Source organism: Tamandua tetradactyla, chromosome 19 (genome assembly GCF_023851605.1).
Source record: "Tamandua tetradactyla isolate mTamTet1 chromosome 19, mTamTet1.pri, whole genome shotgun sequence".
In the NCBI taxonomy this organism is placed as follows: Eukaryota; Metazoa; Chordata; class Mammalia; order Pilosa; family Myrmecophagidae; genus Tamandua; species Tamandua tetradactyla.
Genome location: NC_135345.1, coordinates 22,980,258 through 23,052,346, shown reverse-complemented (window position 1 = coordinate 23,052,346; position 72,089 = coordinate 22,980,258). Strand labels below are relative to the sequence as shown.

The 72,089-nt window shown below is 35.7% G+C and overlaps 1 long non-coding RNA gene across 2 annotated transcripts; it reads left to right on the top strand.

Moving 5' to 3' along the window:
* The first annotated feature begins 25,433 nt into the window (after window positions 1-25,433).
* On the top strand, window positions 25,434-50,762 carry LOC143663509 (uncharacterized). 2 transcript variants are annotated; one of them, XR_013165977.1, is made up of 4 exons: window positions 25,434-25,546; window positions 40,727-40,803; window positions 41,775-41,846; window positions 50,649-50,762. It is a non-coding gene; the product is annotated as an uncharacterized LOC143663509 (long non-coding RNA). The 2 variants fall into 2 exon arrangements; XR_013165976.1 differs by having other exon boundaries at window positions 50,586-50,762.
* The last annotated feature ends 21,327 nt before the right edge of the window (window positions 50,763-72,089 follow it).

Sequence of the window (72,089 nt, the reverse complement as noted above, 5' to 3'; positions counted from 1 at the left end):
GGAGTGATGTTTCTTTGCCTTGATATTTATATAAGACCCTATCCAAACTCATACAGAAGACTTCCCTTCCAATGATAGCTTTGGATTTGGTATACTTAAGGAGTGCTGGTATTGTAAAAGGACGCTCTTGTTCCTGAAATGTGTGAGACTAGGAAGAACAGCTTTTAAATCTACCACTAATCTGAAGTAGCTCATGTTATGCTTTATATAGTAGCATACAAATATTTCTTTAGACTGTATGTCCATTAGTAAAAGTATAAATACCTTACCGTGTCTTTCTTTCCTCACCCAAATTTTTATGCATGTCTATAAAAGTGTTGAAGTTTTTAAAGCCATATTGACAACCTTTTCAAATTCTTTGGTACAGTTAAAAATTGAATTTGCAACTCACTTTTCAGGAATGTTATTTGACAATAATAATTCCCTCATCCTTTGAGTGGGCCATTAGATGTGTTTATAGATCAGACATGCAAAAGACATTTTATCATAATCATTTTTGCAGGTTTGTATTTAGGCTGCTTCTTGAAATTTCTACTTTTAGTGGGTAAGAATCTTTCTGGTTGACTTTTTCAATGTGAAAAATCAAAATGCAGAGACAAAATTCCTGTCAATGTTGAAAAAAAGATGTTTAAGAACTGTTCAAATCAATTTATATTTCAGTCATTTGATTTCTTCCAAATGGAGGAAAAAAGCCTAATCAACAGAAGAGCTATCTCCCAAGGTTCATAATTCTCTTTAAGTGAGGATTTAAGAAAAACATTCTCACAGTACCACACTAGGAAGCAACAAAACTCCCTTAAGACATATTAAACCAACAAGAGGATGACATTAAGGCATAGAGGGAGAAATGCCCACACTGGACAGACCCATGGGCCTGCAGCAATTAGAATTGGGATGGCTCTGTTTGAATAAATGCTTAATGAGGCTGAAAGCAAGGCTACCAGCAGCAGACCTCATAGACAGACCATCCTTACATTCAGCGAAGAAGACCCTGCTGCTGTTCATGTCAGTTATTTTGAAGACACAAATATCCCAGGGAAGAGGAAGGTGAAAAACAGCACTGATGAAAAAAAAAAAAAACCTTTAAATTATCTCTATGGTAATAAAGAACAAAAGCTACTCACCTAAATCAATGCTTTCAAAAATCCCCCTTCTGAAGTAGTACATAGTAAAACCTCATAAATTTGGACCGTATTATAGGCCATTTTCCCAACAGTCATGATGTCTTCCTGGAAAAATTTTATTGCCCATCTGAAGTCAAGGAACTCAGTGGACTAGAGAGATATAACAGCTCAAGTTTGTCTGGAAAAGGAACATTCTTACCCAAGCTTATTTTAGTCACAACCCCGCTCCCACTCCCCATCCCCGCTCCTTTAGCATACATCGGGATGGGAAATTCTTCTTTTTAAGGTGCCTTGTCTCCCTATGTCACAAGATTTTGGATGGAGCCGAGATCTTAGGTCAAATTCAACTCCTCAGAGACATTAGCACCCAATCTATATTTATCTGCCCAACCCCACCCCTGTTTTATTTTCTTAATAGTTCTTTCACTGTCTAAAATTATCTTGCCATTTGCTTTCTGTTTGCACGGGAATGGAAATATCATGAAAAAGGGGCCTCTGGGATGCTGTCTGTACTAGAACAGTGCCAGGCACATAGTAGGTACACTGTAAGTACTGTTAGATGAATGAATGGATGGATGAATGGGGTAGGGCTGGTAAAAACTATATTATAGAAAGAGGGAAAGCATCTCTAAGGAGAGTGGTGAAGGAAGGCATCTCTAGGAAGATTTTGTTGATGCTAAAATCAATCACTGTGAGAACCAGATAAGGCAAGGTGGGTGGAGAACTGAGTGAAGAGGTAAGAGGTTGAGATGGAAGCAGAAGACAGAGCAGGCATGGTCCTGTATGTCCTGGCTGGATTTTTTAGATTCTATTCTAAATGCAATGAGAATCTGGCATGCATTTTTTTAAGTTTACAGCCATCATGAATGCATTTTTTAATTTACTCCTATCAATAATTTTGTAACACGAATGCATTGTTAAACTGAGATATGAGTAACTATGGCTTTGTGGAGCTAAGTGGCTCAAAATCTGACAGCTAATAGGTGGTATGGCAAGAATTTAAATGCAGGTTCCACCAATCCAAAAGGAAAGTGTCATTCTTACTACGTCAAATTCTTTCCAAGAGGCCATGGCATGCAACCAGTTATCACAAAAATTATATTGGTTAATTGACATGTGAATTATAAACCGTTTTAAAGTTGTATGTTGGGACAGATTTCCCAAGGAACTCTGCTTCATGGTACTTTAGTTGCTCTAGTTCCGGGTAATTGCTTGCTCTTGAAAGCAATAAGGCTGCATCATCTGTGTGAAAGCTATTATTGCTTGACAGTATTTAACCATTCTAATTTTTCACTAAATTATTCCCCCTCCAATTGGCTACAATCAGTTATAAACAACTAGTGGAGAACATTTTTGAGGACTTGAGCTCATAAAACCTAAGCTACTATGAAATTCCCCAAAACCTCAAGCTCCGTACTTATAAATCTGAAGAAACAGGGTCAGAGAGGATTTCATTTCTAAGACTGTAGAAATCTTTTGTAATTTTGTATTTCTGTTCAAAATAAGCTTCCTGACTCAACCTCAGGGAGCACCCTCCAGCTTTCTATCGTCTCTGGAAAAATAATTGACAAACCCTCTCCCTTTATCTGTAGTAATTAGGGGCTAGCCTCTCCTTCTGCCCCAAAAGGAAAACACTCTTCACCATGTTTTCCTCTGCCTCCTTAGAGCTCTGGACGAAGTTTTGGAAACTGCATGAAGTGTGTGTAGGTGTGGAGTCATCACTGTTAACCCAAAGCAAATCTCTCCCTCTGACACTGATGTGCTTCCCATCTCCCCAGAGAGTGTGAATCTATTCAGCAACACCTGCTAACTACTGAAAAAGGAGAACTGCCTCCTGAAGGGATAATCCCACTCAGTTTTTTATCTAATGTGGCAGCCAGAAAGAAGACTTGCTATGGGGTCAAAAGTAATGCTATTCTAGAACTGCCAACCACCACCCCACAAGCAGCATGTGAGGCCTGGGGACAAAGTAATGTGGAAGTTGACAAGGAGCTCTGGCAAAGGGGCTGTTGAAGGCTTTTGATGGCAGGCCCAGAGCTGTCCCTTTCCCCTCTGGAGTTAGAACTGGAAGAGAAACTTGCTTCATTTAAAATACCCCATAGAGAAAAAAAGGCAGAATGAACTTGGCAAAGTAGTCTTGGGTCATTTCTTTAAAGGTATCTGTCTCTATGGACTCTCTGCTGAGGGGACTTTTCTGGGTGGTTTTCTCATGTCAATCCTTTAGGAAAGTGAGTTTTAAGATGTGCTAGTCCCCTGCTCTACATGTAATTTTCCGTGTGGCTATCAGTGAAATCAGATGATTTGTCAGAAATAAAGCAGGACAGGTGCAGGGTCCCCAGGATCCCGGACAGCCTGCTGCTAATGGAATCAACTGCTTAATGAATGAGGGGCTTTAAAAAGACCCTGAGGTTAAAAGTCAACAGGAAGTGTTTCAACAACAACTTTATTAGGCAGATGCTCACTCTGGTATTCTAGCCTAGAAATGCCTGACTCAGATGCTTTCTCTTCTATTTAAGGATGACACTGGACAAAACAGATTAAAAAAAAATCACTTAGAAAATTACTCTGGTATAACTTGCTTTGCAGGTGATTAAAACTACTTGGCCTTAAGCCTCAACCTTAAAATACCTCCCAGGATATGCAAATAATGGCCTGGAAGTACCAGTTCATCGCATTTGTTAGGGCCAATATGTGTACTAGGAAACTGACAATGCGGGAATACTTGACCCACGTTGGGAGAATGAAACCTGGCCAAACTTATTACATAGTTTATGGATTTGAGAGCCAAGTTTATAAACTTAATTTGAAAAACACAAGATCCAATTCTGGTCTTAATTGGCACATGACTAGAAATTCCTTGTGTAGCAAGTCAAAGCACTGATGAAAATTTCTAATCAGAGATGAAATAGATAATATCCGTTGTCATTATCAAAATTTAAAACTAAAATTCAACCTACAGCTAAACACTTAGAGGTATTATTATATCAATGGAGATATAAGCCATTCAATAGTGGAAAAATAAATGCACACTAACTGACAAGGATTTTTTTCTTAAATATGAGAAGACAATTAAAGTGTCATTTTTGAAATCAGAAGGAACATAAAGGAGAAAAACAAATATAAGCATGCAGGGCACTGTGTGTCTATGGGGAGGGAAGGTTAGGGAGAAAAGTGTCCTGAGTGAAATTGGAACAGAAGAGACTTTAAAATAAAAGCAGCATCAATAATTAATATGGAAATAATTAAGATATATCAATTAATAAGAACAAAATGTAATTGGAAAGGAAAAGCCAGAGAGTGAGAATTAGTTTCTCCTAATTAAATGCATGATTGTTGAAATTAGAAATTTATATAAAAAAGTTTAAATACAAAACTGAGAAATCATCCAGAATGTAGAGAGAAAAAAAGGGTAAGAAAAAAGAAAGGGAAAATATGAGAAAAAATATTACATGTAGATACCGATATATATGTTCCAGCATCTAAAATATTAGGATTCTCAGAAAAACAAAAGGAAAAAAATGGAAAAGAAATTATTGAAAAAATAATAAAAAAGAGAGTTCCCCAGAGGCAAAAAACAAAAGGATATATGGCATTAAACGATAAATGCCCACCGAGTTCCAGCAGAATGAATAAAAAGAAGCCCATTTAGACATATCATTGTAAAAGTCAAAGACCCCAAAGATAAAAAAAAGATCCTAAAGCTTCTAGAGAGAGAAAACTGATCACTGAATATAAACATAACCAGACTGACATTTTTTCAGCTATACTGAATGCTAGAAAACAGTGCAATAGTGTCATCAAGAGTCTAAGGATAATTATTTTCGGAAATCTAGAATATTACATGCCGTAAATTATCAAGAAATAGGAAAGTGAATATTCTCAGACAAACAAGAATTCAAAATACTTCCCACACACCATTTTCTAGGAAAAATTGCAACAACAGAAAAGCTAAAACATTGAAGTGGTTTCTTCTAGGGGCAGAGACTGTTGCTATACATGATTAAGTTACCTGTTTTGAGTTATTTAATGTCAATAGACTTAGATTGGAAAGCAATTTGATTATAAGATCCTTTTTCCCTTTCTCTGGGCATCCCTTAGTTAAGAAGTAAAAAGTCTATAACTGTCACTGTGGTTTACAGTCCTTCACAAACTTTAACATTAGTGAGAAGTACCTACGAAATTATGTTAATATGTCCAAGAATCTATCATCTAAGTCATTTTGAGGCAGCTTGTTTAATTATGGGGATACACATTGAAAAATACTAGATTATGAATTTCTTGAGGACAGACATGGTAAGTAACTAAATGACCACAGCAAGTTCAGGACACAACAGATTTATCAAAGAAACGAATGCGTAAGGAAACTGGGTGTCAGATACATTCCAGTGTGAGTGCTGCCCTTTTGGGCAGGTTACTTGCACTTAAATCATACTCTTACTCTTTTTCTAGTCAGAGAAGGAGAGTTTCAGAAAACAATGGAAAAGAAGTATGGATATAGATGCCACAGCACCCTAAGACCTATAATCCCTACAGTGAAAAATCATGAAGCTAACACTGCTCATTACGTGGCCTAAGAATTGCTTCCAGGAAGCCTCTTTGTTGCTCTGATGTGGCGTCAATCTCTCTAGGCCCAACTCTGCAAGGAAAATCATTGTCCTCCCCACAATGTGATATGAGCCACTGAGGGGTAAAAATCTCCCTGACAATGTAGGACATGAATCCCAGGGATGAATCTGCTCCTGGCACCTTGGGATTGACACCTTGCTGACCAAAAAGGGGAAAGGAGGTATGGTAAAATAAAGCATCAGTGGCCAAAAGAAATCAAATGGGGCCAAGAGGCTGTTTGGGAGGCTGCTCTTATGCAAGATTCAGTTAGATAGTGTCAATTGCCATGGTTTGCCGAACCTCAATCAATATCACTCCTGTTGACTCTTAAGAACACCTAGTATTCAAACTGAGACTCCATAAAGGTTTCATTCACTAGGTCTGCCTTCCAGGTAAAACATAATCCCCAGAGGGTTCCTAGGTCAGATAAATCCTGAAACCCAGAGGGTCCAGCCTCTCCAGGATTATCAATTAATTACATCCCCTGATTCTTCAGTGTAGACATACCTTCTCAACATGATAAAGTCAGAATAGGCATTCCCCAAAGATCCTTATAGATTGGATAGATTGGGAGAAGGAGTAAAGGAGAAGAAGGTATAACAGAGAAAATAGGATATAACAAACAAGTATGGCTGCTGAATCACTATATTAATATTCATTCTAGCCTCCAGTGTTTTGGAGTGGCTAGAAGGAAAGAAAAATCTGAGATGATGGAATGGTAGCCCATGACAAACTCTGGAATCTGTTCTGTAATTACTTGTTGAAGTGTGCTTCAAAAATTATTGACTTTTTCTTTCTTTGCTTTGTATATATGTTATATTTTACAATAAAAATAAGTCTAAAAATTAAAGAAAAAATATCATGAATGAAGCAAAGTTTGGAAAACCTTGGAAAGAGAGTACATTTGTGATTACTATTTTCATGTCTTTTTATTTGTTCAATGTCAGAGAGTAGTGACTGGAGATGAATCCATCACAATCAAAAGCAAAACCAAATGCAATTGAAAACCTGTTTGAAATTATGAAAAATGTATATCACTTTGCCTCCAGCTCTAAATCCAAACCAATGACTCAGTCAGCACTCAAGGGAAATCATTCACCAATTTGTTGATAGTTAATGATATAAACTGGATTCCCCTAGAAGCAGAGTCAGAGAAAACCGGAGTACAAGAAGCTTATTTGGGATCAGGTCCCAGGAAGCTCCAATAAGTTTGAGGAAGTAATACAGGGAAAGGAAAGTAGCCAAAAGAGGTACATTAACAGAAAGTTTTTGTGTGAGAAACTAGCACTTAGATCCACTGCAGATCTCTAGGAGAGGTCTTAGGACATGACTCATAGTTAGCCTATCTGAGAGCCTAAGAAGCTGGGCAACTCTCTTATTGACTGAGAGATACTAGTAGTGATGTGAACTACCCAGCATTTCTGTCAGCACTCAAGCACACCAGAGAAAGCTGTCAGAGGTAGAACCACAGCTGTTAGCCTGCCCAGGGATGTGTGCTGTGAAGGCATATAGTTGGGGCACTGACATCATCTATACAGATCTGCTTTGAAGAGGTCTTTCTTCAGTATAGGATAAGAGAACCTAAATATAAGGCTTTGTCTGCATGGAGGTTTGGAATTTGAAATTAGAAAAAAAAAATAAAACTCTATATTTGAATGAGTATATAGTGCAATCGGTATAGTAGAAAATCAAATGAGTGAAAAATGTGATATTTTAGAGAAGGCACAAGAAAAAGACAAAGCAATAAAAATCTAGCAAAAAGGTCAGAAAATTGAAATTCTAATGAAAAACAGTGAGATTGCTTCTAAAACATTGTTGAAACTTAGCAATAAACTATGAGAGTGCTTCTAAAGCATATATATGTATATATGGCTGCAACTGGAAAATATATGCTACGATGATCATAAAACTAACAAAATAATAAAAACAATAACAGTTTCTGGGTACTCACATTGAGCCTACACTGTTGTGATGGCTTTATGCGTACCAACTCATTTAATCCACAAGTGTCTAGCATATGAGCTGAGGAAGAAGAGTCCAATGTGGGACAAGAAAAACAGAACCAATGACAGAGCAAGACAGAAATGTGAGACAAGGACCGTTGAAAGGAGGGATGATCCTTTCAACTATTTCTGCCACTATTCTGGTCTTTTCTATTTTTCTTTACAACTTGCCTTGTCTGTGTTCCTTAAACTTCTCCAAGATTTTATCACTAAATTCCTGGTTTTGTTTAAGCTAGTTAGAATTGAATTTCTGTCACTGACACCTAAAAAGTCCTAACTCAGAATTTCAGCCTAAAAAAATATGAATTCCCAATGTGGCTAAGGAAGAAAATGAAGTATTTGGGAAAAAAAAACAATAATCACACCTGAACAAAATTTTCCTGAACAGAAAGCAAGTGGGTTTGCAGTAATACCTTAAAGTGACCACCACTGAGTCACACCTTTTGTAATCCTCTCCCCTTGAGAGCCAATGAAACTTGTTACTTACTTCTAATATGGCAAATATGATGGGATATCATTCCTTTAATTAGGACATGCTTGTGACAAAGGTGATGGGATATCTCTTTCATATTAATGTGTCATTATATGAACTCTATCTCAAGAACACTGGAGAAAGAGATTCTCTTTGCTGGCTTGAAGTAGCAAGATAGTGTGTCTAGGAGTCGAGGGCCAGCTCCAGGATCTCCCTTTAAAAAAAGCCAGGACAGTCAGTCATCCTGCTGCAATAACATGAATCTTGCCACAAACTGATTGAGCTTGGAGGCAGATTCTTCCCTAGGCAAGCCTCTAGATGAGCATGCAGCCTGGCCAGCAACGTGATTGTGAGAATCACCCAAACTATGTCCAGACTCCTACCCACAGAAACTGTGACAAAATAAATTGTGTGTTGTTTTAAGTTGTTCTCTCTATAATTTGTTATGCAGTATTAGATAAGTAGCACAGAGTTGAAATGGCTTATCAGATTTCAGGCAAAACGAAGAAAAAGAGTAGCCTACTTACTCTAGCAGAACTTTTGTAATATGAGTAAAACAAAATTTCCTATATGGGGAAAAAAACAGAAAGAAAGGTAATTGTTTATATAGGAAAAGGAATAAAAGAAACTCAAATAGGAACCAAAGCCAAGTTGGTTGCTTAAAAAAATAAAGCTCTGACTTCTCAAATATGAAAGTCTGAGGACTGTGTGGTAATATCGACTGAATTTAAGAAAAAGAAGTTTTGTAAGAAATTTTTATGCCATATTTTCCATATTTTCTTTCAGATTTGAGAGCAAAGAAAATATAGTCTCAGGCATATAAGAAATCAGAAACATATAAAAATACACATACATATACTCACATTTATATACACACAAATAAATGTGTGTTTGTGTATGTGCATACAAATGTGTGTGCACGTCAGCTAACCAAATGTTGAATAAAATTAATGCCTCAACATTAGATAAATTTTAGTATAAAAAAAGTTGTGCTTTTTAATGAATATCCACTGGTTCTAAATCCAGCCCACTCACTGTAAAAACCATCAATTATAAGATAAACTTGAGTCAATTAGTCCCAATAATGAACCTACAAGAATATTAAAGCATTGATGATATTTCATAACATCTGGAAAAAGCCTAAATAAAAAGAATTTCATTTTGATTCATCATCTTTCATCATAAGAATAATCTGTAATAAATAAAAGCAAAAACGCATTTAAAACCTCTCTTAGCATCAAATTCAGAAATAAACATCTGAACAATCTCATGGAAGCTGAACAAATATCACCTAGCCAGGAATGGAGGGAGGGTAAAAAATGGAGGGGGGAAATTTCGGTTTGCTAATGCTGTCGGAATGCAATATATTATAAATGGATTGGCTTTCACAAAAGGGATTTATTAGGTTGCAAATTTACAACCATGAAAATGTCCAAATTAAGGCATCCAGAGATAGATACCTTGACTTTGAAGAAAGGCTGCTAGCATCTAGAAAACCTCTCTCAGCTTAGAAGGCATGTGGTTGGTATCTATTAGTCCTTGCTTCTGGTTCATTACATTCAGCCTCCGATTCCAGTGGCTTTCTCTTTAAGCGTCTGTGGGTCCTCACTCAGCTTCTCCAGAGCAAACTCTGGATTTCATCTCTTAGCTTAGCATCTTCAAATGTCTGTGTCTGATTTCATCTCTCTGCTTTCCGTGTTGACTCTGAGCTCACTCTGTTTTCTGCATTTTATTCTCTTTGTACAGGGCTCCAGTAAAAGGACTAAGACCCACCTTAAATTTTGTGGGTCACAGCTCCATGGAAACAACTTAATCAAAAGTACTCACCCGATAATAGGTCTTCCTCCCACAAGATTAGAGGAACATGGCTTTTCTGAGGTTCATAATAGTTTGAAACCAGCACGGTGGATTAGAAGAAAATAGAATGAAATGTGAATGTGTTTGGCAACAGAATAATTAGAATGTTGCTTTTCCTTTAATTCTTCCACTATTCTTTGACAAACAGCATAAGTCTCCTTACTAAAATAAATATATGAGAAAAATGCATTTTCTGTTTTTAGAAAAGAAATTGCTTAAATTGAAAGTAAATATGATGAAATCCCAGGAAACTTGAGTTAACCAAGGCAATGCAATATATGACCCTGATTTGTAATATTTTGTATACCTATGACCATAGGAATCCAGTATCTTATTTTTATAGACTAAGAACTGCTCTATTCCCTTGTTTCTTATGACTTTCATCAGGCCTTGTCTTCCAGCCCTGAAATTCAAGGTGATAAGAATGATTTTGAATTTGTATATACAGTCTGTTTTTATTTCTTCTTGAAGACAAATTCACTTAACAGTAGGTCAAAGTGAATGTCAAGTTTTATAAAAAAAACTTCTTAGATATATTTTTTAATCACATTCAAAAATTGTGGTAATTAGTTAAATATTTAGGAAATAATGAATTCTCAGAATCTCTAATTTCTTCCTCTTTCTTCACCATCTGTTTCTCAAACTATGAAAACCAGTTAAATTCTGGTGCTGGAGATAGCTATTTTTTCTGTGTATCTTCCCTCAGCTATGGCTCAATAAAATATTTCTTAAAGACTAAATATAATGCTGTGCCTTATTTGACAGTATCGTTTTTCTATGGAAATATAGATTTTTATATAAAGCAGTTGTGGTTTGAAGCTGTACGCACCCAGAAAAACATAATCTTAAATTTAGTGCATTCCTGTGGGTGTGAACCCATCATGAGTAGGACCTTTTGATGAGGTTACGTAAGTTAAGAAGGTGTGTCCCACCCCAATCAGGATGGGTTTTAATACTATTACTGGAGTCCTTTAGAAGTGGAATGAAATTCATACAGAGAGAGAGGAATCCACAGAAGGCAAGAAGTTGAATCTGAAAGAGAAGGGAAAGATCAGAAGATGTGGTCATGTTTGCGGAAATCTAAGGACACCAAGGTCATTAGCAGCCAGACTCAAAGTGCTGCAAACCTTGAGAAAAGCATCTCCTCGATAATGCATTTATTTTGACTTTCTTTTAGCCTCAAAATTGTAAGTTAATAAATTACCATTTTTTAAGCAAACCTATTTTCATTGTATTTGCTTCAGCAGTCTAGAAACTAAAACAACAGTAAAAAGGTAAAAGAAACAAATTAATAACAGGACTACTTGTACATTTGAACCAGGAATACACTTCTAGGAATTTAAGCTAAGACAATAATCAAAAATATATTCAAATATTATATGTAATGGCATTTAGCACAGCATTATTTGTAGCAAATCTGGGTGTGTTAAAAAAATTAAGAGTATGGTTAAATAGATTATGGTAAATTATTGTGCAGATAAATACCATGGTAATTTACTAAAAATGCATGTAACCAATGGCTTGCCTTCTTTTTTAATGATACTAGTATTATACAAACAAATAATTATTGTTTTTTAAAAAATAGTTTATTCATATTGTAGAATGCTTTTAAAATACAGAACTGCAAAAAAGAAAAAAGGAAAAAACACCCATAATCCACCACACAGTGATTTGCACTATTAGATTCCAAGCTCTAGCTTACTCTCTTTTAAACAAAAACAGTGTTTTAGCTTTCTAATTTCTACCTAATCTTTTATCATATAAATCTTTTTTACAGTATATCAGTTTTGGAGTCAGAATGCTTGGGCTCAAATCCCAGCTGGAACACTATGAGTTCCATGTCATTTGGCAAGTAATGAAATCTTTCCAGATGTATGTTTTCTCATCTGCATGATGGAGATAATAATAGCACTTATTCACAATACCAACCTTACACAAAGAGTATTAAGAATAGATGAAATAATATATATAAAGCAAGAACAGGCCTGAAAAGAGAAATTGACTAATCAACAATTTTAGTTAAAAAGTTCAGCACTTCTTTCCCAATATCTAACAGAATAAATACACACAGAATCAATAAAGATATGGAAGAATGGAACAATAGTATGAAATAACTTGGACAATCGACATTTACCAAACATGCCTCTCAACAACAAGAGAATAGATATTCTTTATAAGTTCAAATAAAACATTAACTGGGGCCAATCATATTTTGGAAATATGAATTTAAGTGAACTGAAATCATATAATGTATGTTTTTTGACAACATGGAATTAACAAGAAATCAATAACACATCCAAATAGTTGGACAAATATATATATACTTCTAATAATACATGGGGCAAAGAATAAATCACACAGAACATTGGAAAATATTTTAAATTGAAAAAAATGAAAACAACATGTTAAATATTATGGACACATGTAAAGCAGTGCTTAAAGGTAATTTTACAGCATTAAATGCTTATTTAGAAAAGAAGAAAAATTTCCAATTAGTGCTATAATCTTCTACCTTAAAAAACCATAAAAAAGAAAAAGCAAATTAAAACCAAAGTAAGAGGAAAGAAGGAAATAATAAAGATAAAATAAGATCTCAATGAAATAGAAAACAAAAAAAGAGAAAAATCAATAAAACTAAAGCTGTTTTTGAAAAGATTGATACAATTGATAAACCTCTAGCTACACTTTTAGTAAAAAAGAGAGAAGACACAGATTACCAAGATCAGGATTGAAAGAGAGACCATCATTACTAATCTTACAGACATTAATAGAATAGAATAGTACAGTAATAACAGTTTAAAAACAGTGTTTATTGACAATTTAGATATAATGGGAAAATTCCTTGAAATTAATCCTAGATTACTAAATCCTAGATTTATTAAAGAAACTAAATTTATAATTAAAAGTCTTCAAACACATAAACAGAGGGAGAAAATCTCCAAACTTAGATGGCTTCATTGGTAAAATCTACCAAATATTTAAGCAAGAAATAAAATAAACTTGACACAAACTCTTCCAGAAAATAGAAGATACAGAACACTTCTCAACTCATATTATGAGATTAATATCAGCCTGGTACCAAAAGCAGATAAATATACTACTAAGAAAAAAAAAACTATAGGTCAGCATATCTCATGAACATAGACACAATAAAAACTAACAAAAAATTAGTGTTTGGGTTTGCTAAAGCTGTTGGAGTACAATATATCAGAAATTGATTGGCTTTTACAAAGGAGAATTATTAAGGTGCAAAGGTACATTTCTTAGCCATGAAAATGTCCAAATCAAGGCATCAATAAGAGGATACCTTCACTCAAGAAAAACCGAACATGTCGGGGTTTCTCTGTCATGTGTGAAGGCACATTATAACATTTGCTGGTCCTCTCTCTCAGCTCTGGTTTCAAACGGCTCAGATTGGCATCTCCTGGGGCATTTCCTTCAGCATCTCCAAACATCTGTGTCTTGATTTCCTCTTTCTGTTCTCTGTGTGGGCTCTGAGTTGTCTCTTATAAAGTGTTCCAAGGAAGGATTAAGACCCAACCTGAGTGGCGGGAGTCACATCTCCATGGAAATAAGCTAACCAGAAGGTTCCAACTAACAATAGCTCTATCCCCACAAAGATTGAATTAAAAGAACATGGATTTCCTGGGGTGCATAACAGCTTCAAACCAGCACAATTAGTAAATTGATTTTAGCAATACATAGAAAAGATAATATATCACAGAGATGTTGGGTTTATTCTAGAATGCAAAGTTTGCTTAACATTTGAAAATTAGCCAATGTAAGCCATTATATCAATAGACAAAGAAAAGAAAAATAAAATATATTATCATCTTAATAAATTCAGGGAAAGCACTTACCAAAATTTAACATCCAATCATAGTAAAAACTATCAATCATGTATCAATTGAAGGGAATTTCCTCAAATTGTTGGAGTATATACACAAAAGTTACACCTAATATAATACGCAATCGCAAAAGAATGAATTATTTTAAACTGCATCATATACAGACAACATAATCATGCGTATAGAAAATAGGAAGACATTTTTAAAGCTACTAGGACTTGTATTTCAGTTTAATAAGTTTGATGAACAGTCAATAAACAAAAATCTATTGAATTTCTCTATAGCAGATAAAAGCATTTGGAAATCAACTTTAAAAAAATACCACTTACAATAGCATCAAAACCATAAAATACCTAGAGATAATTTAATTAAATATATGCAAGAACTGTACACTGAAAACTACAAATCATTGCTGAGAAAAATTAAAGAAGAAATAAAGAAATGGAGAGAGTTAGTGTTCTTGGATTCACAAGCTCATTATTGTGGAGACAGCAATTCTCACCAAATTATTTTATAGTTAGTATGATCCTACTCAAAATCATAGGCAGAAATTGGAAGCTAATTCCAAAATTTACATTAAGATATAAAGGACCTATAATAGCCAACGCAATTTTGAAGTTAAACAAAGATGGAGGATTCACTTTACCTTACTTCAAATTTTACTATACATCTACAGTAGTATTGACATAAGCCTAGACATGTCTATCAATGGAACAATTAGAGATTTCAGAAATAGACCACGCATATATGGCCAAAGGTAATTCAATTGAGAGTCTTTTCAACAATGCTGGTGGAATAATTGAATTTACATATGCACATAAAATTAACTTTAATCTGCATTTCACAATATAAAGAAAAATGATCCCTTAATGGATCATTGCCCTAAATGTAAAATCTGAAACTGTAAAATGCCTAGAAGAAGGCATAGGAGGAAATCTTTGCAAACTCGACTAGGCAAAAATTTCTTAAATAGACAAAAATAGGAGACAGAAACATAGTTAAATTGGTATTCAACAAAATTGAAAACTTCTGCTCTTCTAAAGACACTGTTAAGAAAATGAAAAGACAAGCCACTCACAAAGAGAAAATGACTGGAAGGCACATATCTTATAAATGTCTTGTATCCAAAATATATAAAGAATTCTTATTTGATAATAGAAAGACAAACAAACCAGCGATCCAATAAAATTGGATACATACATAAACAGACACTTCACAAAAGCTGATATACTAATGGCACGAAGCACATTAAAAATGTTCAACATCATTAGTCATTAGAGAAATGCAAATTAAATTCACAATAAGATTCCATTATAAATGTACTAGAATATCCAAAATGAAAAAGACTGACATGATAATACTAAATGTGGGTGAAAATATGGAGCAGCTCTAACCTTTATACCTTGCTACTGGCAAATGCAGTAGGTTCAGTTTCTTTGGAATAGTTGATGGCCATTTTTTATCAATTAAATATATATTTACCATATAATCCCGCATTTCCACATCAAGTTATTTACCTAAGAGATATAAAAACATTTGTCCTGTTCAAATGTACATGATAGCTTTATTCATAATAGCTAAAAACTCAAACCGGAAGCAACTCAAGTTGTTCATCCATTCACCTGGTGGATAAACTGTGGTATTACTATACAATGGATTGCCTCTCAGCAATAAAAAGAAATAAACTACTGTTGCATGCAACAATGTGGATGAATTTCTATAGTATTGTGCTTTAGGAAAAAATCATGCAAAAACACATCAGATTGTATAAGTTCATTTATCTGAGACAATAGAAAAGGCAAAACCATACAGGAACAGAAAACAGATCAGTGGTTGTGAGAACTGAGGTAGGGGTAAGGGATAGATTGCCAAAGGGAACTTTTTGGGGGAAGAAATTGTTCCATATCTTGATTATGGGTATGATTACACAACTGTATGCATTGTCAAAACTCAATTAAACTATCCATTTTAAAAGGGCAAATTTTATTAATGTAGATTATACTTCAATTAGCCTGATTTTTAAAAACAGAACAAGAAATCTATTAGCTAAATTTATAAAGTATGTAAACTAACTGCTGATATTTTTTTCAAAATGTGAAATTGAAATTGTTAGCATTGCATTGTATGAATACTATTTTTTCATATTATTAAAATATCCTTGGAAAAAATGTTAGTCCATAAATTAAAATTGAAAGCACTCTCTTCTTTTCTCCCTGCCCCTTCCTCGTGTCTTTCCCTCTCTCTAGCTCTCTTTCACTCTCTCGCTCTCTTTTTCCATCTCTCCCTTTCTATTACACACAGTTTTATGGAACTTTAGGATGGCAACACACAGTTTTCTAGACCTGTGGGATGGCAACAAAAATTTCCTTGGGCTCACCATTAAAAAGTTGACACTATAGGGGAATGTGTGTATAAAAGCAGGTGTCTTATTTCCATGGTGTTTCAATGTAGCAAGTCTCCTGCACGGAGCAAAATTAAGGGAGCAAATTTAAGAATCATGGATTTAGTAAGCAAAATCCACATCAGCACTGATAGCTACTGACTATTAAAGAGTTGTTTAAGAGAAAGGCAGAGGTGGAGGATATGCAGCAGTTGCCACAAAGGGGTGAAAATTACATATTAGTTTCAGGACTTCTCAAGAGGAAGCTCCTGGAGTCTTCCATAAATAGTGGATAAGACATTTTCCCTTCCATGGCAGGTAGATATGAGTCAGGGGGATACATTTGACATTAGCTCTATTGAGCACACAAATGTTCCAAATTCTAATGTTTTGGTCTTAGATTTAACAAAAGCTCCACTAAGCCTTCAACCTGAAAAGAATAGGAAATGTGATGTTTCTGAATGCTTTACTACCAGAGCTGCATATATAAGTTACGGGGAATAGATGTGATGGGCACTTGAGGACAATGGAACTATGTCCACCATGGCCTGAATTTCTGGACAGTCTAGTCCTGGCTTTGTCATCATCTCCCATGAGCTGATACCCTGCCACACTCTGTGATTCAGGAGAGCTCTTTTTCCCTACCAGTGACATGGGAGGGTCTCGTAGATAGGCAATTACAAAATGACTGGATCCAGCATTGTTTTAGTTTGTTTTGCTGTTGAAAGCAGCTACCATAAAATAGGCTGGTGTGTAACAGTATGAAAGTATTAGCTTACATGCTTGTAATTTTGAAGCCATGAAAGTGTCCAAATCAAGGCATCATCAAGACAATACTTTCTTCCTGAAGACCAGCTGCTGGCTATCTTGGACTCCTCTGTCACATGCCAAGGCATATGGGGGCATCTGTTGGTCTCTCCCTTCTCTTCCAGTTTCGTTGGTTTCAGCTTCTTGGTTCCATGGCTTTTATTTCTCTCTGTATATTCATCCTATTTGTAAAGAACTACAGTGAGAGGCTTAAGACCCATCCTGAATGAGGTGGATTTCATGTTAACTTAAGTAGCCTCACCAAAGACCCTACTTACAAAGTGTCCACATGCACAGGAATGGATTAACTTTAAGGGCATACTTTTCTAGGGTACATACAGTTTCAAACCACTATAAGAACCACTGCATATTTTGTTCAGCATTTTGTTTTGGCATATTTTTACTTTAAAATTTTTTAAATACATGTCAATATTGAAAAACCAAGAGATTTACATAAGCTATAGGTTTATACCTGTTTCAGAGCACCTTGAAAATACCCAACTTGCATTTCAGTATGATGCCAAGTGCTGGAGTTAAGTTACAGTGGCATATTGACATGCATATTGCTCTCTATTAGCCACAGCATAAAGCAAAAGTGCTTTCCCAGACACTTTGCACTTGCAGTTCCTCTGTCTGGACACTCCTCCACCAGTTTACAAGTGTCTTATTCTTCCCGTGTTTCCATGCCTTTGCTCAAATGTCTTTCATAATTGCTTTGTTTTAATTGTAACCACACCACTCCTCAACTTGGCATATGCTAACCTCTTTTGTGCTTTATTTTCCCCATAGCACAGATGACTATCTTTCATTTTACATGTTTTACTTATTTAATTTTATTATTGTCAATATCCCCTATGGGAATATCAGGATTTTCCTATTGTTTTTCCTCCCATAGCTGTTTCTGTAGTTCTTAGAACATTGCCTGACATGTGGAAGGTATAGGGTCAATATTGATTGAATGGTTGAATAAATGAAGTAACCAATTCTCATTAGAAAGATCAAGAAAAACTTCCTGGGGAAATGATGTCTGAACAGATGGGGTTCTAAGGATGAGTAAAAGTGCACTGTTCTAAGGATGAGTAAAAGTGCACTATGCTAAATGGGGGAGAACATTTTAGGAAAAGAACACAGAGTATGCAAAAGTAGGAATGTGAGAAAGGCCATTGTATATTCAAGGAGAGTATTTGTTTAGAGTTACGTGCATATTTTATCAGTAATTTCAGTAGTTCAACTGCTACAAGTTATAGCTCCCAAGAGTAGGTACAACTTATAATCCCTTTAGAAACATTATTTCATTTAACCCTTATATAATCTTTTGAAGTGGTTGGAATTCACCCCATTTTCCAAATGAGGAAATTAGGGGTCAATGGGTTACATATCTTGTTCAAAGCCATTTGGCAAGTGAATGGCAGAGCTGACATCTTAGACTTCTTTGGTGACTCCAAACCTGTTTTTTCCACAGACAAAATTCCAGTCCCACTTTAGTCATGGCTGTCACTGTCATAAACTAGGCAGAGATTTACCTTAATAAAATGCAACTCATTTTTCTCGTGGTTTTGAATATCTTGGAAATATTTCCACAAGGCACATACATGCATTCACAAAGATACTGGAAGGCATAAAAAGACTTAATTGCAAGTCAGATTAATATTCTATTGTCCCCCAGATTGCATGTGTTTATTTACCTGTTTAAATATACATGCACTTTATGATAAGAAGCCAAAAGTTTCAGCTCAAGTTCCCCTTTTTGTTTGCAAGAATCCTTCATGGTATTAAAAAAAAACACAAGGGAAAGTTAGAGAAAGAGAAAAATATAACTTCTCATTCCACAACATACTTATCTTGTCTCTCTAAGAACCACTATTAAGCATTTGTTTAGTTGGTGCTGATTTGGAAGTCAATTGAATATACAGTGTTTATTTCAAAATCTTATTTTTCTGTGCCACTCTGTGATTTTTCAGGGGAATATTTGCATTTAGATGCTATATGTATAAAGTGATGAATATGACCATAAAATATTTGAAGACAATGAGAAATAATAGTTAAAGCAAAGGCAGTTGCCAAAAAAAAAGAGGAATGAGGAGATAAAATGAGAAAAAGAGGCTCATTGATTTAGCTTCACATAAAATAATAGGAAATCAAAAGAGACACAGGAAAGAATAAGGACAAGTCAAAGAAAAATCAAAGGCAATGAGGGTGCTATTTTTATATATTAAAATATAATTAATATTCATCATGCTCTTTAAAGGATAAGTGGAAAATTGAATGAGACAGAAAAGCAAAAGAAAGAAGTGGTTTAAGATAATAAGGGAAAAAACAGAGCAAAGTAGATAATTGGGGAGTGTATGGCCAAGGTCAATAGATAAATAATCCCATTAAATGCTATTATAAAATTTTATAAAATATTTCCAGAAAAAAAACATTAATTCCTTTCATTCTCTCAGCCAATATTTATTGGGGCCTACAGTATTCCAGGCCCTATGCTAGATATTGGGAATACAACAATGAATAACCAGGGAAATTTGTTATTAAAATATCTTTGTGTGAATGGAAGAAAGAAATTTAAGTCAATTCAATAGGGTGCACAGGTAGCTCAGTAGTTAGAAAGTCCGCCTTTCATGTGGGAGACCGGGCTCAATTCCTGGACCATGAACCTGAAAAAAAAAAAAAAGTCAATTAATATTGTCCCACCATTAAACAATAAAATGTATTTGAGTGTTATGCATTAAATAGCAGAATCAGATTTTATATTCCTTAATGATGTTTGTTGACCTACATATTTACTGCCTCCCCAGCTGCTAAAACCAATGACATGTAATGGGTTGGTTTAAATAATGGGATTTATTGGCTTCTGTTTTAAAGGCTAGGAGAAATCCAAAATCAAGGTGTCAGCAAGACAGTGCTTTCTTCACATAGCCTGTGGCATTCTAGCATTTTAGCAATCCTTTGTCCTTGGCTTTTTGTCACATGACATGCTCATGGTTAATGGAACTCCTTCAGGTTCCATTACTTTCAAGCTACTTCCCATGTCTTTCTCTCTATATATCTGAATTTCATTCTGCTTATAAAGGGCTTCAGTAATCTGGTTTAAAGTTCAACCTGATTCAGTTGGTTATAACTGAACTAAAAATCACATCTTCAAAAGGTCCTCTTTACCATGGGTTCATATCCACAAGAATGGATTAAGATCAAGAACATGCCCTGACCTCATGGTACACAATTCAACCTGTCCCATTATTCTGTGTAACCTGCATGTTTCTTGGGCTACAAAAATAGAAGAAAGAGGGGACACAGGAAAAAAAAACAACTTTGTAATTTATCAAAAGTAAAACAAAAAAAGAACATAGATCTTGAAGCCATGTTTTGACAGAATAGCTACCCATTTTCTGGTAGAGAGTCATAGGACGAGAAGGAAACTGGGTGAATGTGTGCACATGTATAGGGGTGTACATGTGTGGGGGGGGTGTGCAGCATGTCAGCATACAAACTGGCTGATTACACTGAATCAGTTTAAATCTGAATTCAGATAAAAGAAAGATACAATAGACCTGATTCAGAGAAGGAGTACTGAATGCTAAAGTGTGCTGTGTAAAACACACCTAAGCATGGAAAACAAGTTTTGAAACCAAAGATAAGAATATTACCTACAACTGGACATTTGCACTAGCCTCAAAATATTCACCTCTCATAATTGGAGCTGAAGGGATACAGATTGTGCAACAGGACACGTAAAAATTCAGGAATGGATAGCACAATACTACCTGATTGTAGCACAATAATGTAAGTACACTGAATGATACTGAATGTGAGAATGATAGAGGGAGGAAGGATGGGGGCACATATGAAACCAGAAGGAAAGACAGATGTTAAAGACAGAGATGGTATAATCTAGGAATGCCTAGAGTGTACAACGAAAGTGACTAAATGTACAAATTAAAAAAATGTTTTTGCATGAGGAAGAACAAAGGAATGTCAATATTGCAGGGTTGAAAATAGATGTCATTCATATTTTAAAGCTTCAACTTCTATGTGAGACTAAAGCAAGAAATGTTTATTTGGTACAAAATCTAACTTAACTTTATATGGACAGTTTAATTGAACATCATAAGTACATGGAACCTTGAATAAGGCATGAGATTTGATAGGTTTGTCCAGGTTAGTGTGATGCCCTGATAAATCCCAGAGAGATTTGAACAATGAATAAAGAAGTATTTGCAAAGTTCCCTTGGGGAAATGATGAGAAAGGGGGAAAATTCAACTTCCCCATTTGCAGAATTTCTGATATTCTTTTAAGCAGTGGGGACAATCAAATGAATAGGCCAAGCCCTGAATCTTGGAGTTTGTTCATATGAAATTTATCCCCACAAAGGATAGGCTAAGCCTACTTAAAATTAGGCCTAAGGGTCACCCCCAGATGTGTTTCATTGCTCAGATGTGGCCATTCTCTCTCTTAGCCAACACAGCAAGTGAACTCACTGCCCTCCCTCTTTCTACATAGAATATGACTCCCAGGGGTGTATCCCTGGCAACATGGGACAGACATCTTAGAATGAGCTGGAACTCTCACTGAGAAATGGGATTGAGAAAACTTTCTTTACTGAAAGGGGGAAGAAGGAAATGAGACAAAATAAAGTGTCAGTGGTTGAGAGATTTCAAACAGAGTCGAGAGGTTATCCTGGAGATTATTCTTACACTTTTTATAAATAGCTCCTTCTTAGTTTAAGGTGTGTTAGAGTGGCTAGAAGGAAGTGCCTGCAACTGTAGAGCTATGTTCCAGTAGCCAGGTTTCTTGAAGATGACTGTATCATGATAAGTTTTCACAGTGTGACTGTGTGATTGTGAAAACCTTGTGTCTGATGCTCCTTTTATCTATGGTATGGACAGATGAGTAAAAAATATGGATTAAAAAAAACAAACAATAGGGAGAACAAATGTTAAAATAAATTGAGTAGATTGTAATACTAGTGATCAATGAAAGGGAGTGGTAAGGGGGTATAGAAAAAAAACTAGGGGGAACAAAGGTTGAAACATATTGGATAAATGTAGCGGTCAATGAGACGGAGGGGTGTGAAATGTGGTATGTATGAGGTTTTTCTTTCTTCTTTCTATTTACTTTTCTGGAATAATATTTGATGCAAATAATTTAAGAAATGATCATGGTGATGAATATAAAACTATGTGATGATATCGTGAGCCATTGATCGTACACCAAGTATGGAATGTTCATATGTTAAGAATGTTTGGTTTGTATGTTGTTTTGCCAATAAAAATATTTTTAAAAAACCACTTTTCATCTAAAGACTTCTGAGAGTTTGTGAATTTTACATACTGGTACCTGATTTCTCTGCCTAAGCCATAGGTCTGATCTGATTATTACAATCAGTGATTCTTAATATTTAACGTTTACTTATTAAGATTCAAGATAATTTAAAACCTGGCTTTACCTTCCCTTTCTAATCTTAGTTCTCATGTTACAACTTAACAAACACCTATTTTCTTACCGAAGGGAATGCATCTCCCTATTTAGAATATCATCCCCTTAAGGAAAGCACTTGTTTCTAAGCCAGGTCATACCCCTGTTTTAGTTTACTGGGTTGCGATGACAAACGCTATATGTGTTGGCTCAAACAACAAGCATTTATTAGCTAGAAGAATTCCAATAACATTATATTAACAAGACTTACTTTCTCCTAGAGTTTGTATCATTCTGGTGCTGGCAATCTTCAATCCTTGGGGTTCCTTGGCTTGTATATCTGCCTCCTATTACATGCTGATATCCTTTCCTTTCTGTCTTCTATGACCTCTGAGTTCTTTTTATAAGGTCTCCAGTGATCTGAATTAAGGTCTGCCCTGATTCAGCTGGCCACAACGTAACTAAAAATGACATCTTCAATAAGGCTTATTTATAAATGGGTTCACACCCACAGGCATGTGGCTTGAGATTAAAGTATGTATTTGCTGGGATATTTAATTCATCAACCACAATCACCTAAATGATACAATGCCATATCTGCACATAAATGAATCAATTAGAAGTGGAAAGGAGATTCATAGTTGGGCTATATGAAAACAGTAGAAAGGAATTAGAAATAGAGGGAAAGTAGGTGGAACAAGGATTTGACGATAATTAGGAGCTGATCAGTAAATAGGTCTCCAAATACCCCAAGTCCATGACATGCATGTACGTCCAATTGCCAGGTATAAGGAACCTGCCCCTGCACCAAAGGTATGCAGGTGTCACACTGTGTCAATGTTTGAGTGAAATTCTGTATCATCGTAGAGTTGATGGATTAGCAAGTCTATATTTCCACAGATGTCAAGCCACATTTTGCAACATGCTGCTGCTTACTTTCCATTATCTTACATGGATGTCCAAGTTGGTTTCTAATTCAAGAATGGAAGACAAGAATGCTATATGTATTGGTGCCCTAGAACTCCAACAATATTATTTTGAGCATTTTTATTGGTAGCAAATCTACCTTTTTTTAAGGTGCTTTTATATTTTGAAATAGGCAAAGATATTTGGTAGCTCTTTTAGTAAGATGAGTTCAGTATATGGGATGGCTGGTGATAAAATTGTCAATCAATACAATTTAAGACCATAACATAGTGATAATGGTGATTTTGTTTGATTCCTTAAACTGACACGAAAGCAGATTTCAAAAATAAATTTGAGTCACAAGAGCAACATTAACATATATTCACAAACTCCCAAGGTGACAACCTGGAATGATAACACTTTCATTTGGATGTTCAATTCTAATATCCTCATTTGAAAATCAATTATACTACTACATAATTATACTTACAACTTAAGGAAAGTTGCTGCTAGATCCTTCAAGCAAGATTACTGGGCTATGCAAAACTCAATTATGATTTGGCCATTCATGGAATGGTTCTCACGATGCTGTGCTTTGGCACTCTGTTCCCAGGTTGGATTGAGAGTCACTACAAGAAATAGTTCTATTATTACTTGTGACATTTTTCATTAGCCATTTTCGGTAGCCCTGTTATTGACAGCTTATTCTGTGACATCACACCATGTCCCCCTTTGAGGACCCATGAGAGAACATAAGATGAAGTTTCACCATAAAGGAAAAATAGACCCTTCCTAAGCCAAAGTTCCTTATCTATTCTTTTCCCTTTCGCATTATGTTTTTATATTGAAAGTTTTCAAAATCCATTTGTGGAGTAGATATAAGGAGATGGAAAGAGATGGAAAAAACTGTATTTACTTAAATTACTCTAATGAATATATTGAGTGTGCTTTTATAAATGAGACTTATGTTGCCAGAAAAAGATCTAAACGACCTGCTCAGACAACAACAAACATTATGATCTATGGATGACAGTATAGTATATGGCAGTCAAGAAATTGGAATTTGGTGCCTGATTGCCTGAGTGCAAATACCATCTCTGTCTCCTGTGGGCTGTGTGACTCACGGCCAATCACTAAATCTCTCTGGGCCTCAGTTTCCTCCTTCATAAATCAAGGATGAAAACACAAAATGCGAAACACCTACCTCACAGTGTTATTGTTAGGATTAAATGGGTTGATCTGTATAAAGTACTTAGAAGAATGCCTGACATAATAAGCTCTATGAAAATGTTACCTATTTTTATTTTTAAGCTTGCTCTGTCCCAAGCATTTTTCTAAAGGTATAAATGTACTCTTTCATTATATTTTCACTGCGGTCTTATGAGGCAGGTAATATTGTTATGCTCATTTTATAAATAAGGAAGCCGAAGCACAGGAATGTTATGTACTTGCACGAGGTCACATAGCTAGCAATTGGTAATCATAATAATAAAAAAGAGCCATTAAACTGCATGCTGCTAGCACCAGAGCTTTGGCATGTGTTTGAAAGAAGAGGAGTTTCTCAGGTCAGTAAATGAAACATAATCACTGTGCAAGAGAAGTTTTGAAAAGAGATATGTGTAGTGTCTTTGAAGAGGGCACTCTTCCTTATTTTAATGTTTCAGACAGTACTGCATCTCCAGTGTTGGAAATGGTTTGCTCTGAATATGCAAAGTAAGCTTTCTCATCCTATGACATCTGTAAATGTATGGTAGATTGAATAATGATCTCAATTAGTCATTTTCCCCACAGCAGGTTTACATATCCACAACCTTGCCATGGCCTCATGGTTCATTTGAGTGTATTTCCTACCCTTTGACTTTCAGATTATCCAAAAACATGTTGTTGACATGGTGTGATGTGAGTAAACTTTGAAAGGTTCTTGAGTGGATGGGCTTCTTCTCTTGTGTTTTTGTCATCACAATAAAGAGAACATTCCCCAAGTATCTGTCACCTCTTCAGCCTGAGTTCTAGAATGAGGCATGTGGCTCAGCCCTGCCACCTGAATCCAAACCCTGATAACCTGCTGTCTGAATCAGAGCTGCTACAACTGATCTAGATGCAAAACTGACAAAAAAAGCAGCTTATATTTGTAAGCCACTAAGTTTTTTGGGTTGGTTTGTTGTGCTTCATTATTGTGACAATAACTAACTTATACAAATGATCCTTCACAAAAATTTACTAAATGCCAAGCCTGTTTGAATCGTTTATGAAAAATGTCATTAGAGTCAAGGTCAGGAAGGATAAAGGGACAATTATACATTTTTACTTTATAATCAAACAGATATGTAATCACAACCATTTTAACATACATTGAGTTCTCACAACATTTGGCAGGAGAAATTTCAAATGTTAGCTTTTTTAAAGGTTCTAAAGATATAAGTGAGCTATCTCATTATATCTTCACCACAATTCTATGAGGCAGGCAATATTATTAAATGTAATTCTATCATCTATTATATTTTATGTATATCCTCTGCTTTCACCTAAGTCATGAGACTTGTCAGGCTGAAGATAGAATTTTTTTACTTGAATGGGGGCTTTTTTCCTAGTCTGAAGGATGGTTATCATTGTTTACCTTGACTCTCAATAAGTATAAGTGTTGAATAAGGAAATAATGCATTTACCCAACATTCAAGTGGTACAGCAAATTACCTAGCCAGTAGTAATATTTAAAAGGGCAGCATATGACTTACCTGAAAGTTTTGAAGTTTTCCTCCAAAAGTGCCTTCATTGATTCTACTTTCGTTAATGTGGTTTCAGATGTAGTTAAGTTTAATTTGATTTTCACAGTTGTAAGTTGTAGTATAATGATAAAATGAACTACTAGTCTACCAATCAGGAAATCCCGGTTAGAGCAAGTCACTTCTCTTCACTAGAGAACAAATTCCTCATCTATAAAATGAGAAATATGGATAATCAGATCTCCAAGTTCCCTCTCAGCTCAAATAACTCTGATTCTCTCTGACTTACTTGTGTGACCTTGAGTAAATTATTTAACATCTCTGAGCCTGACTTACTCATATCTCCTCCTGCATACTCCCTCATCTCAGTTAATGGCAAATCCACCCTTGGAGTCATCCTTGACTCCTACCTTTCACATCCTACATTCAATCAGTCAGTAATTCCTATGGATTCCAACTTCAAAACAGAGTCAGAATCCAACCACTTACCACCTTCGCTACTTCTTGTTTCATGCCATCATCATCTCTGGTCTGAAAAATTATAATATAAAAATATTAAAGTTCCCACTGTCTTAAAAATCTGGTATATATTTTATACTACCAGCACATCTCAGTTTTTACTAGGCATATTTTAAGTGCTCAATAGCTACATGTGGCTGATGGCTATTGCATCATGCGGTGCAGGTCTATACGAAAAGTATATTCTCCTGCATAACCAATGTTCTCCATTCTGATGTTCCAAACAGAACTGCTCTCTTTAAATGAGTTTTCATGTTCTAACATGTTGCCTCCTCCTCCCCACATTTTGTTCTCTTGCCTTGGGACTGATCTGCTATCTTCTCTAAATCCATTCTTACAAAAGTGCTCATGTCTAATCATGGTTTGATATATTCCTTTATTTATTCAACAATCTTTTATTGAGATTCCTGCTACCAGTCACGAAATGTTATTCTTGCCAAATAACTGCTTCCATTAAGAACTCTAGAGGTAGCCTTCTGTTACCCAAAGGGATCAACAGATCGCTAATAATGAGATTCAACATGGAGGTATAGTTGAGTTGGGGAACAGGACAAGAAAGAAAGAAAATAGTTGAATGGATAAATGGATGTTTCTCTTGTTCTTTATGTCATAAAGAGAGTTGCTTTTTCTGTGTATGCAGTAAAGGCGTCAAGGCAGATATTCCTTTTCTTTTCTTATTCATTTGTTCATTCATTTAGTAATCTTCTATTCATCACTGACTATGAACCTATTACTAAGTACTATGAAAATATAGTTATATGTTCTCCATCCTTGTAAAAAAACACCATGAGGATGCTTTCTTTTGATGAGTTTTTAGGGCAGCCATCTTATCATCTTAAAGTGCATGGGGAATAAGAATCCTTACATATGTTTGACATACACTTTTTCATATGATGCATGACTTGAAGTGGGCATTTTATTGTCACTTGTATTCTAAACTCTTAAAGCAAATCAAATTTTCAAAATAATAAGTGTCATTCCACCAATCGTTCAAGCTGTAAAACTCATCTAGAAACATTTTTCCCTCCTATAGGATTTTGTAATCACTGGTTGTGGTAGAATTTGAGGAAGCTCATAGAAGTCATCCAGCACATACTCTCCTTCCACGGAAAATGACATATGGGCTTAAAGAAGATAAGTGGCTTTTCTAAGACCATATAGCTGCAAAAGATGTTACAGGGACTGGAATTTTCTACATTGCTTTTATTGTTTTTAGCACTTGTGCAAAGAAAAGACTGAGAAGTTTGTTTTTATTCCTTTGTTACTGCTTCACTGAAAATTATACATTCTTGAAGGTCTGACAGATTCCTGTCTTAAGAGTGGAAGTGACATCCAAACAACCAAGGAGGCCTTCGAAAAAATATTGAGCTCTGACCTTCACATAGGCATTAAGGACGATGAGAGGTCAAAAGAGGAGATGTCAGGTCAAGCCACTGGAGGGCACCAAATGATCTCTTTTAACTGGAACCATTTCTTCACCTCTGGAGAGGAGGAAAAGCCACAACTGGCTGGCATGTGTGGGGCTGTAGATAAAAGAATGGATCTTGCAAAGAAGCTGATTTTAATTTTGCAAGCCTAAAACTGCGGAGATCAAACACAGGGCATGTATCACTGGTAGATATTTCCTGGGACAAAAGGCCTGTCTGGTTTATGCTGGATTGTCAATGGTCCAAAGCCCAGAGATACTGTGATATTCTGTATTTTCATTGTGATTCTTTAAAGGGAATCCAAAAAAGTTGTTGCAGAGGTTTTACTGAACCAGAATGATTTTTCACCTTTGTTTTAAACTGTGTTGCCAGAGTCACTTGCCAATAGTCTCAGGAAAATGTAAGATGAATGTCCATCTGTTCAGAAACCTACAGAATCATCTGTTTTCATGGAGATGGGATTCTTGTCAGCATGTCATCTGGCTCCTTATAATTCACCTTCTTCATCGTCCAGCTCAGTTAGGTAGTATTTCAATTGGTGACCCCAAAGCCCATTAATGAGTCTGATATTTCTTTTTGCTATGCTGGTTCTTCATTTGTCTGAGAGGAGACGAGGAGCAATGAAATGTTGTCTGACATCTTTGTTCCATGGAAGAGGAAATAATTGAGACTCCAGAGCAAAACCACAGGTTTACATTGAAAGAGAAACAAGGTGTAGCCAAATGTGTGCAATTCAGAGGGTCACAAATTGTCACCAAGGTTACTAAAGGCTTTTATCTTTGGTGGTCATCTTGTAGAGAAAAGGAAGAGCTCTGGCATGACCTGCAGAATGAGAAATCAACAGAGACCAGGCTGGATATCTCAATTAGCAATTAGGAACATAGGCTTCCATGCAACAGTCATTGTGGAGCCCGTTAAAGCTCTGGAAGATTCAGCTATCTACACCAGTGCCTTCTAAACAACGTGGCTAATATCAGAAAAATGTAAATCCAAGGAAAGCAGCCTATTGCTTTTATATCACATTCTTAAAAAATCTAGAGACTGAACTACCCAGGTTTAACCACTTTTCTACTAAACTAGACAATTCTTGGAAAGTCACTAGTCCAGATCAGAACTGTAGTTTTTTAAAAATTCTACCACTTAACTAACCTTGTTGTCTATGGTAACTACAAGATTCTTCTTATTTCATCCAGGGAAGCTAATCAAAGTAATGATTTAAAAATTTTAGAGGACTCTATAGTTCACAGAACATTTTTATCTATCTCCTACTTATAAGGTTCGTATTATTATTTCCCTCATGAAAGGCATACAAACAAAATAAAGCAAAACTAAGCCATAGTGTGGTTAGACAATTTGTACAGAGCCACACAGAAAGTAGTCAAGTCAGAGCACAAATCCTCCTTTTCTAAGCAAGTATATCCACAGTCTGGGTAGACAAATATTGGTTTTCTGGTAATATGGACAGTCCAAATGGTCTAATCTTTTGGATACCTGTATACACTCACTAGGCAAAAGTAGCAATTGTGTCTCCTTGTTTCCCATAGAAAGTTTTTTATATATCTTCAATATGGTTTGCAGTGTGAATATCCATTTTAACCATTGGATTATGAGCTCTTTGGAGGCATGGACCATGCCTTCTTCATCTTTATGTTTTTTCTTTCCCCAGAGCCCAGCACACTATCTGTCTATATAATAGTTCCTCAAATATTAATTGAGTTGAATTATATTGTTTGCTATAGTAACATCTGTAATGATCTGAGCATGTTGCCAAAAGATTCCCACTTGAATTTTTCCCAAGACCAAAAACAAGATATTGAATTATGGCCTTTGAGGTAGTAGATATTATATTCTATTTGAAACAAAAGGAATTTCCAAAACCAATTTAAGAACCATAATTATGGAAAAATATGGAAACCCTTAGCCGTGGCCAAGCTATCATCCTGACTTCTGTACCTGCCAACATTTGAGAATTGAGAGCTGTAGAGTTTTGTCACAGCAAGTAGAATGCAGTAATTCTTTAGGGTAAGTTCTACCTGCTATCAACACTTTTGCCTGGTGAGGGCTCATGGATCTATCCATTAGTGTCTGACACAATGGATGACACTGATATGCCAGTGTAGGATCCACCAATGTCTATCTGGAACCTTTAGAAAAAGGCTTGTGTGTTCTCTGTGGGCTGGGGAGTGAAAATTCTATTCTTTTGGCTTCACAGACATTCTAAGATGAAGACCAGTGACGTACTTGAATAACACAGAGACCAAGATGAGAATAGAAATGCACTTGTGGGGGGTTGTGTGGTTGAAGGGAATAAAACATCAAATAAGGAAGGATGAAAACTTGTGACGAGTATCTTGGGGGCAGGGAAATTCAAAGATATTTGAAGTATTTTGGACAAGGCATGGATTTGGCTGCTACTCTCCATGTACTACTACAAGCCATCACTCTATTTGATGGTATGATGTCTTAGAGTAAGATGTAGCAATGGATAGTCCATTACATATACCGATACCCCTGTAATTATATTCTTATTTGATCTATAATGCTTTCCCTACCTAAGGAAAACATTATATATGTTTATAAAACATTATAAACATTTACAAAATATTATATGTGTTTACAAAAAAAATGAAATATGTTTTTTTTAATATTCAGTTTACTTTGCTGAAACTTCTCCCATGAAATTTTTCCAAATTCCCCAGTAGAATCAGTTATCCCCATGATACTTTGTTCAGATCTCTCATTCAGTATTTATCGCACTCTTTTATAGTTTTTTGTTTACTTGACTGTCCTCTTCACTAGCTTGTAAGCTTGGGGTTGTACGTAAGAAATGAGGTTATTTTATCTCTGCATGCCCTGTACTTAGCATTTAGTAAATGCTCAGTAACTATTAAAAGAAGGAAGAGAGTGAAAAAAAAGAAAAGAAAGGAAGAAATGGAAGGAATTTATTAGGAAAAGGATTGTTCATTGGAGCTACAATATAGCATAGAATTGAGCTATAGCAGTCATATCCCTGAACTGCTAGGAATATAGGGTGGGAATTTAATAATACTGAATAGGGATGTCTTGGTTCTGTAAACAGACTAGCATTATAAATTAGACAACCCTAGTATTAAAGATAAGATTTTAAATTACCCAATCTAATTCCTCTAAGCTCAGAGAAAACGCTATTCCTACTGTAAGACTGCAGCTATCCCCAGAGAACATGACCTCTGTGCACTCTGGTTAAAAAGACAGAGAGCTGCAGTATCCAGCAGACTCAGAAGCCCGCATTCCCAATCTAGAAACATCAGGGATCTGTAACAAGAAAACTGAAGCAAGGAATGTTGCCCTGTGGAAGAAAGCACAAGACAAAAGTGGCATGAGGCACCCAGAAAATGAAGCAGCATGAGGCACCCAGAAAATGAGAAAAGATCAGAACAAAAGAGATATCAGATATTAGAACATAAATTAATGCCCTATATGGCTTATTCATACACTTTGGAAAAAAACATATAGAATTGCCATAGTAGTAATGGATTTGGTCATTCTCAATGAAGCTTTTTCTTTATGAAAGTTAATGTACTTATCTAAATATTATTAGATAGATATACAAATAGATACACGTCTGGGAAAGGTTGACTGAATATGGGAGTCAAAATTTTGGTGTTCACTATGGGTAAAACAGACAAGTAATTGCCCTTCAAGAACTCTGTACTAATAATCCTTATCTCATGTGGTTGTATAATATATCCAAGACATTTAATCCTAATCTCTCTGTGCATATTTGCCAGATTTGCTTTTGTATTTCTGTCCATGACCTAGTATATCAACACTGATATTCCAATTCTACCAAATCATACCACTCTGTCTTAAACTCCACATTTAATGAGTATTCTGACTTTATGACCAGCTGTGCAGTTTTTCTATATGCTTAAGTACAAAGTTTTTAGATCCCAAAGCATTCGTGTGGATCTCTGGCATCATTGCTCAACAGCTTTTTCTGCCATGAGTTTGGAACATCAAGGATTTGACATATATAAGCAATTCAGAAAGAGTTCAAAATACAAGAAAGTATCATTTTCTTTCTTCATCAGTTAAAAGGAAGTTGACATAGAGAAACTTTGATTTTTTTTTTCACTTGTTGAATTTCAAAAGCATCCTTGAAACAAATTACTATACCATCATCATCACCATACTATAAGGTGGGAGGAAAAATCATTGCCCAAGTTTTCTAGTTCATGATATGGCAACCCAGAGAGCACAAGTAATTGTGTAAGGTGCACAGCTGGTCAACTGCAAAAGGGATAGAGAACTGATGTTCCTAACTTAAACTGTGAATGCTTTAGCCCTTAACCATTATACCACTCTTCCATAAAAAATTACACAGCTCCCAAATTTGCTGCTGAATAACTTTCATAAATGTTTTTATGTTGGAAGAGCAATATTTGAAATGTCATCTGCAGTCATGGTTTCATGATTTTTAAAAGCACTGTACCCTATACTGCAGTTATGGTCATTAAATTCATTTTTCAAACATAAATTTACTTTGATGACTATCACCCTATTACAGCTTCAGATGGAGACTTTGAAACCCAATCACGTTTGCATGAGAAACCTGGCATTCTAATCCCAACCTAAAAGATCTTTTGCGTTATTAGCTTTGTCCACTGTTTACGTCTTTTATAATACTGAGAAAGTTGCGAGACAACTTTATGAACCAAAAGGTGAGAGTTTGTTGAAGATGATTTGAACTAGCTGGGGAGATATGAATGTCCTGAAACCCCCATTCTCCTTTCATAGAACCCTGTGCAAGCCTGTGATTGCCCTGGCTATAGAGTCAATAGTCCATGTGGTTCATGCGAAACATGGCTTCAGAGTTAAGAGTTTTCTCTTACAAGTGTAGGAATAAAGTGTTAGGAACAGAAATCAGTTCTGCTCTTTGATCACTCTCAAAGGAGCTTAATCAAAATTTAAACCTCCAGGAAAAAAATACATTTGCAAATGTATGCTAGCTTTTGATTGGCATTCATAAGAAGAAAAATCTATGCTTCTATTTTCTTAAATTATCTCATTTCAGATCAAAGACTCATGAATTAGATTTCCAAAGTAATTGATTTTGGAAAATCAAACCTATAAAGAGAGAATTTTGTGGCATTCTATAAAGCCTAAACTTATCCTTCTTCTCTGTTCCCATAGAGCACACACTCTTATGACACTTATTATTCTGTGGCCATTATTATGGAAGTCCTCTATTGGACTATGAGTTTCTAAAGTTCGGAGATTACTTTATTTCTCTTTGGATCTCTAGTACTTAGCACCACACCTGCACAAGATAGTGATTCAACCATGTTTGCTAAATGAAGGAATGAATTGATATAAGGCAAGATTTTCTATATGTTAATGAACTAAAAGCTCTGGATCTCAGGACCTAAGGGTTCTTGTCCATAGGCTATGACTAATGAATTGTGTGACCTTGGGTAAGTCACTCCATCTTTTTCTGCATCAAGTTTCATTATCTGCACAATGGTAACATTAGCCTTAATTAACTCTAACATCATGTGGCGTTCTCGTGTAGAGGATTCTACGTGATTTTAAGGCCACCTGAAATAGAAGGTAGTGAATATCAAACTCTACCACAGTATTTTTATGCACCTTTGCAACTGACTAATTGGGCACGGAAATACAGTAAAACACTAAAAACTCAAATCCTTATTAGTTCCTTCCAACCACTTTGCCCACCATCCTCACACATACATTCCCTTTGACTCTTCTCACTGGGTTGTGATCCCTTACGTCCTGGAAAGATCACTCTATACATGTCTTTCCTTTGCCCTTTGTTCAGAAATCTCATGATATACTTCCAACGCCCTTTTTTCCAGTTAGTTCTTCCAAAGATGCAAAGAACTCTGTAAATTATGGGCCATGACACTCACTGCTCTGTTAAAATAGAATAAAATATCACTTGTCTTTTTGTCGAAATGCTGCTTACGCTCTCCTTCCCTTCCAAAATAGATCATGGTTCACAGATTAGGTATTTAAGTCAATTCTGATGTGTTAGGCAAGGAATATAAATATACCTGTGATGATAGAAGGATTTTCTGAAGAAAAATTAGTTCAACTGGTTCTATATCAGCTTCTTGCTGTTTAGTATTTTCTTTCTCATTCTTAATTCCATCATTTGCTGGAAAACAGCCTGCTCTAGACTGGAGATAAAAAGTGGAGAAAGAAGCAGGGCTATTTTTCAGAATTGCATTCTACTCAGGAATAAATGATCACAATATATTCTCCTCCAGTGCCTCAGTTTTCCATTGTCAAAGTGAGTACACTGGTATTAACTATCTACTGCAGAGACTTGTTGGGAAAATTGATTGGGTAATTACCAAATCCTTTGAGTTTATCCAATATACATTAAGCAGTCAACTAATGATTTAGAAACCTATCTCCAGACTTTCCAGAGCCCCAGACTGAGATTCATTTAAATCCAAAGATGCTGTATTTGGTGGGATTTCAGGACTTTCATCAAAACCAAACTAAGTTAGTTATAAGAATCTAACTTATAACTATATCTTGACATGAAAGGAGAGGCTATAAATTGCTCATGAAAAGACATTCAGAACTGGCCCCTCAAGCCCAGTGACTAAAATACATTCAAACCACCCTTTCAAAATTAGGGAGCTGACTATAATGATTCAAACATATAGTAGAGTGTAAAATTTTACTCAGGAAAAACAAAAACATATTCCCATATCCTGACTTTTGGCATCAGGAAAGGTAAATTGCTCCCTTCCTCTTAGAGAATATCTTTATGGCCATCGCAGCTAATTTTTTTGATGACTTACTAATATTCCCTTTTCCTTTGTATGTGGGATGTCTGTATGCAGAGGAAGCAGTGTAAGAATTCCAGGTTTATTTTCTGCAAAAAAAAAAAAAAAAAAAAAGCCTTGCTGCTTTAGATTTGTGCCATGGGGAACAACAGGATTGACTTTTGGCAGAAGGTGGAGAAAATAAAGAATAGGACGTAGTACCATTTGTCTAGAAACTATCTATAGAATATAGGAAAATTCCTCAGTCCTTCTTGGTTTCAGTTTATTCATCTGTAAATGGAAACCATAGTACCTAGTCTACCTATTTCAAAAGATATAACTATTTTCATAGCTTCACATTCTCTAATTTAATTTTATGTTGTATTCCTTCCATATTTTGCACTTGATTTTTAGAATTTTGACTCACCTTGGTTTCTACAGCTGCTTGAGTACATTTTCAGGCTTGTTGTCATTCCTTTTTGAGTCATCTTTCCCTTTAAAAGCTCTAATCATAGGAGCATATCTCATCTTTGCCTGGATTAACTGGCTCATTGTAGGTACTCTGTAACTCTGTTGAATGAATAGTAAATGAAATCTGATTTCTTAAAATATAAAAAAAAACCCCACATTTTATTTCCTGGCTGTTAAAGTTCCTAGAAGTTTATGGCGTTCACTGACTCCCAAGGTCTCCAACTCTTCTGCCTTACCAGAATGAGATTCAGGACAGAGGTTTTGCTGGTTAGCTTTCTCAACCTTAAAATCAATTAAATTGGAGACAAAGGAAAATCAAAAAAAATTTTAGATGGTCTGGTTTTCTGAAATTGATATGCTCCAATTATTGAAATCTCTCCTTCATTATTCAATAGCCTGGATCAGTGCTTCCTATATCTAGCCAATCATAAAAATTACCCAGAAAGAGGTTTTGAAATAAATTTAGTCCTGACCCAAACATACCAAATTCAAATCTCCAGTGCATGAAACTCAAACATTTGAGTTTTTTAAATTTCTCAAATGGTTTAGTATGTAGCCTGATTTGGGAGCTACTGTCTTAGGAAATCATCCTTTGAGCCTGAATACAGAGAATATAGTGTCTCCCACTTGAGGTGGGCAAGGCATTTTCTACAAAAGCATGTTCTTTGGATGAACTGGTATATTTCTGTAAAAAGATCATGTGAGTGATGGGTAGATACCAAACGCTACAAAAGATAAGAGTGAGGGACCCACTTTGTATGCATGTTTCTTGATATTGTTTTTGAGCTGCTAGAGTAAAAATAAGAAATACATTCTTGGCAAGTTACTACTCTCAAAAACAAAAGGTTATAAAGGGAAGAAAATTTCTGTAGACCATACATAACAGGAGGAACATCAAGAGACAAGCTGACTGATGCATGTGAAATTTACAATATAATTGGCAGGGAATTATAGCTTGAGCTGAAGTGACAAGTCATTAAATGAATATCAGGGAAAATAAACTGAAAATGATATTCCTTGGAGACAAATAACCCAGTAGACACTACCAAGAAACTGCTAACAAATGTTCACATAGGAACAAGAACGAGCTTCAAAACAGCATTTGTGGTAACAAATAGTGACAACTAGTGAAGGATGACTTCAACTAGAAGAAGAGACTGTGATACATTCCAGGGTGTCAGCAGAGGGGAACACCAACAATGGGCCAATAAAATTTGCCTGGAAAACAATACAAAGGCATAAGTACCCAAAACTGTGGGTACACCCTGCAAAAACCGGGAGTGTTCAGTTAACTAGGTTCAGTCTAGTCCCCTCGAAAAGACCAAATGCAAAATATGCACCTTGCACAATCTTAAATGACACTGAAAACTTGCTAATCAAATAGATTTGCTTGTTTTTCTTTTTGCAAATGTACTTAAAAATAATCTGAAACTTCAAGCCTACATTTTAATGAAAATCACAACAAATTCTGTCTTTGAGGAATTAAAAAAATATGCATTAAATTGTGCTGCCTTGAATCAGTAGCCAGTATTGTCTCTTTTTTTCATATATACAGAAGAACACTTTACTAATCCAGAATTCAAATTCTGGCAACCATATCTTTGCCATGAAAAGCTGAAAACTAAAATAATAAGGAGAGAAGTCTTTTGAAGAGAAAAAAGAAGTGTCAGGAATGTGTTTCATTAAGGTTTATATAGTTCCCACTTAGGATAGACAGTCTGTTCCTTCTTCTGAAAGCATTTGTACATATTCTGCACCTTACTACAGCATGTTGAATTATCTGGTTTCCCAACTGGTGTTAGTTGGGGAGCAAGTGATTGAAAGGACACCATACAATCAGTTCAAGGTGACACATTGATCGTTGCAGGAAGTGACAGCTGACAGCAAATGAGAAATCATAGAAATGATAAAAATGAAACTCAAGAACAAAAAAGGACATCAATGACCTAAAGTTGTTTGATACAGGAAATAGCTCTTTACATCTCAATTATTCCAACAGCATTATTGAATTACAGCATGCTATCATAACAGATGATTATAATGATGACCCTGAGCCATCAAGAAAAAATAAATAAATTTGGTTCCAGATGCATCATTTAAGGTAGTAGAAAATGTGCAATAAAACTCTAGCACAATCTTCATCCAATTAATTATGGTTTTAAGTTTTAGTGCTTTAAGTAATAAAACCTTATCATTAAAAAATCAGCTCTTAGAAGTGACTTGTTATTTGTGGTATTCATAAAATATCACAACATATTTCTGCAGTTCTGACCTTGCTTCTAAATTCTAGACCCTTTCTGACAAACTTGAAAAGTTTATTAATTGTCTTTATTTACATGTCCCACTGGTTCTTCCTATTACATACCTCAAACTAAATTATAGCATCAACCCTCAAAGCATCGCTTCTGATCACTAGAGTATCTCTATCTATGCAGTCATCCAAGTCAGAACTTTTAAGCCTATTCTTGATTATTTCTTCTCTCTTCTTTATATTTAGCCATCAAGTTTTCTCATCTTAATTCAGACACATGTTTTGCATCTGTGTACCTATTTCCAATCCATTGCCCTTATCTGAGCTTATACTATTTCTAGCACATCTTTCCCACAACCATCTTATGTTAGAGTTACATCACATCATTTGTCATTCCCAGATGTCAACATAAATTTTCATTTCTCCTGTCTTTTCTCATGGCCCATCAGAATGAGTGTAGGGTTCTCTTAATTATATAACCCACCTTGTATATGTTTATTTGTCAGTTGTCCCTTCAAGTTAATGAGATTTTTGAGGATAGGGACCATTTCTTAGGCACTTAGTGACTATCAGTTGAAATATTTACTAAGCAGCTAATATGGGCCAGGCAATCGTCTAGACACGTGAGGTACACCAGTAATGACAAGCCTCAACCTTTATAGAATGAGTACTATAGATAATCAAATCACATTTATAAAATCCATTATTGTAGTACCTCCATATCTAATATCCACTTTTTACAAAAACAGTGTATGAGCAATTGGTCAAGTTTAAAATACCTTATTTAATATATACTTTTATAAAACACAATCTTTCATTGGATCATCTCATTTGCTCTTCCCAACAGCTTTTGACAGACTTCCTTATCATTGTTGCCATGCTAAAGAAATTAAGCCTTACTGGGATTCTAGATTTCCCCCAAGTTATTTTTTTTTTTCTCCTAATGGACAGGCACTGAGAATCAAACCCAGGTCTCTGTCCACCAAATTATTCGCACTAGGGTATGGCAGATACAAAGACAAAAGATATTGCATGACTTAAGTCTAAAATTATTTCCACTACTCCTCTGCCCAACTACTTGCCCATCAAAACATACTTTGATCAGTATAAACTCTTAATGCAGGAGAATGCACACATTTAGTGAACAGAAGCTGTTTTATCATTTTTATTTTTTATGACAAATGTTGACCATTCCATCTCAAAAAGGAGACTGTATCACTTGAGGAACTTATAAGAATCAGATGGTTCACTCACATTGAAGAAAGATCAATGAAGGCATTACTTTCAGAGAGGAAAGAAGGTTAAGCAAGAGATGATGGAGAACCCAAGGACTAACAATAGAGGGAAGGTGTTATCAACTGATACATGCAGGGGCAGGAAAGGGAATGAATTTTACTGGAGCACAGAAAAAGCTGTAACAGGAGAAGGGGAACCACCAGACAAGGAGCATAAGCATAAAAATAAAAACTCAACCACTGACAAAATCTTGCCATGAGGAGAGAGCAGAAAGGGGAATACTTGTAGCCCTCTCTCTTCCTTTTCTCCAATCTCTTGCCAGCATCTTCCATAAGTAGAACCCAGTCAGAAGTTGGAGAAAAATGGAACCCAAAAATGTAATGGTTGAGTTCAGACAATTGGTGCAGAGAGCAGCTTGAGAAGAGTAGAGAATGGAACTGAATGGAAAATGGAAAATAATCAGCACAGTAACTCTTCAGTATGTTAGAGAAAAGGAAGCATGTAATTCTCCTGTCAATTCTTGAAATCTCTATTGTAATAGGAAATGGATTAAACCTAGAAAAGGAATGACATAAAAAATGCATCTAATTGTTAACAGTGGTTTTCTCTGAGTGGCAGGCTTATGAGTACTTTTTCACTCTCTTCTTTCTACTTTACAGAAATTTCCAAATTGTCTATAATGGGCATTAATAACTTTTGTGATGGAGAAATATAATTTATTTTTAAAAGTTGAAAGTAGGAGTTAAGTGGGATAACTAATGTAATACACACTAGACTCATGTAGGAGTCGGATGATCACAATACTGTCATAATATTGTTCCCTTCAATGTAGTACTCCATTTCTAACAATGATTATTAAAGTGATTTCTAGGAAGTGTAGTCACCCATTTTATGCAGACTTCAAGAGAATAAAAGTGATGCCCATCTTTGAAACACAAGGTGCCAACATAGGGTTGAAAGTTCTGTTTCTTTCTGGTCTCTAATTTTTATTAGTTTTCTCATTTGAGACAAAGTGTTAAAAATCTCTGAGCCTTAACTACAAAAGGTGATTATTATTAAACTATTATTATGCAAAGTGGTAAAAAGTAAATTGGATATTGTAAGTCAGTATTTTTTTAGATTGACAGATTTTATTGTTATAAATGATAGTGTGGAAGCCATCACCTTATACAGATGTTGAAGTTAAGTATTTATTTGCACCATCTCTGTCTAGAAAAGCTGTGAGTGAGCTGGCAGAAAAGAAAAATATTATAAAATTAATTACATAGGAATGAAAATGTAGGATGGAACATAGTTAAGGGAGAAAAATATTTTAATCAGATGCACTTGCCATGGCTGAGCAATGCAAAGGCAGTTACATAGTTCAAATTATCAGGTAGAAGGAGATAGCCCAATACTTCAAGAGACACAGGATTTCGCCAAAATCAAACTCCATTTTTTTTTTCTGTATGGGGCATTATGCAGAAAAAATGAATGATATAATGGCCAATGCGCACAAATAGTTTCACAGCAAGTCAAGGAAAAGATTCCATATGGCTATTTTTCAAAAGTGACTTTTATGAAAAGTCAAAGAATTAGCACAAATCCAGAAGTCAGTGAAAGCTATTCTGAAAGGATTCAAGTGATGTGAATCAAGGTCATGGTTTTCCAATTAATCTCTTTTCCCCATTTATCCCCTTTCAACCCATTTTCCCTCTTTTTGTCCTTTTCTCCTTCCTCCTTTCATCACTCTCTCCTCTTTTAAATTCATTTAGAGATATGTAAAAAAAAAAAAGGTAGTTAAAAATATAGAATCTTTATTTATTTAAATCTTATTTCCATATGTACTAGTGATCAACTAAGGTATATTACTTAATCTCTCTGTGTTTCTGTTTTCTTGTCTGTAAAATGGCATTATTATAGTACCTACCTCATGAGATGTCTGAGAAGATTAAATTAGAAAATGCATGCAAAGTCCTTTAAACAGTACCCAATATGTGGTAAGTAGCACATAATGGATAGTTATTATTATTTTTATTATTATTAATTTATTTGGTCATTCATTTGACAATTTATTGAGTGCCTATTTTGTACCAGATAAGATGCTATGTGTTGTACATTCAAACAAATTATATTACCTAGAGTCAAGAAGCTCACATCTAATGGTAGACACACACACATAAATGGATAATTCTAAAACAAATTAAAGTTTCAAATGGTTATAAAAGGGGGCATCTAGTCCAGTTTGGTGGAGAAGAGTAAGAATCAAGGAAAGTTTCCTGGAGGACGTGATGCCTGAAACAAATTAAATAAGAGAAACTGTATTACCCTATTCCAGGCACCATTCTAGGCACTTGCATATCTTAAATAATTTAATCCTTACAACAAATCTGTGATGTGCCGTGTTGGGGATTGGATCATAAATCCCCCCTCCTCCTAAAAAGACCTCTGGTGCTATAGGTGTGAGCCCATTTGTGAATAAGATCTTTGAAGTGATTATTAGGTAAGATGGGCCAAAATGAACTGAGGGTGGGCTTCAAACACAGAAAAAGAGGCCACAAGGAGCAGCTAGAAGCTGGAAGTCAACAGAACACAGAAGAGAATGGAGAAGACACACCACTATGTGTATTGCCATGTGACAGAAGACCAAGGATCAATGATGGCTGGTAACCAGTCTCATAATGCCACAGCCTTAAGGGAGAAAGCATTGCCTCCATGAGCCCTCAACTTTGGACTGTTCCTAATCTCAAAACTGTGAGCCAATAAATTCCCATAGTTCAAACCAGCCCATTACATAGTATTTGTTTTAGCAGCTTAGAAACTTAAACAATATTATTTCTGTTTCATCAACAGGACAATGGAGGCGTAGAGAAATTAAATAACTTGCTGATGAACACACAGAAAGTGGCCAAGTTCAGTGGCTGTGTTCTTAACCTATATAATAATGTCTTCCCTGTCTTCTATTTTAAAGGATACGAAGCATGTCTCCCAAGACATAGATGTAAAACGTAGATGAAGGAAACAGCTTGATGTGGGAGAATAAGTGAGTATTTCTCAGCAGAATGTAGCAGGAGGAGGTACTAAATGGAGAGGTACAGGGAAAGTCAAGATAATGAGAAGCTTCATATGCCAAGTTAAAAGTTTGTACTTCATTCTGTCAGACCTGAGGATGATTGTAAGTTTGAAACATGCCAATTGAGCAAATTTGCTTTGTATAACCTTGAGTGGATTACTAAATATCTCTAAGATTCTATTTCATTAGGAGAAAGTGGGACAAATCAAATAGTCACTTCAGGACAGTACTGATGTATGCATGTATGTAAACTACAGGGTAGCTAGTAGGCACTCAACAAATGATCATCATTCTTTCAGAACACATTCCAGGCAAGCTGAATGGAGAAAGAGCAGACATGGTTTTCTGAGGGTGGATGGGTGCCAAATGAAGGGTAGAGGAACAAAATTCTACACTGAGTAGGTGCAAAACTCATACATTAAGAGGTACATTTATAAATACCTTAGGAAGTTGCTGGCACATCATCTCTTAGTAAGTTCTAGAACAAGTCATTGTTGTTTCTGTTGTTGAAGTAGTTTTATCAATTTCTGTCTACTTGTCTGTGTGTCTGTCCCTCCTCTATCTATCCCTTCTTAAAGAAGATAGTGGAATTCACAAAAGTTAATTGAACACATAATTCAAGGCTTGTGAATAGGCCACAGAGAAAAACCATTATATGGTTTGCCCATTAAGGGAAGAAATCCCTGCAGTAAATAGTCTGTCATTAATTGAGTCAAAACAAAATTTTCATAATATGTACTTACATTTTTAGGGTGACCTATTACAGGCATTGTTTATATCTTCATAAATCCTCAGGAATCACCCTTTGTGCAGAAGACAAAACAGACTTTAAAAAAGGAAAAGACTTACTGAAAGGAGCAGAGGTATTAGTTTCAGAATTAAAACCAGGAATTCTGCTATGAAATTTAAGGCTTATCTTCCCCTCCCCACATTGCTTGTTCTGGCTTTTGTACATTGAGAAGAAGCATTGGTACAGAGATGCTGGGCATCTCACCTAAAACCTTCAGAGAGTATTGATAGGGATGAGTCATGAGGGCTCCAGAGCTAATAAAGCAGGGGAAAATAGGGAAAGAAACATGAAAGGGACTCAATAGACTAAGATTTATCCCAGATGAAAAGGCTTCATTGGGAGGAAATAAAAGAGGCTTTAAATTTAAGGACCAAACTCGCCAAATAGCTAGAAATCACCCCCACACTATTTCTTTTCATGAAATCTCCCTGAAGAAAAGTGAGACAAGATAGATAAAAAGAGAGAGCAGCACAAGAAGACTATGATAAATGGGAGTAGGTAAGTTGGATGCTGTAGAGATAGGAAATGTTCTACCTACTCCTAACCTGTCCTTTAGAAAATACTGAAAGCAGATGGGCACTTGGAAACATTTTAATGCTTCCCAAACTGATCGTATCTACAGATCAAGAATTAGAGGTGAAGAGATGCAGCTTGAGAAAATGATTTCAGAAAGAAACAAACTTTTTAAACATTTTTTATATAATTTTTACAGTGATTTTTGAAATGGAGAAAGTTTGGGATATGCTTATAAGTCCACCAGGATTAAAAAGCATGCAAAATTTTCTCTAGAGAAAAATATGATATTTACACATATTGGGCAACTACTTTTTGCTGCAACAATATCCTCATGTGAAGGGTAAGGTATCACCCTGCTCACCTACATGCCATGGAGCTGAGAGCAGCAGAACCAGGATTTAAAATCAGGTCTAAAACCTCCAAATTTTCCTTCCATAAAATATTGGGAAAGAAATTATTGCAGAGGAAATAAAACAGTTTACATACGAAGATTGAGATATAAATGTATCAGGAAAGAGAAAAAAAACAAACTTTATTTCAAAACAGAGCTAGATTGGAGCACCATCAGAAAAATAAAAATAAAAACACACACGTCCCATGAGATATTTTTTCCTTTTCTGCTTACTGGAAATACAAGTGGTATTTTTCAAGCTCAAGTGTTTTTTTTTTTTGTCTTGAGTTCTTGTTGGAGATTGAGTCATGTCCTCCACAGAAGATATGTTCAAGTCTTAATTGTCTTCTTGTGGGGGTGAACCAATCTGTAAATAAGACCTTTGAAGATGTAATTATTAGTTAAGATTTGAACTCACCTGTGAACAGAGATCTTCAAAGGTTTTATTTAGATGAAGCCTAATTGAATCAAGGTGGACTTTAATCCATTTGGCTGAAATCCTTATAAGGAGAGGAAATCTAGACAGACACACAGACAATGGAACAGGAAAAGCAGAAACCAGAAGGGAAGCTATGTGAAGAGAGGTGAGCTAACCAACCCCAAGGATTGTGGCAAGCCAACACTGGAATGCTACAGACTCCAAGGGGAAGCATGGCCTGTTGATACCTTGATTTTGGACTTCTAGCCTCCAAAACTGTTGTATAAGTCAACACATGGTGTGTTATTTGTCATAGCAGACCTGGAAAATTAAGGCAGTGCTTGTGCCCTAAGAATAATCCATTCCTAATGGATTTCAGGAGTTTATGAAAGCATTTAATCCTCACCTGCTTTATATGTTGGGAGCTATGAGTCAGCTACTGTGTCTGTGTCACATACATTTTCTGATTCCATGATTCCAGGAATGAAGCAGCCCCTTTTTGGCATTTTCAGTTCTCATTGCAAGGGGAAAAGAGCGAGAGTGAAGGATGAGATGCCTCTTAAAGCTTCTGATGGAATGTGCCTTAAATCAAGTCTATTCATATCGATTTGCTAAAATACATCGTGTAGCCAATCTCAACATCATTGGAGCACTTTCTCAACACCAGTTTGTACTTACCCATGGAAAGGGCATTGGCCAAGGATGTATAAACCACTTACATGGAGGGGAGGAGCAACTCATTAGAAGCAATAATGCAATATATTGCAGTATATTCACAAACATTAACTTCCTTCTCACAAGCAAAATTCAGACAACTTCTCTCCATGGAAGATGCTGTAAGCATCCCACACATCCACAAAACTCAAATGAATTCTAGGATCTCTTGATCTCTAACACGTACAGACATGGCTCCACTTGATAGACTGTCCTGTGAATTAAAAAAGTAAGTTGTTCACCATATTGGCCAAACATGGAGAATAAAAAAAAAATCAATCCTTGTCAGAAAGAACTTCAGGCATGTAGCATTGCTAGTCCAAAGCAATTCTGCAATCTGGAAGGTTCATGCTGTTTCATTTTCCTCCTTGGCCATGTCTGAATAAAAATATACTCTCAATCTACATTAACATATAGACAGGTGGGGAAAGCTATAGAGGTGGGAACAGAAAGAAAACTTTTTATTTTCAGCAATACCTTTATTTTTATGGGAGGGAGAAATAGAAATTTGTAGATTATTTTAAAATTTTAATTAGAGAATTTGTAAGTTTACAGAAAAATCATGTAAAAAAAAAGCATTCCTGTGTAGCCCCCCCCCATTATTAACTCTGCATTTGTATGGTAACTTTTTAAGAATTGATGAAAGAATGTATAGTCCACAGCTTACATTACAGCATTTTTTTCAACATAACCACCCTATTATTAACATCTTGCATTTGTGTGATTCATTTGTTATAATTTAAAAGGACATTTTCAAAATCGTACTATTAACTATAGTCAACAGTTACACTGTAGGGTTCACAACACAGAGTTCACAGTCTTATGTTTCATCTTTTAATTTTTATTCTAGTAACATATATATGAATTAAAATTTCTTCTTTTAACCACATTCATATATATAATTAAGTACAGTTTATTACACTCATAATTTGCTACTGTCACCACCATGTATTTCCAAAACTTTGTGATAAACCTAAATAGACATTCTGTACAAATTAAACATTAACTTCCCATTCTCTACACCCAACCCATCCCTGGAAACATATATTCTAGATTTTAACTCTGTAAGTTTGCTTATTTTAATTATTGCATATCAGTGAAATCATGCAATATCTGTCCTCTTGTGTCTGGTTTATTTTACTCAATATAATGGTTTCAGGGTTCATCCATGTTGTTGCATGACCCAAAACCTCATTCCTTATTTATTTATCTATTTTTTGTTTGTTTATTTTACTTCATTCCTTTTTAATGCTGAATACTATTTCATTGCATGTATAAACCACATTTTGTTATCTATTCACTTGTTGATGGTCACTTGGACTGCTTACATCTTTTGGCAATTGTGAATAATGCTTCTATGAACACATCAGTGTGCAAATATCTGTTTGAGTCCCTGCTTTCAGTTCTTTGAAGATATACCTAGCAGAGGAATTGCTGGGTCATTTGGCAATTTCATACTTAGCTTTCTAAGAAGTGCCAAACTATCTCCCACAACAGCTGCACCATTTTACATCCACCAGATAAAGAATTAGTGTTCCTTTTTCTCCACATTCTCTCTAATACTTGTAATTTTGTCTTTATTAATAGTAACCATTCCATTGGATGTAAAATGGTATTTTATTATAGTTTAGATTTGCATTACCCTAATGATTAGTGATGGGTATCTTTTCACATATTTTCTAGCTATTTTGTACATTCTTTTAGAGAAATGTCTGTTCAAGTTCTTTGCTCATTTTAAAATACAGTTTTTCCTTCTATTGTTGGGTTATAGGACTTTTTTTTTTAGATATTATTACAACTTATGGATATGTGGTTTCCAAATATTTTTCTCATTCAGTAGGATGTCTTGTCACTTTGATGACAACGTCCTTTGATGTATAATTTTTAAATTTTTAATGAGGTTCCACTTATTGCTTTTTTCTTCCATACCTTGTGCTTTGGCTATAAATTCTAAGAAACTTTTGCATAACACAAGAGCCTGAAGTTACTTCCCTACAATTCCTACTAGGAGTTTTATAGTACTGTTTCTTATATTTAGGACTTTGATCTATTTTGAGTTAATTTTGTATATGGTGTGAAATAGTGGTCCTCTTTCATTCTTTTGCATATGGATATCCACTTCTCCTGGCACTATTTTTAAGGAGACTGTCCTTTCCCAATTGAATAGAATTAATAGCCTTATAGAAAATCTGTTGGCCATGCATGAGAGTCTCCTTTTGAACTTTCATTTTGACTCCATTGGTCTGTGGTTTACCCTTGTGCCAGTACCCTGCTGCTTTGACCACTATAGCTTTATAATAAGCTTTAAAGTCATGAAATATGAGTCCTCCACCTTCATTCTTCTTCTTTATGGTGCTTTTGGCCATTCGGGGCATACTACCCTCCAAATAGATTAGATAATTGGCTTTTCCATTTCAACACTGTAGGCTGTTGGAATTGTTATGAGGATTGTGTTGAATCTGTAAATCATTTGGGGTAGAATTGACATCTTAACAGTACTTTAGTCTTTGAATACATGAGCATGGAATGTCCTTCCATTATTTACATCTTTAATTTATTTTAGCAAAGTTTTTGTAGTTTTTCATATACAAGTCTGTTACATTCTTTTTGAATTTATTCCTAGATATTTGATTCTTTTAGATGCTACTGTAAATGAAATTTTTTCTTGATTTCATTATCATAATTTCAGATTGCTCATGACTAGTGTATAGAAACATTACTGATTTTTGTGTGTTGGTCTTACACTCCACCACTTTGCTGAATTCGTTTATTAACTCTAGAGCTTTGTTGTAGATATTTTGGGATTTTCTGTATATAAGAGCTTATCATTTGCATATAGGGAAAGTTTTAGTTCTTCCTTTCTATCTTGGATGCTGTTTTGGTTTGTAAAACCTGCCAGAATGAAATATACCAGAAATGGAATGGCTTTTAAAAGCGGAATTTATTAAGTTGCAAATTTACATTTCTAAGGCCATGAAAATGTCCAAACTAAGGCATCCAAGGAAAGATACCTTGACTCAAGAAAGGCTGATGGGTCTGGAACACCTCTGTCATGTGGAAAGCACATGATGACATCTGCTGAGGTCTCTGGCTTCTTGTTTCAAACATCTTCCCTGGGGGCATTTTCTTTCTTCATCTCCAAAGAGCTCTTGCTGTGTGGGCTCTGGTGGCTCTGTAGCTTTTTCCAAAATCGTTCCTTCTTAAAGGAAACCAGTAAGCCACCCCACTTTGAATGGGTAGAGACACATGTCCATGGAAACCAACTAATCAAAAGCTACTCGCCACAATTGGGTGGGCCTCATCTCTATGAAAACAATAAAAAAGATCCCATCCAGCAATATTGAATGAGGATTAAAGGACATGGCTTTTTCTGGGGTACATAATAGCTTCAAACCAGCACAGATGCCTTTTATTTCTTTTTCTTGCTTAACTGCTCTGTTTAGAGCTTCCAATACAATGCCATCAGTGTTTTAAATAGTTCAACTTGCTTTAATAAGTTGCTAGCATTTGTGATCTTATTTGTTTTTTTGTTTGTTTGTCTGTCTGTCTACACTCAGCTTTATATGCCAATAGTCACACTCTTGATTCTATTTCCTGATCATCCTGACTTGAAATAAAGCTGACAAGGTTTCCATGGGAAGATACCTTAGTCTCTTTTCTCCTCAGTTATTTTGTGCCTTGAAAGGATTAGCTGTGGCCCTTTTAATTCATTCAGAGGTTTTAAGGAGTGTATGATGGCCATACTTTTAATTCAGTTTTCCTCCCAGGAGAATTTTTAATTTGTCTTTGTTGTTCAAATATTTTTTCAATTGTATCTTTTATTGGTCAGAAGTAAGAGACAGCTATGCCCTTCATTTATTAAAATTCTCTTGTCTTTCTCCTTTCATCACACTTGCAAAGTGGATACTTATTTCCTGAACTCCTCTCTTTCTTATAGTACTTTGTCAAAGGCAAACAATTTCAACCAAGGGTATTAGCATATTCTGTCTTTTAGCATCTTCGTTGAAGTTCATTTGATACATGAACTACTTATCAAGTTAGGACATTTTACGAAAGTTTCACCTCTTCACAATATTAGGTTGCCATTTTTCTAACCTCTGACAAATCCCTGGTATCATGGTCTTATGCTGCCCAATCCTAAAGCCAATACAACCTATTTTCAGTTTCTATAGATGTTGTCAAAACAGTACCCTACTTCTGGAACTAATTTCTTTATCAGTTAACTTTACTGCACTAAGAAACAGCTCCAAAATTTCATAAGCTTGATACAATGAAATGCATATTTATTACTCAGGTTACATCTCAGCAGCTATGGGTCAGTTTCCACAATGATACTACATATGCCTTTTCAACCAGGGCCCAGGATGAAAGAGTAGGCTTTATTTGGGACCTGCCATTCTGAGGGCAGAGGAAAAGAGCAAGATTGCTGAAAGAAACGTGAAATGCTTCTAAAAGCTTTTGCTAGGTGTGACATAAATAAAGCAAAAAATGAGGCCAAGTTCATCCTCAGGAGAGGAAAGAAATAAGGGGTGCAAGTCCCAGAGCTATGTGTGAAGATGTACAATTTTCTTACAAGGAAAGGATATTGGATAACTGTAACAAATAATACATTCTACCATATTCTCTTCACGATATTAGTCAATTTAGTCAGTTTTGAATACTTCACAGCATATAACTCAGTACCTTACACATAATAAGTGCTTGACAGATATTTGTTGAATGGTGGAATTTTTATGTGTTCAAGTGGCGAAGGAAAAGGCATTTGGAATGAGCCTAACTTAACATTAACTCTCATAAAGGTGATGCATCATGTCACTTCCTTATTTAGCCTTTGCTTCTTAAACAATTCCACAATGTCTGTCCCTGGTAGATTATTGTTTGTTTGGTTGTTCCAGTAATGGCCCTCAATGAATCATGCCTCTTTGTATTCATGCCATTCGCAGTCCATCCCGCATTGACTGTGGGCGTGGCTGTGTGACCTGCTCTGTTCTAACTGACACCAATGAAAAAAGAAACAAAAGAGGCTTAGAAAGTATTTATGCATTTGGATTTACCCTCTCTGGATGCTGGGAGGGGCTAGCCCCTGGAGACAAAAGATTTTGTGGAAAAGAGGCTCAGTCACCCCAGACATCCCAACTGAGGTCCCAGACATGTGAGTGAGGCCATCCCACATCATCCAAGCCCAGCCAAACTGGCTCACCCAATAAACCCATAAAATTGTGAGAAACAGTAAATATTTGATTTTTGAAGACTTTATGTTTTGTTGAAATTTGTTAGACTGCAAAAACTACCTGACAGAGCAGACTCTATTTTAGGCCTTTGCTTTCTGCCTCTCTTGGCTTGCCTTTGTTTCCAAGATAGATGTCATACTTCACACCAGAAACCGAATATATGATAACATTGATATGCCCCTAGTGATGATGGGAGTAAACTATATCCTCCACTTATTCAAGAGTTTATTCGTATGTTACTGTCTCAAAGAGGCCTGCGTCATCCCATCCTTTGACAGTATGTACAGCCTTCAGTCATTCCCTAACCTTACCTGCTTTGTTTTCTTCATAGTGAGTATCACTACATAACATTAACATGACATAAATGTTAAAGGTTTATTATATTATATATCAAACATATTTATATATACTACATTTATATAATATATTTAAACATTGTAATATAAATATTATATGTTTGTTTGTTGTCTGAACATTTCTCCACATGAATACAAGCCCCATGAGGACAGATTCTATACTTTATCTCAAACCTTATTAAAATAGCTAGCACTTACTAGGTACTCAATATGTTTTTAATGAATGAATATGGTTATGATAAGCTTATATAAATAGACTCCTATAAAGCTCATGTTCACAATTTCTTCTACAGATATACATATTTTATATGCACTGCGATGGGTAGGATGCTGACTTGTTGCTCTTCCACTTTCAGAAGCAAAGGAGAATCAGGAAGACATCTCTGAAATTGCAGGCAAAGCTACTAAGAAAATGTATTCATGTTAAAGAACTATAATTTTCAAAAATAACATAACTGTCTTTTTCTTAAAATGAGGCACATCTGTGTTTAAGTGTTTATTACTAAGGAACACAATACTTATTGTATTGAATGCTAAAGCTGGGTCTTGTGGCTTTATTTAAAGCAGACCCAGCACATAAACATGGCACACAAAGACAAGTCCAAGTTGACGTATCAACTGTAGCTTGTTGAAATATAGCAGCAATTATAGGGCTCTACAAAGAAAAGTGCAATGAATCTATCCAAGCATATATATAGTATATATGTATATAGAGTGTATATATGATAGAATGTGTTATGCTGCCACCCATGAAGGAAACATAGTGCTAGGATTTTAAAAAATGGTGTTTATAAAATTACTTGAGTAATATAATTCACTAATTTTCCCAAAAGCAGAAGCCCTGGGGCCTTGGTGGTTTCCCTAATAAATTACTAATCCATCACTCTGCATAAGAATATATTTGTTTATTCACAAGTGTGTTTGCAAATCATCTCTTTAGACAAGAATACATAATATTAGTGCTCCCTCTTTTCTGAATGATGAAAAAATTAAAGAAATAAGATTTGGGAAAATAGATGAAATCAAGGAACTCCAGTCAGTGAAACCCTAGAGAGCTTTCAAAGATTCATTTTAGTATCAGAAAAATAACCATGCACAAGTGTACAGAATTTTGCATATAATTTTCATGTGTTAAAGCTCCCCAAAGCTGATACATTGACACCCCCTCTAAGGTTCAATGAACCTCAGGTTAAGAGCCATTGAATTGAGATTTAAGGTCCATTCTATGAATGTTTAAACATTTGACAAGTTTTTTATTCTAGTTCCTCTTTCTCTGCTCACCTGGGTTAGGTCAGAATTCAATCCTGACTCTTCTTATCTTTTCATACTACAATCTGTCTCTAAGGGATTGCAACCAATCCGCTGATTCTAAACGTCTTTAAAAATTGCTGTCTCCAAATGTGTATATGCAGATTGTTTAATCTCCAATTCTATCTATGATTGCCTTCTAATCTCCAATTTTCTATCTAACATGAACCCATGGAAAAAAATCTCATACGCATATCTCCCTCACATATGTTCCTCCGTCCTGTCATTAAATGAAACTTCCATTTACCCAGCTCAGAAATCTAGATGTTGTCCTTGGTACCATCCTCTTATTCAATGTTCATCTACTAATATTTGCAAATTTTATTGATTCTGCCCTCAAGTTGTAATTCAAGTTTACTTTTTTCCATCTAGAGGATCAACCCCTAGATCCAAGTCTCCATTATTTCTTTGCCAAACTATTGTGATTGTCTCCTAACTTATACCCCATTTCCACTCAAGCCTCCCTCCACTCCATCTTCCACACAGCTGCCAGAAGTAACTTTATAAAATCAAAAATAGATCATGGCACTCCTCCACATTTGCAAAAAAAGAACATTCAATATTTAAACCTAAATCTTTGAATCAAGTCCCAAAGCTTTGACATGCCATGTAAATCCTGGCCTTCTCCCCACCCTACAGTCTCATTTCAAGTCACCTTCTCCATCTCAATTGCTCAGATATATGGGTTTACTCTCTGTCAATTTCTTGAACATGCTAGGTTTTTTCCAACCTCAGGGCATTTACCCATGCTCTATCCTATACTGGGGATATCCTTTTAACTACCATTCATTGGATGAATTTCTGATTATACGTCAAGTCTGCAATTAAATTACATTTCCTTAAAGAAGCCCTCTTTGCAATGAAGATAAGCATCCCTTGTAGTAATCTCTCAAGATTCTGACACTTTTACTGTAGCACACTTCTCACACATAGTTGCGTGATTATTCATTTAATTTCTGGCTACCTGCCTCACCAGACTGTAAGCTAGAAATGGGCAGTGTTGTTCACTGCTGCACCCCCACATCTAGTACTAAATGCTTGCCATACATTACCTGTTCAATAAGTATATGATTAATGAATTAAGCTGTTACTAGAAATTTACTTATAGATTTATTTATAAATACAAAAACACTTTTTGAGTTTCTATTATGTACTAAGTTCTGGGAATACAGTGATGACTAAGTCAATCCAACACTGTCCTCGTGAATCTTGCAGTCTACACCTATATAGTCAAATATCCTAAGGAGGATTGTCCAAAGTATCAGTTCTAAATCTTCCTTAAAAAAGAAGGATGCAAAAGGGGGAAAAGAAGTGTAACTAATAAAGCATCAGTAGCTGGAAGAGTTCAAAGAGAGTCAAGAGGCCACTCTGGAGGTCACTTTTACACAAGCTTCAGTTAGACATTGCTACCCATCATAACTTGCCAAACCCCAACCAAAACCATTCCAGCCACTTATAAAGAATACTTGAGGCAACATATAAGATTCTACACAGGCTCCATGCCCTAAGGCAACTTTCCAGAAACCTACAACCTCCAGATAGGTCCTGAAACCTAGAAGGTCCAGCCTCTCCAGAACATCAGATAGTTCCATCTCCCTACCCCATATTAGTGACAGATGCTTCCAATGTGAAAATGCTAGAATGCCCACAACCCAAACACTCCTAAAGAGAGGTCTAGAAAGATCAAAGCTGATGGTGGAGTTTAACAAATGAATATGATTGCTGAATCATTACATTGATATTTCTTTTAGTTTCCAATCTTAGAGCAGCTAGAAATAAATGCCTAAAGTTGTTCAATTGTAACCCATCACAAACTCTGAAATATGCTCTACAACTAATTGTACTGTGCTTTGAAATTTATTGCTTTTTTGTAGATACGTTATTTTTCACAAAAAAAAAGTCGATTGTGATGATAAAAAAAATATTCATTTCTTCTAGCCTCCTATATTCTGGAGCAGCTAGAAGGAAATATCTGAGAGAATGCTTTGGTAGCCAATGACAAATTCTGGGATCTGTCCTGTAACTACCTGTTGAAGAGTACTTTGAAAACTATTCCTTTTTTCTCTCTTTGCTTTGTATATATGTTATACAATAAAAAATGTTTTTTTTTAAAAAAAGGGAGAATACAATTAATGTATCTCACTTCCCCACTTGAAAAAGAACAATTCATGACAGAACTGCCCATTAAAAGTAAAAATTCTGCCTTCAATTCAAGCTACTTTCTTATTCATTTACACTTTAGCTAAGCCAGCAAGTAAAAAATGGGCAGATTATTGACTTTAATCTCAAATTTCTGTGTGCATTTGTGTCAGAGTTTTAATGTTATTGAATTTTTTTTTGTAACTGATGGATATTAGTGTTCTCATAAATGCAATACAGAGGTCAATAAAATACCAAAATCTGACCATAATTAACTAACTTGAAGTGCTGGGAAGTAAAAGGCCCTGCTTACTAGCTCTTAAATAATATATCCTGTGAAAGTTTGAACATTATTTTAACACTGGTTATGGGAATTTAGATGTTCAAATTGCGATATTGTTAATGAGACTTATAACCCAACCACCCACATCCCATTCTAAAAACATACCAAGATCAATAGAGGATTCTCTACTCCCCTCAAACATTTATCTGATTCTTTCAGAGTTAATATATAATCTCAGAAACATTTTATAGCCTGTTTCAATTAAAATAAATTCAAAGCAAAGCCTATTGCATGGTACTAGACAGATGTATAAAAGCTAATCACTAAAGCATATAAACAACAAACACATGATAGGAAAAAAAAAAAACAAAATGCCTCAATTAGTTTCTATGTCATACCAGCGGCAATTACTTTTCACTGCCAGGCATGATATCAAAATGTGAACTCTGTCATTCAGACGTCACTAATAATTAGCAAGAGGCATTTGACAAAATTTCATATAACTCCATATAAGGTAGACAGGTAAAATGGCTAACCACCTAAAAGGTAAAAGCTTTACTTCAGTAGTCTCTAGAAGGCTACAGTATGATAACAGAATCATTTTGCAATAAAGCAAATAAATCTGAGAATGCATATGCTGCATGTCAGTTTTGTGTGGTTCCTAAAGAATCTCCTGGAAAGGTTATCAATGTGTGAAGACAATAATGCCAGGGAAAACACCTCATTCATCAAGTATAACACACCAACGCATGCCTTTCTGTGGTATTCTTGAGGAAATAATGTATGAAAAGTAAATCATCTATTCAAATCCATGGAGTTCACTAACGACAAGCACCAAATGACTGATCAAATGTCCTTTCATTGGTATACTGCAATAAATGCACACAGCACTGGAGTAAATGAAGACTTCTTTAGGAAATTAAAAAAGAGAAGAAGAATCTCATGCTCAAGACCTAGGACTGAAAATCAGGAACCCTTGAGTTCCAATTACCAGACTGTGTGAATTCAGGCATTTCTTTTCAAACCAGATGTCCATGTCTACATCTATATGTATGTGTTTATATCTATGTCTATCTAGATTGTCTATATCTATTTATGCATGTACAGGTATATTTAACAACTATTATGTGTCAGCTACTGCTGCTGCTGATAGTTCCAAACATTTATGAATTCAATATAATAGAGCAGGCAAAGAACATTGAATAATAACCACATACAAAGTGGACCACTTTATCCATTAGGTGCAACAAGCACAGTGGCTGAAGCCAATGAGATTTTCAAAAATTCAAAAAAAAATTTGGGTCTTGAATAAAAATATCTAGTTGTTGGCTCTAAAATATGAAATCAAAACCACTAAGTCAAAATTCACAAAGGTTTAATTAGATGTCACCTATAACCATAATATTATGTCAACTTCATTCACTGCTAAATTCAACATTCAAAAACTTTTCATTAATGTGAAAATGATTTGCAGATTATATTTTCTCAATTTACAAAAATTCTTGAGTATGTACAATGGCTGCTGAAAAATCATAGCCAACTTTAAATCAAATGTGTTACATGTAGCCAACTAATTTTAAAATGCATCATAAAATCTTCATGAAATTTTTCACTGGACAAATATAATTAAGCTGGAAAATGGGTAAATTTTTTATATGTTTGATATAATGTAGAGTGGGGAGGTCTCCAGAAGTGAGAGTCCCAAAAGCTTATGGACACCTTAAAATCACTTAGATGCACCAAGGGAGAAAGTTAACAAGTTAACATACATAAGGCTTTGTATCAGTGGAGGTTCTCCAGGGAAACAGAACAAATAGTATATAATACAGACATTTATTTTAAGGAATTGGCATGTGACTGTAGGGTAGATCAATAGGTTTGGAATTCCAGTTATAGTTGATATTGAAATCTTGAGGCCAGCAAGCTGGAAATCCCAAGTGGGGGTGATAAATGTTGTAGTTTTAACAGATTTTCTTATTTTTTCTGGAACCCTCAGTTGTTTACTCTTAAAGCCTTCAACTGGTTGGATGATATCCACCCACATTATTCAGTGTAGGTGCTAATCCCATCTACAAAAATACCTCCACAGCAACATCCAGGCCAATATCTGACCAAACAACTGGACACTATCATTAGCCAAGTTGGCACATAAAATTTAGCCATCATAGGTTATGTAAGGATGTGAAGTTTAAATATGATTAAGGGTTTATCTAACAAAGGGATAGTAAAAAACCCATGTGGAAAGACACAGGCATGACAAGACACAGCATCTTAGAGCAATATTGAAATGATCATTGAGGAGCGTTGGGTATGCATGCTGAGAGTAGGAAGACAGCCTGGAGAGTTATTAAGGCCCAACAAAAAGGAATTCAGTGTAAAGAAGAACTAGTGAAGGTGTCTAAGCAAGAAAATGACATAATCAGATAAGCATTTCAGAAAGATGACCCTGGTGGACAATAGATGGGACTGAGCTGTTCTGACAGGGATACTCATTTGGAAGCTCAATGTAATGTAAGACAGATAAAACACTATTAGAGCCAAAGTAATGACTGGAAATGTCCAAGTTCAAGAAACATTTCAGTTGGTGAAAGTGATTCCTGGAGATAAAAACAGCTTCCTGTTATGCACTAACACTCTGAGAATAATTCAGATAGAAAAACTTTGAGTTGGGTTCTTTTTATCTCAGGTACAAATTACTTTATGGAGAAGGAAACTACAGTGCGTAAGTCTAACTCATAGGAGCTAGTAATGGATCGTTTCTCTTTTAAAAAGTGCAATATAATTCTCTTTTGTTTAATCCAGTAAAACTGATTAAATTGTCCAATATGTAGCAGCACTATATCCTGCTAGGATTGGAGAGGATAAGCAGGCAACTATTTCACAGCTATGAATTATGGCTCTGGTTTCTGGTCTATTCCCTTGTCTCTTTGTCTTTTTCTGGGCATTACTTTTTATTTTTTCCCTCAGATAGTCTACTTGCCATTCCCAAGTAATGCTTTTATCATGAATTCAGATTGCTATACCTTTTCCTTACCCTGTCCCATTTCACTCTTTGCCTTCATGCCCCCAGTTATGACTAGTACCACCTTGCTTGCCTGCCCTACTATCTATTAATTTCCTCAACCCAGCCCTGGTCTCAGATTTTGTTTTTACCTTCTAAATGTCTACTATCTTTGAGTGCTAAATTTGCAGCTAAATATCTTTTTTCATCCTTATGATCTAATGTTTCAAAGCCACATTGTAGCTTGTCCTGATTCTGCTGCTTATAAGCTAATAATATCTTAACATATTTAAAAAGATCATGCAACCCCTGCAATTCATTACTCTTACAAATGATAATAATAAGGAAAATAAGATGTGATTTATGTATCATCAGGTATCCAAGAGCACGCTTATCCTTAGACAGATTCTAAAGGAAGATTTTATTATCTCCTTTTGAAAAATATGACTGGGCCAAACAAAGGTTAACAGTACATGTTAACCTTTATTCAGTTTCTTGCCAAGATTAAGTCCATGCTTGGATTCTAATTCCTTACTCTTCCCACAATTATGTGGGGGTTTTTGGCATTTCTTTCTCAATTATCCCTTACTTCAAAAGAAAACTTTCACAATTCTTATGAAGGTGTTGCCGTATCAATTGCTATTTGCCCCTGTGCTTCATGTATTTATTTTTGTTTTACTTAAACTGGTATAAGCAGCATCCCCTGACCGTCTCCATAACTCCAGAGGGGTGGAAAAAAGAAGAGGGGAAACAATTTGCTTTCTTGTCTTCTCCTTACTGAGCATGCTCCTGTTCCTCTTTTATCACCTGTAAGTTTTTCAGTTGTTAAATCTTGTGCCAGTAAAGTAAAAAATATTTTTAAAAGAAGAGAAATATGGGAAAGAATAGCATTTGGACAGTGAAGGAAGTTATCTCATTAGTCACTGAGTCATAATGGCCTTATATATAGTGTTTTCTTCTTGGCTAAAGATTTAAAGAAATAAAACTATAAAAATATAAAATATTTAAAATGTAGTGGTCAGTAAATTTTAAGTGCTTTTTTTTAAATTTTCTTTAGCATGTTCCAACCAATTACTCAGTTATTTTTCTCTAATTCCAAACAGTAGAATATTGCAGTTGTACAAAAACCATACACAAATCAGCATGTGTTAAAATTATTCATTATGCATATCAGCCACCTAGTAATTGCATTCATTAACATGTTTCCTATTTGTACACCCATTCCTCCCAACCTTTACCTCGCTCAATATTTCTGCATAACCTGGATCTATAGGCTTAATTTTGCCTCCTTTGTTGAATTACCATCAAATTTGGAAAACTGCCTTTGTGCAGTTTTATTTGAATTTTGAAGGAAGGTAATTTACTAATCCTTCTTTCAGATGCTTCCTTTGTTCTTCCTAGAGATGTGTATTGACTGAATGTTTCAAAGGCTTCTTTGTTTTAAAATCAATGAGGAAATGGAGTTCCCTTTGATAAACTAAACATGTTGACCTAGTCTTTTGCAGATTTAAGAAAAAAATCATCAGTGTATGAATATATGTTGATGGAAATGATTGTACATCTTGGTGAAACATGTAGCTGCCTGTCTCTGTAAGAGCTGATATCTTAATAAGAGAACATCACTTTCTCTCTGCTGTAACTTTAACCATCCAAAGGTATTGGCAATGAAATGAAGGAAGCTAGGATTTGATTAAAGACGTTGATGATACATGTCTACAAATCCTTCTCACAAAATGCTCTTGATGCTGAATCTACACTTAAATGACAATTTACCTCCTTGGAATCATTAAGCATTCCCTCATGCATCTTCTCCTCCAGTAACCTGTATCCTGTTATCATACACATGCTTAGCTGTTCACCCACTGTCTCATTCCCCACTTTTCAATGACTTTGGCTGAACTGAGACACTTTCTGGAGAAATAAAAAATGAGTACAGCCTAAGAAGATGATAGGTTCTATGTTACCACTGTATGTTCCTTATAGTCAACAAACCATTCAACCTCTGTGGGCATCAAGTATCTCTTCTATAAAGCAGAGATTGTAATAGTTTATCTTCCCAAAATTAGATGATACCTTGTGTTTTCTTCCAGCTTTAAGACTTGTTTCCCTATAAATACCTGCAGTGGACTGTTAACTTTATCTAATACAAATGTTTTGTTTTCAATATGGAGGTACCATTTTATCTGGGCCTGTCTTACCTGTCTCACAGTGTTATTATAAGAATCATATACAAAAATCAAAATAGTTTGAAAATCTCTAAACTTATTATCTATATGTAAGAATCAACTACTATTAATGTAGAGAAGCAAAGTAAAGCATCTTAATAGCTAGCACTGTCTCTTAAGGTACAAGCTATTTCTCTTTAAAAACAAAATACCTTGAAAGGGTGCTTATTGTAGGAGGGTGGGACACATGTTAGAACAAACCAAGGCAATTAAAGAGGTGTTTAGGTAACACTGGACCAGAATAAGACAAATGGCTTAGGAGAGAGCCAAGCAAGGAGGGGAAAGAAGGAAGAGAGGAACCTGAACAGAAAACTGATGACGTCAAAAGTCTTAATGGAATTTTTACTTTGACTTGAATGAATTCATCCTGCCTAAATGTTAGAAAGTCTGCTTCACACCCAAAAATCTGGTGTGAGTGTTTTTTATAGAAGAAATTATGAAAGATGACTGAGTTTGGGGCATTGTAGCTGAAAGACAATAAAACCTCAAAATGACATCATTTTTAAGCTCAAATAATTAAGAAAATAAAGGATCTCAGAGCCATGGTAGAATGTGATAAACCTATATCATGGAAAAACATAGATCAGGGACTGAATATAACTTTTCTAGACACTAAATTCAAGGTGACTGTGATGATTCAGTTAATGTGTCAGTTTGACTAGATTATGGTGTCCAGTTGTTTAGTCAATCAAGATTGGCCTGATTTTTATTGTAATGGTATCTCATAAATGGATTTAAACCATTAATCAGTTGATTGCGTCTATGGCTGATTAGATCTACAGTCAACAAAGAAGACTGCCTTCAGCAATGAGAGAAGTCTTCTCATCCAATCAGTTGGAGGTCTTAACCTGAAAAGTGAGGATTTCAGATTGCAGCTGTCAAAAAGAAGAATTTCTACCTTTATTCCATCTAGCCCACTTTTAGGGAATCCAATGTCACTTTAAACAAGTTTCTAACTTGTGGCCTGCTCTACTGAATTTGAACTTGCCAATCCCCACGGTTGCATAAGCCATTTCTTATAATATATCTCTTAATATTTACGTACACACACATACACACACACACACACACAAAGTCAAAAGAAACAGATTTACTACATGTAAATCAAAATATTAAGGGGTTTATTGAGAGAAAGAGACTTCACAAGCAGGGAGGTCTCAAACTAACAGCATAGTCAGAACCTCAGCAGCCTAGGAGAGTCTTGCAAAGCAGGGAACAGATATGTAATGGTGAATGTGGTATACTTGTTCCTTACTGACAGGCTATCTCTACTAGACCAAAACTGACTTGTCACTAAGGGTTCAAGTGTTACCCAAACTGCAATTTTTTTTGGAAACGTTCCATTTTCACAGAAGCTCCTGTCCTTGCTGTCAAATGTTTTGTCTTCTCGAAAGTTCCTGTCAGTTCTCAAAAAGGGGGAACACACTTTATTTTATTTAATATATATCTCCCTTTCGGTTCTGTTCCTCTGGAGAACTCTAACAACTGCAATGACAAACCCCAACTGATATCTAGATGTTGAAAACGATGATGATGATTGTAGTGGTGATAGTTGGTATTGGTTTTAGGAGAACATGAATTTCCAGAGCAATCTGAGCTGAAGAAAAAGAATCACTGAGCTAAAAGTGAAGAAAGGCATTGTCAGTGAAAAGAAGAGTTTTACAACCAATGTTGTTATGAACTGTGAAGCAAAAGTCACAGCTAATGTACAATGGACATAATAATTGGTACAGAACAGTGAGGAACATTTGAGAAAAAAAACTATGAGACCTTGATGGAGATGCTACGAGATTAGAATGCATCTTAATATGTCAACAAATTCTCTTAAAATAACTATTTCTTTTTGAGTGATAGTTATTGTAATATTGAGGATATGATTAAAATGAATTAGTAGTCTTCAATATTTTTCTTTGCTATATTCAACTAATAGAGGAGATGAATTTCTAGAATCCATTTATAATAGTAAGATGAAAAACAACATAAAGAGAATGCGATTAATATGCTGGACAAAAACAAACAAAACAAAATACTGAACTTAAAGTCCTAAGACCTGTATTCAAACTTAAACTCAGTTATCGAAAATGACTTGTTAAACCTTTGTGTGCCTGATTTTGTTTTATATTCAAGGGTATGAAAATCACTAACATGGTCCCGATGCTGCAGGAACTCACAATGTACTGAAACAAAAATGAAAACATGCTTTCATACATTCTACAATAGAAATTTGAACTGCAAAAGTAGTGCAGTACAGTACTGAAGAACACTGACTAAGAAGCTAGGTCATCTAAATACAGATCCTAGCATTCTGGATGCAGGAATAACTGTGTGACATTGAATATTTTATTCCTCCCTGTGCCTCAGTTTCCTAATGATAAAATAGAGATAGTAGGATTACTTTCTGTTGTTAGTGGGAGGACTGAATGAATTGAAAATTATAAAATATTAAAAGAATTCCTGACACGTAAGAGAATTGTGTTATCACCGTTCTCCTTAATGTGATTTGCATAATAATCATCATTATCTTTATCACCATCATCATCTCTACAAAAATACTGAAATGGAAGGGCAAACCTTGTCTAGGGAAAACAGGAATGGTTTCACAAAGTAAGTGGCATTTAAAGTGATTCTTAAAAAATAATTAGGGGATTTCCAGATGATGAAATATAAAAAGAATATGCCAAACAAGTGGACCAACACCCAACAGTGAAAAAAAATAAAGACAAGCCCTACTGAATTGTGGGGTATATATATATAGACTGAAAAGGTAAGATGGAATAAAATTGTTAGAACGTGTGGACAAAGGGTGTCTTTTTGTAAGTAGAAAATAACATCATTGGATTTTTTTTTAGGATGATAACTCTAGTAGCTTCCCAGATAACCCTAAAATTTCAGTGACTTCCAATAGCAGAGATTTTTCTCACCCACATTTCATGTTGGCTATAGATCAGCTGGAAGTTCTACTCCAAGTCATCTTCACTCTGGTAACCAGGGCAAAGGAATAGTCCCTTACCTGGGATATTCCCATTCTCTCAGTAGAGGGGGGAAGGGAAAGAATAGACGCATATGATGACTCTTAAAATTACTACTGGCATGCCATTTCTGACCATATTGTGTTGGACCAAATGAATCACATGGCAACGTCTGATGTCAATGAGATGAGGAAGTAAAATCCCCTTAAGAAAGGAGCCCCATAAATTAGATGACAGCACCTGACCTCAATGGAATGGGAAGCTAAGATTACCCCATATAGAAAGGCAAACAATATTTCTAAATGGTAATATAAAATCCATCACCCTGTTCTGAAGAAGGAGGTTGTTATGCAATATCCAGAAGAAAAATAAGAAGACCAGAAAGATGGAGTTCTGGTAATCTATCATGTAATAAACCCTCCCCTCCTCATCTCCATCATCAAACAGTAATTTAAAATAACAAGAGTCATTTATTTGACTCGTGAATCTCAGGTATGCAGGCAGAGCTTGTCTGGAAGGTGTAAGGTGGTTTTATTCACTTGCCAGGATTCTTGGCAAGAATAGCTAGAACTTTAGATGAGTCTGAGCTCTCTTCCTCTCCACATAGTGTCAGGGCCTTCCCTGAAGCTTCTTCAGCAGAATGAGAAGTCAAACTTCTTATTGGTAGCTCAAGTTTCCAAGAACCTGTGGCAGAAGTTTCCGGTGCTCTGAACCTTAAAGAGTCCATGCACTCTGTCACTAGACAGGTCCAGATTCAAATGATGGGGAAATGAATTCTTTAAGGAGATTCAATGATTTGTGGCCATCTTTAATCCTCAATATTGACAAGTGTAGTGAATGTAAAGGAGAGGATAGGTTAAGGAGCTACTTCTGAGATAGATGAGAAGGATATGCTGATCACCTAAACATGGAATGAAAAACAAAATAGAATGATGAAGCAACATTGTCAAAGAAAAGAGGGCCATTTCTCCAGTACTCAATCATATGGACTGAAAGGACACATATATTAAGAATAAGAAATTAATTTATAAATCTTGAATTACATAAGAAATTAAAAGGATGAAATCTTGATTAAGATGATGATCACATCCAAGAGATTTATTTCAAGATGTTATTTGTGCATGATGCTTATAAAAGTGCTGCAAACACAAGCAAAAAGCATATGTTAAATCAAAATAAACTTTATTTTAAAAAGTCACTTTAAGTATGTGGTGCTATAATTAATCCTTATTATTATGCTGTTTATTTAACAGATTAAAAATGCATAAGAAGCATGTCCCATTCATCTTAATTAGTCAATATGCTTGTCACAATTATTTGTTATATTTTTATTTTTCATGAACATTTTGAAGATATTCATTTATGCTATTGAAACCAACTTTCCCCTTAGTCTGTAGTTCTGTGATCTCAATACCCCAACTCTCTTGAGACACTACCCAGTATTTCTCACTTCACTTTCTGAAAGCACTTGGCTGTTAGATCTATTCTGCACTGCAAACAGCCAGAAGAAAATGACTGTAAAGATTTTAGTGTTCCTTCTAAGCTTCAGATTTCAAAATCTTTCCACTCCCAAGTATCCCACACAGATGAGTATGAGATAATAGATACTGGCTGATGTAGGAGATCTAATTCCAGAGCTGCAAGAGTTTTTGAGTTTATCACTTCCAGTGTTCTCCAAACTCAATCATTCACTCACCACTTCCTCCATATTGCACCTACTGCTGCTGGCACACTACTGTGTTTTTGTAAATTGATTTACATCTTTTACTTGATATATTTTAAAGGAAAAAATATACCACTATTTTAGATGGAAAACTAGTTGAATGTGCCACAAATAAAAGGTGATCATATAAGTGAATGCAATTAAAACAGAAAAGTCTTACCAGATTCTAGCTAGATGCACTTTCCTGCCAGAGACTTTGTTAGAAAAGAAAATTTCGAAGCTAGAGATGACCAGGATCAAACTGAAGTTTTCTCCTTCTAGAGGAATGAAAAGAGTTGTAAAAGGGTGTTTTACTTTGCCAAAGCTGCCAAAATGAAACACACCAGAGATGAATCAGCTTTCAATAAAGGGACTTACTTAGTTACAAATTCACAAATCTTTGGATGAAAGCAGGTAGCTTCCATCTGAGTTTCTCTGACACATCGGAAGGCACATGGCAATGTCTACTGGCCTTCTCTCCTGGCTTCTGGGTTCCAATGGCTTTCCCTGGGGCAGTTTCTTTCTCATTTTCAAACATCTGGGCTGAGCTGCAAGTGCTGAGATGGGCCACACTGAGCTACTGAGCTTTCTTCTGACCTCTCTCTTTTAAGCCCCCAGCTAATCACTCACTGTGATTTAACATCACTCACTGTGGCAAGCACTCCCCTTAGCCAACCGCAAATGTCATCTGCCATAGATGAATTTCGCATACTGATAATTTAAGTTCACAGCAACAGAGCAATGGGGCATCATCAGCTGGCCAAGTTGACCCCTGAACCTAACTACCACAAAAAGTGAACCCCTCTCCATATCATCCAGTGGACAGTGCCTTTGAAACACCAAAAAGCATTTTGATATTGTCAGTGGGATGGGGCCTTTCTTTGGGAAATATTTTCTATCCCTTTTCTTTCATTAAAAACACATTTACTGAATACACCTAGTGCTCTGATCTTATTTCAGCATCTTCTAATAAATTGAAAACAGAGCTGGTTGGAGAAATGGCTTACTGTAAGACTGGAAATATAACCGGAACATTTGGAGCAGGAAATATACAGAATGAAATATACAAGATGAATATGGAGCATCTTGTAGTGGCATGAAGTAAGGAAATGCTAAACACACACACACACACACATACACACACACACACACACACACAAATAATGGTCTATACCAAAGGGACACAGGAACCAACTGAAAAAGCTCCTAGGCAGTGCAGAAAGAATTCCAGATTACGTATTCTGCCCTCAGAAAGATGGAACGTAACTCCCTACTTTTAAGTATGTCTGTGCATAGTCACTTCCTTCCAAAAAGTATAGCAGGGAAAAATGGAAGGGTAAAGAGTAATTTTACATTGGAGAAACTTGACAAATGCTATTCAACAGCAACAGTGATAAATTATGTTGATAATCTGGACCTTTGATATGATAGGATGAGAAAGCTACTTTGCCTCTGTGGTCTTCTTCCCCAAGCCCACAACCCCAATCTATTCAAGAGAAACACATCAGAAAAATCTCAATAGAGGGTCATGAATTATAACAAATGTATAACACTAATACAAGGTGTTAATAACAAGGTGGTATAAGGAAAAAATATGCCTAAGGTAAATTTTAGATGATAGTTAATAGTATTATTTTAATAATATTCTGTCAATTGTAATAAATGTAACTATTGTTTAAAAATTAGTATGAAAGTGTAAAAAAATCTCAATAGAGGGACATTCTACAAAATGCCTGACCAATGGCAAGTCTTCATTGGTCTTCAAAACTGCTACAGTTGTCAAAAAGGAGGCAAGTCTGAGAAAGAGATGCCTAAGGAGGACCTGAAATAGAAAAAGGACATTTGGTAAAAACTAGGAATATCAGAATAAAGTATGGATTTTAATGAATAATGTATCAGTGTTGGTTCATCAATTGTATCAAATGGACCGTATCAGCATAAAATTTAATAATGGAGAAACTGGATCTGGGATATATGGGAACTCTTTGTAATCACAAATTTTCTGTAAATCAAGAAGTGTTCTAAAAGATAAATTTTATTTAAAAATTATATTTATTCATTCATTTTATAGATTTTCTTCAAGTGTTTAATGGATGCCAAAACCCATGCTAGATGCAGAAGACACAAACATGATAATTCCCTTTATGGAGATAATTATGGCATAGAGAAGCGAGCCATTCAAAGTCTCAGAGCTGGAGAAAGTGGAATCGCCTCTAGACCCTTGCTTTTGTAAATTAACTTCAGCCTCCTTCCTTTCATATTTCTGATATATTAAAAAAGATTTCCCTTATTTAGGTTCATAGGTGAGTGCACCTATGAACCAATCAGCAAATACTCATTAATATGTACCACGTTCCAAGCATTGGACAACTCGCTGAAGGTTTAAAAAGAAAATCATGGTCCTCCAAAGCATACAGGTCCTCCAAGACCCGTATGCTTTTTCTATTACTCTAGAAAACGTACATCGGCATAGAAGATCTTAGTATGATCATCAATAAATCAACGAGGCAGGAATCACAAAACAATGATTAAAGAATATGGAAAGCCCTCAGAGGACAAAAGGATTTAAAGGAAGCTGTCACTCTAGTTAAAAAGTTCATCTATAGCAAGGAATGCTCATTGAGGCACCGTACTGTGGTTGTTAAGAACATGGCCTATGAAGTTAAACTGCCAGAGTTAAAATCCCATGTCATCTACTTTTAAGATGTGTTGCCTACAACAAATTTAGTAACTCTTCTGCTAAAATGAAGAAATAATGCTACATTTCTGATAGGGTTGATTTAAGGATTCAATGATGTATCAGCCATAGTTCAAAGGGAAAAGAGATAATTCATACTATGGAAATTCAGGGGGGATTTATTGAAAAGGGGGCTGTCAACTCAGGCATGGGTGTAGGAGAACCAAAAGGAAACTTATAAGTGATAAGCTTGGGCCTTATCACATATAAGAATGAAAGATGAGAGGTGGGAGTTTTCACTGGGACATAAAAGGAGAATAATAGAGAGTCTGCTTCCCTGTGAAGTATCCTTTTTTTTCTCAAGTAAAAGTCTCTTTATTATCAATAACACTAATCACTCTTTTTTTGTATATGTTTTTAAAATATTTTTATTTAGAAATATCCACATGCAGTCCAACCATATTATAAAATCAATGGCTCACAATATCATCACATAGTTGTGTATTCTTCATCATGATCATTATTAGAGAACATTTGCAATCACTTCAGAAAAGAAAAAAAAACTCATACTCTCATATCCCTTACTCCTCCTCATTAACAAACAGTATTTCAAATCTACTGAATTTTTACCCTTTTAATTATTCTTTTTTTATCTCTTTTTTTTTTACTCATCTATCCATACCCTGGATAAAAGGAGCATCACACACAAGGTTTCACAATCACACAGTCACATTGTAAAAGCTATATCATTATACAGTCATCTTCAAGAATCAAGGTTATTGGAACACAGTTCAACAGTTTCAGGTACTTCCCTTTAGCCACTCCAATACATCATAAACTAAAAAGTGATATTTATATAAAGCTTAAGAATAATCTCCAGGATAAGCTCCCGATTCTGCTTGAAATCTCTCCGCCACTGAGAATTTATTTTGTTTCCTTTCTCTCTTTCCCCTTTTGGTAAAGAAGGATTTCTCATCCCAGTGATTCTGGGCTCCACCTTATCCCCAGGGGTTGGGTCCATGTTGCTAGGGAGATTTATACCCTGGAGAGTCATTACTCACTTAGGGGGAGGGCAGTGAGTTCACCTGCCAAGTTGCCTCAGAGAGAGAGAGACCACATCTGAGCAACAAAAGAGGTTCTCCAGGGTGACTCTTAGGCATAATTATCAGTAGGCTTAGCTTCTCCTTTGCAGGAATAAGTTTCACAGGGGCAAGCCCCTAGATTGAGGGCTCAGTCTATTGAATTTGTTGTCCCCTCTATTTGTGAGAATATCAGGAATTTCCCAAATGGGGGAGTTTAATATTTCCTTCTTTCTCCCTAGTCCCCCAAGTACTGCAAATCTTTCTTTATTCTCTGCCCAAATTACTCTGTAATGTATCGGGGCATCACACTAACCTGTATAAACCAACAGGATCTCACACTTTATTCAAGATTTCATGTAATTTTCCTGTTCAAGTAAACTGACCATACAAGTTAAATTAGATAATGTGCTACCAAAAGTATAAATTTTGCATCAAATAAACTTCTCTCCCTTTGATCTCGCAATGAGGTTGAAGTTTGAAAATATGAGACATATTATCCTTTACCCAGTATTCTGATTTACCTTAATTCCACCCAGATCAGTTTCATTCATATCTTTAGATGAAGTCTGATCTGTAAAGTATCCTTTGATAGAGTCAACAGAATTAACACTCAGCTCTCATTCTCTTCCCTCCTAATCCATGCCACGTCTCCCTAATGCTCCTACCTGGCAGAATGCCAGAAGCAGCTTCATTCGTATAGGTCAGCTTCTGGGGACAAAGAATGGTTGGCAGATGTAGAAGAGCCAACATGGATTAATATGCAAAATGCTTAGAACATGCCTGACATACAGTAATGCTCAAAAGATGTTAACCAGGTGCATGGGTAGTTCAGTGGTTAAAATACCCGCCTTCCATGTGGGAGACCTGGGTTCGATTCCCGGACCATACACGCCCCCCCCCCCCCAAAAAAAAGAAATGTTAACCATGCTGCTACTACTGATGGTGATGATGATGATGATGGTGATGATACTTATCTCTGTATTTTCAGCATCTGGCAGTTTCCAGCATTTGTTAGGTGCTTAGTAAAAGTTGAGATAATGAGTGGAGGATGACAGAGAAGCAGGATAAGGATAACCATAGCATGTTAAAGCAGCATGAACCATAGTCATCTCCATAAAATCGCTCATAAATGCAGAATTGACAATGATATGAGTTTAAATTAGTTGGAATTTGAATGCTGGAGAATACTGAGAAATGAAATTGCAGGGGAAGTCCCTAAATTTTTAGAAAATCATACATCGCATTATTAAAATATATAATGCTCTGCAGAGAGGGGCAAGTTAAGAGGTGCTAAAGGGCAATAAGGTGCAAAGGAAAGATTGAAGTTTTGAGGCACATAAATATGTTCATTCACATCTATGTGGCCCTAAGCAAGTTCTTTCCTCCTTTAAACCTTAATGCTCTAATATATACAATAGAGGTTATCATAAGGATTCAATGAAGAAAAATCTATGCAAAGTGACTGGCACATAGTAGGCATTCAATGAACATTTTTATTCTCCCTGCAGAGTTGAGAGATTGAAAGCACAACCATAAGAAATAAAACAGACGTCTATCTTTCTAATAGACATCCTTTCTGCCTCCAATCTTTAATAGAGTCCATTAATATCTATCAAACATTCTGGGAATGGAAATATAAAGCCATCGTTGCTGTATATGTAGCAGCCTAATGAGCCAGCTTCTCCCAGAGAGGCAATAATTTACTCAAAGATCCCAAAGTGGCCAGCATGAGTTAAGACAGCTTTCCAAATTGACCAGTTCTTGCACAAAGAGATTGCATTATTATGCTACCCTTTCTATGTGATTTGTTCAAAGAAGCTCTATGCCAGATAAACCAATGTGATATCTGCTCTCTAGGACCTTTCTCGGCAGGGATTTCAATACCACTTCAATTCCCCTTGAAATCACACAGTCAGCTTTCCTGGTTCCAGGCCAATGGAGTTTTCTAAACCACAACTTTCCCGGACCAAGTCATGTATATCCATTTCTCAGGGAGGGGCCAGGGGAAGGATGACATTGGGCAATTTTTCAACCTCTATTTCGTAGTAAAAGTCCCAATATTTGTGCACATAGGAGCTATTTTATGTTGGCTAATCCATATCAGATGATGACATATGTCACTTAAAAGTGATAGAAGGCACAGCTGTAGGAGCCATTTTCTGGAGTCAAGGATTGCAGTCCCAGCGCTAATTTGGCAAGTGAGATATTTATGACCTTGTCGAAAGTACCGGAAGGCTCTTTGACTCCCCCTTCTTAGTCTGGACGGTGCCTGTGGAGACACTGGATTGAGTCTTCTTCACCAGAGTTTGCTGTTTAAATACATTAGAAGGCACTTTGAAAGTCAAAATGACTGAGTAAAATAATATAGAAAAAGTGATCTAGTTGAAAGAGCACTGCCTTCGAAAGCAAAAAACTGAACTATCAGACTCCTTCCAGCCCTGATTAGTGGTTTCATTTTGGGTGAGTCACTTAATCTTTCTGGGATGAAATTGTACCACCTAAAAAACGGGTAATGGGTAGCTATCCCCCCACCTGGAAAGGCTATAGGAGGTGAGATTTCCTGAAGTCCCCACCCCCCCAGGTCCAGTATATCTAAAATTATCCTCTTTACTCCAAGTGAAGGCACAGTGATAAGCATCACAGTAGTAATACTTGATAGACTTCATTTATATGGTGCTTTCGATTTCACAAAGTATTTTTACATGTATTGTTTAATTCAAAACACACAACATATTTCTTACAACTAAGCAAAGCAAAAATAATTACTCCTACTTGATGAATGAGGAAATTGAAGCTCAGAAAGTATATACAACTTTGCTAGTGTTATGTGCTGGCTTCTTTGCTGTTCTGTGAACTCCCCAACCACACAGCTTCCTCGGTATCTTTGAGCCTTCTTTTCCCTATTGCAACTCTCTTCTCTAATTATTCCTCTATATCTCTCTTCCTCACTTCATTCAGATGTCTTTGCTTAAATACCACCTTTTTAGAGATGCCTATTCTCTGATGGACCTATATACAACATCACTTTATCCCTTTTCTTCCTTTATTCTTCTTGCTAGTATTTACCATCCCAAGATCTGTTTAATAATCTACTGGTCCCTTGCTCCTACTACAAAGTAAGCTCTGTAAGAGCTGAGACTGTCAGTTTTTGTTCATCCTTACAGATTTAAAACTCAGAATAGTACCTGGTCAAAAGTAGACACTCACTGAATAATTGTTAATTGATGAATGAATAAATGAGATGAAATAAGGAAGCCATTGGAAAGTTTGGTTTATATCTTTAGAAAAAAAGGAGGGTATCCTTGTCCCATAGCTGTTTGAGTTCCAGCTCATTACCAAGGATACTATGATTTAATATTATCCAATACATACATTTAATCTTTCTCTTTCAAGAAATAATGGGCATTTATTTAACCCTGTTATATAATATGTCTTTTGCTTTATAGCATGGGGGGAAATGTCATTATATGTTCCCAGTCCAGGATTCACAAGAGTGGCCCTTCAGGTAGAAAATGAAAATAAAAGATCAGTGATTGCCAAACCAGGCTGTATATTGAAATCACAAAGGGATGATTTAAAAACTAACTTCCCAGGCACTACCCTTGAAAAATTCCAATTCACTGGGTTTGAGGTGGAGCTAAAATTGTACATTTAAAATATTTCCTAGTTGATTCAAATGCACAACCATTTTGAGGAACTACTGAATCATATCACTCTTAATGATTCCTTTATGCTCTGAGTTTTGCTACCTGGGACTTGAACAACTGCCAGGACAGTTAAGTTACAGCCATGTGGTCTGCTTCAGAAGAATAAAGGTCATATTCGTCTCAGGCTTGATTCAAAAAAAGTTGGCTATGGGAATTTCTGAATAAGTAGATGGAGCACAGTGGTCAAGCAGGCACATTTTCCTTATCCACAAGATTTACCCTCAGGGACCCAATCACTCCACCGGTTTGGAATGAAGCTTTAGTCCTCATAAGGATGACTGGCAATTAAAAGGCAGAGCAGCCTAAAACCTAGGAATCAGGAATAAAACAAAAAATTGGATCAGTACAATGAGCAAACAAGATGGATGGCATCACGAGGAATTTGAGAGTATTTATTCAGCCTTCTACTGAATATCTATCTACTAGAGTCTGGGATCATATCAGTGGACAAGATACGGTCTCTCACATAAAAAACTTACACTCAGGTGATGGAGTCAGATAAGGTGCTAACATTATAATAGAGCAGGATGGGGTTCCTATGGATGAATATTGAAGGAGTACCTAAATCAGCAATGGAATTAGGAAAGTTAGCTCTAAGCTAAAACATGAAAGACAGGTAAAAATTGACAAAGAGAAGAAGGGAAGAGGGAGGAGAGTGTTACAGAAAGAAGGAAAAACAAAGATGTTGGTGTGAAGGTGAGATA